The sequence below is a fragment of the Puccinia triticina genome, chromosome 12A, assembly GCF_026914185.1.
Source record: "Puccinia triticina chromosome 12A, complete sequence".
Taxonomy (NCBI): domain Eukaryota; kingdom Fungi; phylum Basidiomycota; class Pucciniomycetes; order Pucciniales; family Pucciniaceae; genus Puccinia; species Puccinia triticina.
Genome location: NC_070569.1, coordinates 5,929,758 through 6,000,263, shown reverse-complemented (window position 1 = coordinate 6,000,263; position 70,506 = coordinate 5,929,758). Strand labels below are relative to the sequence as shown.

General features: G+C 46.9%; 10 protein-coding genes across 10 annotated transcripts in view; 5 read left to right on the top strand and 5 right to left on the bottom strand.

Annotated features, from left to right (window-relative positions):
* The window catches only part of PtA15_12A591 (uncharacterized protein), a gene marked incomplete at both ends in the record, with an annotated part of 1,872 nt that extends 438 nt beyond the window's left edge, over positions 1-1,434 (bottom strand). Inside the window, 4 exons of the mRNA XM_053162216.1 lie at positions 15-187; positions 253-958; positions 1,041-1,146; positions 1,421-1,434. Coding sequence (XP_053026156.1) covers positions 15-187; positions 253-958; positions 1,041-1,146; positions 1,421-1,434 — 999 coding nt within the window. The remainder of the gene's footprint in view (positions 1-14; positions 188-252; positions 959-1,040; positions 1,147-1,420) is intronic.
* A 12,954-nt stretch (positions 1,435-14,388) lies between these two features.
* Positions 14,389-15,167, bottom strand: PtA15_12A590 (uncharacterized protein; the record flags this gene model as incomplete). The annotated part of the gene is made up of 3 exons (XM_053162215.1): positions 14,389-14,731; positions 14,797-14,849; positions 14,928-15,167. 3 exons carry the CDS (start codon positions 15,165-15,167, stop codon positions 14,389-14,391), a joined length of 636 nt encoding a protein of 211 aa, XP_053026155.1.
* A 16,209-nt stretch (positions 15,168-31,376) lies between these two features.
* Positions 31,377-33,315, top strand: PtA15_12A589 (uncharacterized protein; the record flags this gene model as incomplete). The annotated part of the gene is made up of 9 exons (XM_053162213.1): positions 31,377-31,650; positions 31,728-32,074; positions 32,168-32,359; positions 32,429-32,474; positions 32,551-32,609; positions 32,687-32,763; positions 32,856-33,032; positions 33,118-33,133; positions 33,205-33,315. 9 exons carry the CDS (start codon positions 31,377-31,379, stop codon positions 33,313-33,315), a joined length of 1,299 nt encoding a protein of 432 aa, XP_053026154.1.
* A 271-nt stretch (positions 33,316-33,586) lies between these two features.
* On the top strand, positions 33,587-38,396 carry PtA15_12A588 (uncharacterized protein; the record flags this gene model as incomplete). The annotated part of the gene is made up of 8 exons (XM_053162212.1): positions 33,587-33,594; positions 33,869-34,088; positions 34,160-34,450; positions 35,126-36,143; positions 36,238-36,442; positions 36,550-36,781; positions 36,868-37,416; positions 37,494-38,396. The coding sequence occupies 8 exons, from the start codon at positions 33,587-33,589 to the stop codon at positions 38,394-38,396; spliced, it is 3,426 nt and encodes a 1,141-aa protein (XP_053026153.1).
* A 1,774-nt stretch (positions 38,397-40,170) lies between these two features.
* On the top strand, positions 40,171-40,977 carry PtA15_12A587 (uncharacterized protein; the record flags this gene model as incomplete). The annotated part of the gene is made up of 3 exons (XM_053162211.1): positions 40,171-40,197; positions 40,277-40,456; positions 40,528-40,977. The coding sequence occupies 3 exons, from the start codon at positions 40,171-40,173 to the stop codon at positions 40,975-40,977; spliced, it is 657 nt and encodes a 218-aa protein (XP_053026152.1).
* A 10,214-nt stretch (positions 40,978-51,191) lies between these two features.
* Positions 51,192-51,560, top strand: PtA15_12A586 (uncharacterized protein; the record flags this gene model as incomplete). Its single annotated transcript, XM_053162210.1, has 2 exons — positions 51,192-51,258; positions 51,355-51,560. The coding sequence occupies 2 exons, from the start codon at positions 51,192-51,194 to the stop codon at positions 51,558-51,560; spliced, it is 273 nt and encodes a 90-aa protein (XP_053026151.1).
* A 2,554-nt stretch (positions 51,561-54,114) lies between these two features.
* Positions 54,115-54,366, bottom strand: PtA15_12A585 (uncharacterized protein; the record flags this gene model as incomplete). Its single annotated transcript, XM_053162209.1, has 1 exon — positions 54,115-54,366. The coding sequence occupies one exon, from the start codon at positions 54,364-54,366 to the stop codon at positions 54,115-54,117; it is 252 nt and encodes an 83-aa protein (XP_053026150.1).
* A 7,419-nt stretch (positions 54,367-61,785) lies between these two features.
* On the bottom strand, positions 61,786-64,208 carry PtA15_12A584 (uncharacterized protein; the record flags this gene model as incomplete). The annotated part of the gene is made up of 4 exons (XM_053162208.1): positions 61,786-62,687; positions 62,782-63,330; positions 63,590-63,855; positions 63,973-64,208. The coding sequence occupies 4 exons, from the start codon at positions 64,206-64,208 to the stop codon at positions 61,786-61,788; spliced, it is 1,953 nt and encodes a 650-aa protein (XP_053026149.1).
* A 591-nt stretch (positions 64,209-64,799) lies between these two features.
* PtA15_12A583 (uncharacterized protein) lies at positions 64,800-66,943 on the bottom strand (the record flags this gene model as incomplete). The annotated part of the gene is made up of 7 exons (XM_053162207.1): positions 64,800-65,919; positions 65,973-66,080; positions 66,151-66,215; positions 66,272-66,353; positions 66,425-66,507; positions 66,597-66,783; positions 66,867-66,943. The coding sequence occupies 7 exons, from the start codon at positions 66,941-66,943 to the stop codon at positions 64,800-64,802; spliced, it is 1,722 nt and encodes a 573-aa protein (XP_053026148.1).
* Positions 66,944-67,126: 183 nt separating this feature from the next.
* Positions 67,127-69,622, top strand: PtA15_12A582 (uncharacterized protein; the record flags this gene model as incomplete). The annotated part of the gene is made up of 2 exons (XM_053162206.1): positions 67,127-67,242; positions 67,378-69,622. 2 exons carry the CDS (start codon positions 67,127-67,129, stop codon positions 69,620-69,622), a joined length of 2,361 nt encoding a protein of 786 aa, XP_053026147.1.
* Between the last annotated feature and the right edge of the window lie 884 nt (positions 69,623-70,506).

The window sequence follows — 70,506 nt, the reverse complement described above, 5'->3', positions numbered from 1 at the left end:
TTCCATGCTCTTACCCGGTCTTTCAGATCTTCGCCGATCTGATAATCGAGCTCCAAACGCTGTTCAATTTCCTCCTGTTCCTCCTCTGGGAGATCGTCGTCCTCTGAGGGTGAGTTGGGGGGGCTAAAGAATGTGAAAAATGAATCGGTGGGAACGACTTTCTTGACGACACGAGTCTGGTTTGTGTCTGCAGAGGAAATGGTTAGAGTTCTTCGTTAATCAACAAAGAATTGAAAGAGTTGAGCAGCTCACTTTTGTTACGTTGCTTTTTTGTTTCGACTTTGACGGTCAAATCTTTGCCCTCTTTCCACTCGATCTTGGTGCCTTCAGCCCTGTCGTAAACAAAGTCACCCGTGTAACCCACTTCGTCTTGATAATAATAAGTCTTTTCGAGTAAGGTATTCTCGAAAAACTCCTTGGCGCCTTGGCCAAAGTAGAACGTGAGCTTGAAGCCCGGTTTCCCGTCGAGGTAAGAGACTCGGATATCTTCTAAATATTTCAAAGCAGCTTGGTCTCTTTCGGTGACCAATTCGGATAGCCCAGGGTGATTACCGAGAACGGTGACCCAGAATTCGGGAATTCCCTTGGGAGCTTGAGCAAGCTCTTCGGCAGTCGGAGGAACGCGAGGGGGGCGTGGTTCACCATCGGCTTCTGAATCCGTGTCGTCTTCGTCTTCTTCAGCGGCTTTGATGCCAGCCGCAATCTCAGACTCGGAAGGCTCGATTTTCCCAGTAACGATTTGGAGCCGTTTCTCGTACAGTGGTTGATACTTGTGGGCATACTTCTTCTCCAGTTCGAGGACCTCTTTCTGGAATTCAGCCTCGATTTTGGAGTGTTCGACCTGGATACCATTTAAGCCATCGATGCGCTGTCTGATCGTAGAAGGGAGGGATGCGATATATCCCGAGGAGCGGCCGACCAAACCGTGGAGCCGAGACTGGACCAACGAAGCAAGAAGCTGAATAGGTAGTTCAGAAAAACAGTCAATCAGTTTCGAGTCATTGTACATTATTTTGAACAGATGAGAAAGTTAAACAGACGGGGTGATTGGCTAGTTGCGCGTTGGGTCCACCAGTTGCGGCGTCCGAGCCAATAGTCGGTATTTCCTCTTCGTCTTCCCCGATGGTATCAGGAACTTGAGGTCTCCTGAATGTCGAAGACGCCACAGAAGAAGTAAGAGGGATAAACAACAGAACAAACTAATAGAGCTGATGAAGTTGATATCATAGAAGGAGTGATCGGGATTGTGATCGAACTTTGATTAAGCGTGAACGGGATAGGAAGCTTGGGTTTGGGATAATTTTTACAGACCCTTTCCCACTTTAAAAGATGAGGAAATGGGGTGCCGGGAGCGATGGGCAAAAAAGAAGTCGGGGAGGAGATGGATGACCGCTAACACAAAACCAAGAAAGGAGCTTACGAGAGTTGAGACATGGTGGAATGCACAGCGGGGGTGTTCTGCAGAAGGAATTAACGGGGGGAGCAAAAAAAAATGCATACGAACATCAACGACGGGTTAAGAGGGGACGAGAGATCGGGGAGATAGAATGAAAAAGGGGTTCAGATAAACAACGAAACCTGTGGTGTTGGGGCAGTTAAGTCACCCTCAGCGTGCGGGATCTGACGAGCTTCCATGACGAAAAAGCTTGCTGATAGGGAGGATGCAGAATCGATGGAAAGACTGGCTTGAAGGCTGAAGAATCTTTGGAGAAAGTTGTGGTTGTTGGATTCCCAAGGAGAATAAAACTGATGATAGTGTTGTGGAGAAGTGCGAGATGATGGGGATATGTGAAGGCAGGCCGACAGAGGGTGGAGTGAAGCGGGCGGAGGGCGTCGACAACAAGGGGACGGCCGCTGGACTGGAGTCGAAAATGTTTAATTCAAAAAAGTGGTTGGCAGAGGCAGTAAAAAACTTCCAAGCTGCCTATATGTAAATACATATATGCAAAACACCGCGAAGCAAAAGTTATTCAACATCCATCAAAGCATAATTCCATACTGCATGCTACTGCATGCACAAAAGCAAGACAGTGTATATGCGCATCTTGACAACATCCATCACCGAGTTCATGACTGGCCATCATTGGCTTCTAGTCCACCTGGAGAGGTTTTCTTCACTACTCCTTCTGGCATTGAAGATCTATTTTGGAATTTTATCCAGCAACTGGATATCATGGAAGCTCATGAACATACTTTCATCAGATTGAGATTATGGAAACAGATGAGGAATATGTTGGGTTCTCAAAGTTGAAAACATACAAATGTGACATACTGTGATACACACCTTTTTTGCAGGGAAGCGTTTGACAGCCCCTGCAAATAAAGTTGTATGTTTGCATGACATATGCTGCTATGTTGCAACTTTGAGAACCCTCAAGTTCTCTATATTTGATCGGGCATTTTGACGACTGCTAACCACAACATTCAAATTTTTCAAAAATATCAATAAAACGAATTCATCTATGCCTCCTTCCCCCATTCCCCCTCCTCCCCTATCCTTAAAACTTGATTTGGAGAAGCCAAACAGCTTCGTGGACAACATGGCACAATTCCTGGTTGATTCAGTCTTGGAAATCAAAAACCCCACCCGCACCCTCAATCAACACCAGATTATCAATTTACTTCACTCCCTCACCAGGCTCAAGGATAGTATTGACAATACAAAAAACCCAACTTGCAGACTCCAGCACCTTGAAGATGATATTGGATTGACTAGAGCTGATCAAACAACAACCTCTCCCGGCACCTATCCCTGGTCAAATGTCCTGGGCCTTGGTTACGGCAAAAAAAAAAAAACAGAAAGGCAAAACAACTGCCATAATTACTCAGACAAAGGAACGCACAATTCCAGAGATACCTTCAACTTCCAAAATAAACAAATTTAAGACCTCTAGCTTGGTAATAAGAACTCGGCCAGGGTTCAACAAACTAGAACATGCTTCAGCTAGCAACATAACAACAAAAATTAACTCGGCTTTAGCATCCATAGACACCAACATAGACTCCTTTCCAATAGATGTGGCAGGTATCTTGGTCCTGCCATCAAAAAAATATACACATCCAAAAAATCCAAAGCCCGCTGGCTGCTTGAGAATAAACACCAGTGGACAACTCATGTCTGACCCAGCCTCACCACGTTTCCAAACAGATATCCCGTCCTCTTGCATGCCATCCCATCACAGTTTGACCCAAACAACCAAACACTATGAAAAAAACTCAAGAAACTGCTGCCAGTTGACATGCAGCATACTCAAGTCAAATGCCCATTTATACAAGGCTAATACAAATGAATCTCAGGGTGGTAAACCCTGGAATTCCTGCACATTGCTCAGCTGAACTCTGGTGCAGTGCACAATACTGAGGTACAACCAAGCTGAGTCTGAGATATATAACACAACCTACTCTGAGCTGAATGCTCAGCTATGTTAAATATATACCAAGAAGAAACCTTCCTGGTCAACAAGCCCACACAGATTTGTTTGTTGACTGGGAGGGATCCCTCTCAGTCAATAGGAGGAACATACTGGTGAAATCTGGTTGACATACATGGTTGTACACTCTCAATGACCTGAACAGACTGGTACCCGCTTGATGACCAGTGTTTGCCGGTCATTGAGTGGGCTGAAACCCTCTCAATGACTGGCATGTGCCGGTCATTGACTCGGAAGACACCTTTCATTGAGCGGGTCTTATCCCACTTGATGACCAGAACACACCGGTCATCAAATGGGTCTAATCCCACTCAATGACCGGCACACATTGGTCATCAAGGGGGTCTTATCCCACTCAATGACGAGCACAGGCCAGTCATCAAGAGGTTTTCAGCCCACTCAATGACTGGCAAACACCAGTCATCAAGCGGGTATGTGTACCGGCTCAATGACCAGCACACACCAGTAATCAGGAGGGTCTTATCCCTCTCGATGACTGGCACACACCATTCATTCAGCGGGTACACATACCCGCTCAATGGCTGGCACACGCCAGTCAGCAAGCGGGTACACATACCCGCTCAATGACCGGAACACACCGGTCATCAAGTGGGTCTATCCCACTTGATGACCAACACACGCCAGTCATTGAGCTGCTAAAAATACCCGCTCAATGGCCAGCACACGCCAGTCATTGAGCCGGTACACATACCCGCTCAATGGCCGGCACATGCCAGTCATTGAGAGGTTCTTATCCCTCTTGATCACCAGTGTGTTCCAGTCATTGAGCGGGTATGTGTACCTGCTTGATGACTGGCGTGTGCCGGCCATTGAGCAGGTATTTGTACCGGCTCAATGACTGGCGTGTGCCGGCCATCAAGCGGGTATGTGTACCCGCTTGATGACTGGTGTGTGCCGGTCATTGAGTGGGCTGAAACCCTCTCAATGAATGGTGTGTGCTGGTCATTGAGAGGTCCTCTCTTGATAGGGCTAAGTAGTAAGACCCCTCTTGGTGATGTGTACCCGTCCTACCTGCTTTGAAGGCGGTGGTTAATTTTGGTCCTGTACCCTCTTGATGCGGTGTGTGCCTGTCATTGAGCAGAGAGTGATAAGACCCACTCAATGACAGGTTTGTTCTTCCAGGAACACACTGGTCATCCAGTGGGAGGCATACATAGCTCCCGGTCAACGCGGTTTTACCCAGCCCAGTTGAGTGGATGGCCTCATCTTTGACGGGAGGGACACATCTATGAGGTGGCTTGCCAGTCCTTTTTCCAGGCTGAGTGCCTGAGGAAACCTGAGGCTGGAGGCACAGTGCTCAAAATTGAGCACTGAGCTGTGCCTTGTGGCTTAGCACCACAAACTTAGCTAAGTCCAAGGGTGGAGGCGCGAAGCGCCTCCACCGGAGGGACTTATGTGGTATTGGTGATTTAGGCCTGAGAGGAATGGCCAAAAACACCATTTTCAACAAATGTTGCATTAGCTCCCTTACCACCAAAGATTTCACCAATATTTTTGGATATTAAGAAAGCCCTGCATCTTGGCTAATTTTTGATGCTCTAAGATCATCAAATTTCATCATTCCTTGCTCATAATAACACATTGAAGTTGGTGGGTTGCAAAAGCCAAGCCTGAGGTCTGTAAAACATCATTTTAGTGTAAATCTATATGCTTTCCTCAAGAGAAAAAAATGACAGGTATCCAGGACTGATGTCCGGCCTTGCCAACCAACTGCGTGAGAAAATGCATTTGGGCCTGTTCACTCAAGGTTCCGAGGGAGCTCATTTTAAAAACAGTTATACCTTGACTGTTTTTGCCAGCATGAAGTTTTTTTACTACACGCCTCATATCTTGGGTTTGGGAAGAAAAAAAATGCACACAAAGGTGGCAGGAGATAGCCAGGCATCTCAAGGGTCTAAGTTTAAATGTAGAGGGTGATTACACCAAGGCAGCACCGTGCAGGGGCCTTAGCACGAAAAGGTAAGGTTATTGTCATTTCTCTCAGGCAAATTTCACCGATAAGGCATAAGTCCCTCCCAGAGGGAGGCCTTCGGCCTCCCTCGGGAGGGACTTAGTTAAGTTTGTTAGCACCAGGCCATGCTTGGCTAGGCTGGAAGCACACTATAGACAATAATATTGCATTGAAGATTGAAAAATCAGGATTATTCCTTGAAAACAAACTGTACAGAGGAGCCCACTATGTCCAATCAATATCCCAATGTTTCCAATGCTGGAAACTTGGCTACACAGCTAAATGGTGTAAAAACAATCCACTATGTAGCAAATGCCATGGAAGCTACAACTCTACAACTTGCAATACCCAACCTCCTGCTACTCAAACCTGTTGTGCATGCCTTTTTACACAAACAGATATCACCAAACAAGAACATGACAATTAACAAACTGACAAAAAGTTTGCCCATGCTCCTTAGTCCAAAACTTGTCCAACAATGGAAAATGAAATCCAAAATTGCAGGAGACACCGCTGGAATCCTTGAATATCTTTCTTTACTTCATAATCTTCCTTCTCCTTTTCTTCCTGTTAGTTTAAACTAATCAAGTAATGTTAAAGTCACTTCCTAAAGACACAGTTTCAATTTTTTGGCCTGTTTGTATTGAATCCTGAGGATATACGCCATATTGCGCAATGTAAAACCAAACTGCACTTAAAAAAATGATTGGAGGAATACATTACAGCTGACTTGACAGTCTCACAAAGAGTGGAAACAAATTTTCCCAGAAGAGTCACCGCTGGTTAATGTTATGGATTAAAAACCGTTTGGGGCAACATGATCCATATGAACTCATTAAAGGAATTTTTAATTAATAATTAGCCCTGTTACCGTTGAGAGATTTGAAACAAGTGTACTAGGATGTGTGTGATAAAAATTTTGAAGATTTAAGCTAAACTGAAGATTCTTGCATTTCTGACAATTCTGATCAAGCTGAAAAAATTATCACATTTTATCAAAAGAATTCTTCAAGGGCTGGTGTCAAATTTCTCATTGTGAAAAAGGCTCGCCAGGGGGGAAATTTTTGCACTTCCTACAGAGTGCTCCACTGTAATTCCATCAGACTCAGGTACTGATGTGATGCTAGAGTTGATCATAACTCTTGTGTAACTTTCCACAGTATTGCAAGGATAACTGTAGCCTAATCTATGATCAACTGCTCTGCTGATCAAATGTTGAATTGGTTATCAGTTGAAGGGGACCCAGCCTTTGAGTCATGAGAATGGCCATTTCTAAGCTAAAGCATTGATAAGATCAATTTTGGGCCAACTTGTGTAGGAGACAATTCTTCTTGATTTGTGATTGAACCAACAAATACACACAAACTCCTCTGCCAAAGTAATCCCAGAATACAGAATTAGGCAAAGTTGTGTCTGAATCCAGCTTGTGTTTATTAATCATGTGGCTCTTCTGTTGGTTGGTTTAAATCATCACCAATATTGAAGGGCTTATTCTCAAATCTCACTTAAGCTTCAAAATTTTTAGTTAGGAGTCCGCAGATGCAGGCAGCCATTCCTCCACAAAATGATTCTTCAAAGACTGTGTACACCTCCAATGTGTGGAAATCTGTGACTCTGTTGCAGGCAGGCGGCCCTGATAAACTTAATGGGAACATTATGTGCCCAAGTCATGTCATGTCACAGGTGACATTTAAGTAATTTGGTTAAAAGCCAGCGTGCGTCTTTGTGATGGATGTCCACTCTGAATTTTGCGCAAACGTCAGGGTGGACATCAGACAGCATTCATCAACCATTCAACACCCCTCCTCCCCGCACACTGTATCTGCTGTTTAAGACAAATCCCGTGCAATACCACTGGCTCTCCCTGAGCCTGGCAGCCCACCATAGTTTGGTCCCGCTGTCATCAGTTTGGTTTCAGCACACACCTATTACTACATTTTCACCAAAAAATGTAGTAATATGTTTGCACGGCAGATCAGCTGCATCATTTTGGTGATTTCCCAATCTTTCAGTAATTGAGCAAAACAGGACATCTCTAATTAGAGAGTTGCATTTGTCTTTGAATCTCCTGATCACGCCAGACACTGCTCAGATGCTCTGCTTATGCCACACATAACAGATGAGATTTACAGTAAATGAAGAAGTTGATTGGGTGTTCTGTAACTGTGTATGGCAAGGGGATGATCATATCAAAGGAACTGTTTGCTTGGATTACAAGCGGCTGGGATAATGCAACAAATAGATTCTGGTGTGGATTTACAATGAATTTCTTATACCTTTCCTCCCCCATCTTCTATTCCTTTGGTTGGGTCAATCAAAATCAAATCTAACCCATAATGGTTAGATAAGACATCACCATGAGTTCAAAAGTAGATTAAAACACTTCAGGTATCATTTACACATCACAAGCAGTTAACATCTGGAAAACTTGCCGTAAGCAATCACAGTATGGCACTCTGCGGGAGGTGCAACGGGTTCCCCCTGGTGGCTGGTCTGAGATAAAAACACAATGAGGAAAAGAAATTACAAGTGTGATAGAATGAACAACACACTGATAAAAATTCAAGCAACCACCACCAGTTGACATGTGGGAACTCAAAGGAAGCCTGTGGTCTCACTTCAACCTTTTTTGAACATTTATGCTATCAAGCTTCAATGCACAGTCACTGTGAACAATGCACAGTCACTGTGCAAAAAAGGTGGCCATTGTAATCAAGTGGAGTTACAATTTTTAGTAAAACCATAATATGCCACATGTCAGCTGGTGGCAGTTGAGCTACTTTTGTCTCATAGTGATGGGGAGTTATGTTAATATGGATAAAAGTAACATAATGGTAATGTAAAATTTTTCTGCTGTTGCAGTTATTTTCATTTGTAACAGTGGTATGTTATGTTATCAGGTCAATGTAGAACCTTTTTTTTTACCTATTTAAGTTATTGGAGCCCATGGAGTGCCAGAAAACTGGGAAACTTTAGGCCAAAAACACCTATATTTGCCCATTTATCCAGGGGATACCGCAGGTGCAATAATGAACCAGTAACGGCCTCAAAAAAGGGGCCTGTCACATTATGTGCAAGGGCAAAAAAAGACCCTGTTACTGCTAGAGTAAGTGGTAGCAGCAGGTAAGGAGAAAAGTTATGTTACTTCAAAAATGTGGATAATAGGGGGTTTCAAACCACCTCCAGCACTGCCAGCATAATTGGCTGGGTTGAGTTTATCCCTGTTAAACTGGGATGAACTCAACCAATTTAAACTTGGTTGATCTCAACTGATGAAATATAAATCCAAGGTACCCCCCTTGGGTTTATATTTCATTGGATGAGATCAACCCATTTTAAATCATCCCAGTTAAACTGGGATGACATCATCCCAGCCAAATTTGCTGGCAGTGCAGGAAGTGGCCCAGGTCGGAATTTCCAGGAAAAAAATCCCCTGCCAAAAAAACACTCCTGGGACCAGGAGTTTGAGTCCCCCCAAATGTTCAAGTACAGGAAATCAGACCCAGAAATCATTCCAAGGAAAGGGAGGAGGTTATTTCCAAGTATATTCCATTGCGCCGGGGTCCCAAAGTGCCATTGTGATGATGATTTTATACCTCCCAAACTCATCAACACCCACCACACCTGGTACAAACTGGCCATTAAGAAGGTTTGACGACCAGTTTGTACTGGTCATCAAGCAGCTTGAGTCCTCTTGATAACTAGTACAAGCCGGTCATTGATAGGGGTTGAGTCCTCCCAATGACCATCCAGACCGCTCATTGAGGAGCTTGAGTTCTCTCAATGACCGGTCAGACAGGTCATTGAGAAGTTGAGTCATCTCAGCAGCTTGAGCCCTCTCTGTGACCGGGCAGACCAACCATTGAGAGGGTTTGAGTTCTCTTGATGACTGGTCAAACCCGCCATCAACAAGCTCCAGTCATCACGATGACCAGTTTGTACTCGATGACCGGTTTGTTTTGGTCATTGAGCAGTGATGGGAAGATGGTAAAAAAAAAACCTCCCGGGGGTTCAGTTCAGTTTGGGGCTGGGGTTCAAAAGGGTTTGGTTGCTCTGTTTTGCACCAGTTTTTCCTGATTTCCTGGAGCTCCTGAAGGGTCTTCCCGGTCAGGAATCCAGGTCCGCAGGAGGTGTTCCAGGGCGTGTTTTTTTCCTGGGAAGTCCGACCTGGACAACTTCCTGGAGGTGGTTTGAAACCCCCTAATGTAAAGTAGCACAACTAGGTACCCTTTGTTGATATAATGGAATTGGGCAGAAGAAATATGTGCATATGTAGATCCTGGATGTAAAATGTTATTTGCTGCTGGTTTCACTTTGACTGTGAATGTCTTGATGAAATTGGCTTAGAGATAGCCATTTTGCACTTTTTGGAGGGTACCCCTACTACCTGCCCTTGCAGGTTCCCATGGCTGGTACAGAGCTAATTCCTTGATTTTTTACTAATTAAATGGAACACCCTTCACCGTTCATGGTTACCTGCAAGGGCACACAGGTACCTGCTGAAATGTGGCGCGTACCTGCCAACAGGTGAAAAATGGGCATCTCTCACTTGGCTGAGCATTGTCTCAAATTTGAATTTGTAAAAAAACATCATAATTTCAACAGGTATCTTGAAATGCCAAAATAGAATCTCTGAATTCAGAAAAGGTGCTCACTGAAGAGATGTGGCCTCCAATTCAAAGGGAGGAGGGAAAACAGGCCTGATGAAGAAAGCTCAAGGCCAGGAAAAAAAGCAAGGAGGCCAAGAAAGAGGGCCAAGCTGCTAGCTTGTGAAGGGGAAAAAAGGCCCCTCACTACAAGAGACTCACTAGGTCTCAGGGAGCAGGTAGAGGAGCTGATGATGTTCATTTCTGTATTATCCAGTATATTTAAACTATTACAACTAGGGGCCAGGCTGTGGGACAGAAGGTGAAGCACTATGCATATGCATGTAAAGGGGAGCAAAGGAGTGAGAGTGGGGGGAAAGGAGAGAGATGACCGGAAGAAGATGGTGAAATTCCAAAACTCACCCGGAACAACTCGCGGATTGCGGGGAGGACAGATCAGGCGATGCAACCAGATAGCAGAGCAGATGGCCAGTTCTGGACTGTGATGGATTGAGGGCGTGGACTAGTTACCAGCAGCGCAGTGGCAGATGAGCGGGGGAAGCTAAAGCAGGTTTTACCAGTGGGTGGAGCTGGGGAAGAGGCGCTGTAAGACTCAAAAGTGGTTGTGAAACCCTTTTGCTGAATGGAGAAGGGGATGATGGAGGTGCAAACTCTGCCCTTCTATACTATCAGATAACAAGACCCACCAAGCTAAGCTTGGCAAGTTTAATCAAGTGATAGGTCTCTGGTCTAGTTCCAGATGAATTTTTTCAATGACAGGTATGTGAGATTTGAGAGTGAGTTCAGTGTTTATTTGCAAATATGAGGGTTGTGGTGAGGTATAGATGTGATGGTAAGTGTGAAGGTGGTATGTAGATAACTGGGGAGTACTGAGCTGAGGGAAAAACAACTGGGGGAGAGAGCTCCTTATATAGAAAAATGTGAGGGATGTTAGCTACAAGGGGAACCCTGGATGAGGGATTTTAGCTGGTGGGCTGCATACAAGTGGTTTCAGAAGATACTAGATACAGGTAGAAAGTGGGGTGAGAAATGAAGAATGAGGTCATACGCAAGGAGTGCATAAACAAGGTGGGGAAATGTCAAATAAAGGTGTCTTTCATGCAAGTGGTGCATGAGTGGTGTCAGAATAATTTAAAGAGTGCAGAAATGGGGTCAGAAGACTGCATGCAGCTGCAAGGGGTGCATAAATGATGCGGGGACATGTCAAATACAGAAGAAATGGGGTGGTCCCCTGCATATGCAGTGGAGATGAGTAGGATAGAGAAAAGTATGGGTTTGGCTGGAGCTAAGTATGTGTATACCTGGGAAAGGTAACTTGAGGGGTGTGACAGGTTGATGACTGGGGCTGGCCGTGTCCATGAGGATGTAACTTCCAATCCAGCGGGGTTCCAGTGATTCTTCCAGTGGTGACTAGGGGTAAAATTTGCCGTAGAATCCATTGCTGATGTCTGTTTGGTGGTATTGTGTGGCCTGGTATGAGTAAATCTGTAGACAAGAAAATACTTTCGATTTTTCACTTTTCCGTCTACCACAGCACTGGTGAGAGACTGACTGCGGGGGGATAAACATCTTGAGGTTCTCAACAAGACAGAGGATGTGGGAGGTCAAGGGTTGGATAGTAGGAAATCCTGGTAATGGAGCATGCAGATGCGGGTGGGGATGACAAACTTGTACAAGATAGTGCTTTTGAAGAAGATTTGAGTGGGAACATCGGCTGAAAAGTGTGGAGGGGAGGATTGTTTCTCTAATCTGTCTTTTTCTATCATCTTACTAACTACTCATAATCTTTTACTTAACAAGTGGTACTTGGAGTATTAAGAAAGTCTTATATTTGTACCCTTATTTTCCTACCTGTTGAGGACTTTTTCCTTACAGAGTAAAGAGATTCTCACCTGTGTACTTTTATGCTGAAGATCACACTCATTGTGGAGTTCTGAATATTAGCGGATGGTAGAGGTACAGAGAAAACATCATTGGTGACAACACTGAAACTGATCTGAGCCACATATTGGGATTTCAGGACCCTTGAAGGCTGTCTCCCAAGCATGCCGGAGACATCTTTTGAGGTAGGGCAATGGGATAGACTCAGGTGGGCCAAACTTAACAAAGTCCCTTGAGACTTTGGCCCCCCAGGGGGTAGGCTGAACTCGCAAAGCAAGCCACTGTCAGGAGGGACTTAGACTGTACCTCCCCATTCTGGTGCACGGAGAATGGATTTTTTATGCCTCTTTTCACTTTCTTCCTTGTACAATTTTAACAGAAAAACATTTCTTTTTTTTTTGGCTGCTTTTCAGCGCAAGATACTATTCAAGAGCCTTGTATTTTTTTATCTGTATGTACTGTCACACATATCCTCTGAGAAATTAACCAAGCAAAAATACTTGCAAAGAGATAACCGACTCAGTAAGGGAGATAGGTAGATTTTTCATTTTGCCAGAGCACAGCCCCTCATTCAAATACCCCACCTTACCTAAGGTGTAGCTAGTTTGAAGACCGTGCTCACCAATGTGCCAGTGAGTAGAGAGGAGATGGATGAAACCAAGGCAACACCTGAACAGGCATTAGGAATAACTGTCCCAACATGCCCAACAACAAGTCCACCTCAGATGTCTCCAAAGGGCACCCACCAGCCAGGTCAAGTCCCCTTGATGACTAGCACAGACGGGTCATCAAGAGGTTGTACAGATCCCTTTGATGACCGGTCTGTACGAGTCATCCGGGGCATGGTACATATCCCCTCAATGACCAGTCTGTACCGGTTATCCAGAGGGTTGTATGGTCTTGATGGCCAGTGTGGAACTTCTCATGGCGGGGAAAATGAGCTTGGAGGGGATGGAGTGCTTGAAAAGGCTTCCCTCCTATAAATCTGGGAGAAATAGCACAAAGAAAATAAAGATTTGTGGCTCTTTAATCTTTCTAGGCGCGGCTACTACAAAATACTTATGTCAATCACTTGTAAGGCACAGAGGTGAGGTTTTATGGAAAAGATGGGGCAAATTCAAATGTTATAATCTACTAGGGTTCAATTTCTTAACAATCAAATTTGTGATACAAGATGTGATGAAGTAACATGGCACTATTTCTCTAATGCCAACATTGGGAAGCAAAGGCCACCAAATGGGCTTCTTTTATAGAAAACAAGCCAGTATGAGACTAGATTTTAATTTGAAAAGGTTTACAGCTTTGTGATTCATTTTTTGTTACATACAAGTCTTGGCTTTTCCATCTGTGACCAAATTTTAGTCTAGAATACTTCTCAAGAATGCTAACTACTTTCTAGATGAGAATATTAGAATGAGATGTGCAGAAAATAACTGTTAATATCTTCTCATACAGTCAAACCTGTCTAAGGGCATACCCATTGGGAAAAGACTTTTGGAATGACTTTAAGCAGGTTATGCCCTTAGAGATGGTGATTTTGCTGGGCAATCAAGAATACAGGGAAGTCTTTTTCTATGCTGTTAGGCAGATTATGCAGTTAAAAGGGTATGCCCTTAGACAGGTTTGACTGTACTATTTTTGTCTCTATAAGTGACCATTATAAATGTAAAACATATTTTACTAAGTGTTTCTAATCTTTTAGAGGTGGGTTTGTACCTTTTACGCTCTTAAATTCATACAGACTCTTTGTAACATCTTCATCACAGGGATATGAAGTGAATTTACACCTATTTTTGTGTAAATTGATGGTTTTTGGCTTTGTCTGCGCCCTGCGCACGTTGATTGCGCTCACCACACCAGTTTGTGCCGGCAATTGAGGGCTCAGAGGGCTGCCTGTAAGTCAAAAAAAACAGCGTGTAAGAATTCATTGAGCACAGGTTTTCTCTGTTACTTGACTTTGGTAAACATCAAGGTTTGAGTTACTTCGATGTTTTTGTTGTACTTCAAGAAGTAGTGCAACAGAACTCAAATTGGATTGGATGACAGGCAAGAAACAAGGTTGTGTCAAGCAAATTGTTAGGCCTTCGGGCTCTCAGGGCAAGGCACATGCTGTGATGGTTTGAAGAAACCACCCAGCCAAACTCATAATCTTGGCAAGCCAAAAAGGGGCAATAGCACGCAAGTCCCTCCTGCCGAAGGATATCGGAGGCTTGCTTCGCAAGTCCAGACACCCGTAGCAGCGAGGGAGGGACTTGGGGATGAGTTCGCAGGTGGGCAGGAGAGAAGGAGTAGCACAAGACAGTGCAACAGATGTGCAAGGTCGTATCAAGTTGATTGCAAGAGGCTAAACGTCGTACTGGGAACAATCATCTGCACGCTTGAGGAGTAATAAAAATAAACTGAAAACTATCGCTAGCGAAGGTCCACGTGGAAGCCATTCAGATGTCATCAAATAGTAAGGAAAGATGTGGGGAAAGAGGCGGAGCAAAGCGGCACCCTAGAGGCACATGGCCATGATACCGGAGGCCAAAACGCCGAAGAGACCAACGGTGGAGACCTTGGCGCCAGGCGCAGCTGCTCCCGGCTTGGCCGCCGAAAATGTGCCAGCGTTGTTCGACGAAGGGTTGGCAGTCGTGTTAGTGCGAACAGGGGTGGTGTTGGGGGTGGTCGTAGTGGTGGAAGTGTTGGGAGTTGGGGTGGTGGGTGTAGTAGCAGTGGCAGTCGTGTTGGGCTTGACGCCAGCTACCGTGCAGTATTGGGTCGATTGGGCCTGGTATTGTTTACCCTGGTCAACAAGCTCGGCGCAGCCATTGTAGCAAGCGGCGATGTTTGCGTAGGTCCTGGAGAGGCGGGAGTTAGCCAGTGGTGCTGATTGATTAAACGAGAGAGAAAGTCGGGGACTTACTGGCACAAGCACGTGTTGTCGGTACAGCTGGAAATATCTTTGCCGACTTTAGTCTGTCAACGAGCAAATGAAGCAAATCGGTTTAGTTTGGGAGGAAGTCGGTCGGGATATGTGAAGAAAAAGGGACGTACAATGCACTGGTTGAGGTTCTGCTGGGCCGAGCCACAAGTGGTTCCGCTAACAGTAGCCGGGGTAAAGTTGGTGGGGGTGAAAGTTGAGCTGGAGGCCGCGGTGGAGTCGCTGGGCTGGGCATTAGTGTTGGTAGAGGACGCGGCAGTGCTGTTGGTTCCGGTGGCAGCGGTGGTGTTGGTGCTCTGTGCGAAGATAGCAGGCAGAGCGACCAGGGTGGCGATCAAGGTGGGGTTGAACATGTTGACGGCTTGGTTCGAAACTCGGAAGAGGGGCAGTGAGAGTGGGAGAGGTGCAGGCTGATGTGGAACAAATTAAGGTGGATATTAGGGGGGGTATTGTGGTGTGGAGGTGCGTAGAGAGGAGGGCAGAAGAACAAGGCAAAGCTGATCTGGCTTTATATCCGTTCCCCGGCTGGAAATAGGAGGGCTCGTTTCCCAGTCAGGCCTGCGCGTGTGGAGATAGAGGTTGTACACTTTGTCAAGCTGTGTCAGCAACTGTCAGAGTGAGATGCATGTGTCCCAATGCTCGATCAGCACTGCGCTGCTCTGGCCTGCTGGGCTGGGACCGCTCTCGAGCCAGGCTGCCAACCGCCAAACAGGAAGGACCTGGCGCAGTGTCGAGCGACTGTATTGTTCATCTGGTGGGTGTGAAGTTTGAATCTGTACTAGTCTGCAGTGCAATTCGAGATCGAGCGAGAACTGGAATGGAATCATGGGGATATGTGTGTATCTGTATGTCCATACAGCTGCTTCCCACAGGCTCACCCGCGCACAGACCAGAGATCCCAGCCTGCATTCGGTACAGACTCCAGAAGCGAGCTTAACTAAGCCTCTCCGAGGAGGCGCGAAGCGTCTCCGAAGGAGAGGCTTAGGACTAATGTCCCATATTTGGCCTGAGGCTGACGGGTTTTTTCAATGAAAATGTGTGATTTTGTGTTTACAACTCTTCTACAACTTGGTATCACCTCATAATCCAAATCCCAGTTGGCCATGTCTAGCCCTTGATCTCAGCTGTCTTGTACATGTTTTTTCAAGTAAATTCATCAAGAACTGGCCGCTCAGCAGCCATTCTTGTAAGGGCATTTTCTGAGCAATGTGACAGACCCGCCGGGCCATTTGCAGGTCAAGTACAGACACTTTCTCACGGTTTCAGCCTTGCAAGGCCTCGCAAGCCATGCTTTTACAACAATTTTTTTTTCAAGGGATGGGGGTAGGTGTTGTGTTAAACACACCAGAATATGTAGAAAGAAAATCTGATTCTAATGATGCCAGAGGCTGTGAAGAAATCCAATGGGTATACGGTGATATGGGGGATATAAGGAATTTTTAGATGTTTGGCTGGGCAGCCTCAGGCCAAATATCGGACATTAGGCACAAGTCCCTCCCGCAAGCGGGAGGGTGCTCGCGCCCCGCGAGCACAGGGAGGGACTTGTGTTAAGTTCGCTCCAGAAGGACCGCTTTGTACAGCAGCTGCTTGTGAAAAAGTCTGAGAATCGAGAATAAGGTCAAGCTGCCAAAAGAGCTAAGGTCAAGGCATCCAATGAGACATGGACAGACACTCGGGACAGGAGGGGACAAAGCAGAAGCGGGGGTCAGCTCTAGAAGTGCGTGGTCGTACCGGAATCCGGTGTGTTCAATCGTCGAGTCGGACTCGTCCGATGGCTGGGCTTCCTCCGAGTCCCAACGAAGTCCACAGCCAGCCTAGGCCGAACTGATTGAAGTCCCTACTTCTGCAGGGGCGGGCAGCCCTGGTCGCGGAGCGACCCCTCCGAAGGAGGGACTAGGTCTAATGCCGACTTGCAACCGTGTCACGGTTGGCCAGTTTTGGTGTAGTCGACTTTTGGTTGGCTACACCTCCTTCACATCCACCTCCCCGCAGTTACAAACCTGGGCTACGTAAGAGGTAGACAAGGATTATGTGAATCTCCTCATCAAGTTTTCAAAGGAAAAGCTTGAAAATTGGACCCGCTGGAATTTTTGCAAGATCACAAAAATACAAAAATCTGAATGTAAACACATACAAACACACAACTGGCTAGAGCAGATAATAGATCACTGTTTTTCAAACTGGCTCCCTCAGGATTTGGAGTGAAAAGCTAAAAGTGGATGTTACCACATGCATCCTGGGGCTTTTTGACCTTCTCACATCTGTCAGAGCACTTGTGAGTCCTGGATGCCGGTCATTTTTTTTCCTCACAGCAAGTGTATGGATTTGCACTAAAAATGCCATTTTAACAATCTCCAGCTTGGCTTTTATCATCCACCATCATTGATGGGCCGTTATAAGCAAGGCAGGAGGACTGATGATAATATTAATACATCTAAAATTAGACAAGATATTGACATTTCATCTGATGCAAAAAAACTGTTGGAATCCTCGGAGGTGAAGGAGCTATGGGAACATTTGTCAAAATTGGTGTTTTTGGCCTTTTCTCTCAGCAACAGTGCAACAAATACTATACATGTATTTGTATATGGCATGTATTGTATTGTTTTGTATAGCATATACATGAGGGGGGTTCACGTTAGGCTGATTTTGAAATCAGTCAAAAAACCTTGCCAAAAATTGATGGCTGCTCATGCAGGTCTATGCAAGGATATTCTAGAAAATAGATAGAGTTCTCAGCAAGACCTCCCCTGTAAAGGCCTTGCTGAAGGGAATGCTTATGCAGTATTTTTTTTAAGTTTATGCAGGAAGCGTGCATGAGATTTGAAACCATCTGTGACAAGCAGCCAAAATCAGGCTAACGTGAACCCCCCTATTGTATTTGTATTGTATTTTTTATCCAATACAATACAATGTATTGCCTAGAGATGGGCACTTTGCACCCGCTCCATGCCAGCGGATGCGGATGTCTGAGGTCCTTGGAAAATCCAGTGGATATCCGGGTGTTTTTCAGCCGCATCCGCCCACCTCTTTGACCGGAATGGAACCACCGCCCCTTCCGGTTGTTGAGGTTGTCTTACCTCTGCAACCAGAGGGGGTTCCTTCCGGTTGCACAGGTTATGCCACCTTGGCAACTGGAAGGAATCCCTCCAGTAGCCAAGTTTGTATGACCTATGCAACCAGAAGTGACTCCTTCTGGTCGTCCAGGTTGTACTACCTCTGCATCTGGGCGCAGAGGTAATAAAACCTCAACAACCGGAAGGATTCACTTCTGGTTGCAGAGGTGATAAATACTCGGCGACTGGAGGGATTCATTCTGGTCACCAAGGTTGCATCACCTCTGCCACCTCCCCAATTGCCAAGGTTTAAGGGGCAGGTATCCGCTCCATGCCAGCGGGTATCCGCCAACAGATGCGGATGTCTAGAAATGCCAAAAAAATCCTCAGATACCCAAATACAAGAGGGTATCCGGATTCAAAACAACCATCTCTAGTATTGCCCACCCCAAATTTACTATTTTATGGATTGGCTTGGTCAATACTTTTTTTTTTGAAATGTACACTGCAAGAAAAACTCTAGAAACTGCTTGCAGTTGAGATGCAAGAGCTCAAGGCAAGCTGTGCCTTATGCAAGAATCAAGCACTGGTTGATTCCATGCACATTGTCTAATTTATGCAAGAGTGAGTCTAAGGTACAAAACACTAAGTACAGGAGTTGATACCTGTGCAAATCCCCCTTTCATGTGCACAAACCCCTTTCATGTGCATATATCCCTTTTGTATGCATTCACCCCTTTCATAATGTGTACATAGCCCTTTATGTGCACATACCCCTTTCATGTGTGGTGTCCATACCCCTTTCATCATGTGTTCATGACCCTTTCATGTTTACTTGTCCCCTTTGTGTTTTTTAGATCCCTTTCAATACCCCTTTTATCATTCAGGTGTAAATACCACTTTCATGTGTGCAAATACCCCTTACTGCACATACCCCTTTCATGTGTGCAAATACCCCTTACTGCACATACCCCTTTCATGCATAAATACCCCTTTCATGAATACATACCCCTTTCATCATGTGTACATATCCCTTTTATGTGTTAATACACCTCCTCACATTCCCCTTTCATGCGTACATATTTCTTTCATCTGTACATATCCCTTTCATGGGTACATACCCTGATTATGTTATTCCGGCTGGATTCAATGGTGCATGGATTGTTTAATAAAATAAAATAAAAGGGCGCTCAGGGGTGCTCATTTGCCTCAGCCTACTGCATGAGCACTACAGCATGTTCAACATTGAGGTGCTGAACAAGGTACACACTCAAGGTGCACCAGCACGGAATTTGTGTGCTTGACTCCAGCTTGAGCTGAAGCTTGGTTGAAGCTTGCTGCATCTCAACTGCAAGCAGTTTCTAGAGTTTTTCTTGCAGTGGTATTGTATTGTATTGGGTGACCAATGCAATACAAATACACCAAGACATTTTGTATTCAAAAATAAATACAATACAATGTATATGCCTATACAATACACATATTGCATTTGTTGCACCATTGCAGCAGTGGGTAGTTACAATACGCTACAATAACCGCCGTTATCTGCGTAGCGTAACACTTGCCGCTACTGCGCTCAGGTGTTAGCGCTACTAGTAACAGCCAGTTGTCACCCCGGGCCCGTATTGTAACAGGCCTTATTTTGTTGGTGCGTTACTCGGGTTAGATGTCTTAACCACCGGTTAACAAGATAAGGAGGGGCAAATGGCCCCCTCTGGATCATATGTAGTGCAATATCTGCCCCTCCATGCGGGCAGATATTGTAACGGATGTCAAATGTCAAAAATCCGGGGTGTGCAATATTGTAACGCACTTCCATTACGGTTAACGGTAACGGTAACAAGAGAGAAACTGTTACAATATCGGTACGTTACCAATAAACGTACCGTAGCTACCCAGGGTTGAGGTCCATTTCTCTCAGTCCTAAATCACCAATACCGCATAAGACCCTCATGTTTGCGCCTCCACCTCCGGGACTTAGATAAGTTAGGCCCCAGTCCCCCTTGGCCCAGCACCACCGGGGGCTTGGTGTATTGAGAGTAGATTGTCTGGATCAGTTGCAGTGTACCACAATGCCAATGTTAAATGCACTTAGTTTGCAACCTCTCACATATTATGTGTGTCATCACCTCAAATTCATTTCCATGCAATGTGTACTTAGCTCAATGGTTAGAGCATCACTCATTAATGCTGGGATCACCAGAACCTGGAAAGCTTCATGACCACCACGGAGATCACTCAGAGACAGGCGCGGTGGGCGGAGACCATGGGTTGCTTTGATTTTGAAATCATCTTCTTCCCGGGCTGCCAAGCCACAAAACCCAATGCTCTTTCTAGAAGACCGGATCTTGCCCCTGCCCCTGGCAAGAAACTGACCTTTGGGCAGCTGTTGAAGCCCAACAACATTACTCAGCGGGCCTTTGCGGAAATATCGGAGTTTGAATCCTGGTTTGAGGACGAATCAATTGAATTGGCGGACGCAGAGCATTGGTTTGAGGTTGACGTACTAGGAGCGGATGCAGAGCTCATCACCAGAATCAGGGAATTGACTCCGCTCGACGCACAACTGACCAGATGGATGGAATCCTTGAGAACCTTCACGGGAAATGGGAACAGTTACGTGGAGGCAGATGGCATTTTGTACGACAAAGGACGGATAGCTGTACCAGTGGACCCAGCACTGCGGACGGAGATATTGAAGAGCCAACATGACAGCAAAGCGGCGGGCCACCCAGGCCGATCCCACACCCTTGCCCTGGTCCGGCAGAGTTTTGTGTGGAACGGCCAGAAGAAGTTCGTCAATCAATACGTGGATGGATGTGATTCTTGCCAACGGGTTAAAGCCTTGACACAACAGTCATTTGGGACACTGGAGCCGCTGCCAATTCCGGCGGGGCTGTGGACGGACATCAGCTATGATCTCATCACAGACCTGAGAATTTTCAGGCTAAAAGAAACTGATTTCAGTAAAAATAACAAAGTAAAGAAATACAATGAGAATAATTTTTACCTAAAAGAAACAGGAACAATGTTAAAAATGAGAACAATGTTTGACAGAACTACCACCACACACTAGGACCTTTTATGGCTAATAAAATAAGAGTGATTAGAAAACATTCACGGTCAACAGGGTTAGAATAAAAAGGAAAGATAAGAACCTATGAAATAACCGCCTAGACCAATGACCTCAACAAGAGCCCGCAGATGAAGTTGAGAAACTGATGAGTCTTGCGGGTTTAAGAGATGGTGTCAAGATCAGGAAGGAAAAGAGAGAAGTGGTAAACTGGATTTGTGGTGATATGGTCAACACCACTCTCGATTTGAAGCATCGGCACTTGTGACGTCATTATTTGAGTCCAACTAGAAACGTGCTACGCAGCGCGCATACCGTATGTAACCGTAGGATTCCGCATAGATTCCAACACACCCCCATGCACCTAGCCGCTAGGAGAGGGGCATACCAGCTTGAAGAACCCTGAGCGCTTTGAAAATTGAAGCTCTTCCTATTGATTTTGTGAGAAAATCGGCTAACATTAGATGAGTGCGTTTGAAAACCAGTGTAATCGTTTCCGCAATAATTTCTCCTCGTACAAAGTGATACCGCAGGTTCATGTGTTTGGTTTTAAACACTGAATGATTAGATTTGTTATTTGCGAGCATTATGGCGCCTTGATTGTCTTCGTAGATTTTGAAAGGTAGAGTGATTTTAATTTTCAGAGCGGAATTGGAAACCATTTTTAACCACAAAAGTTCTTTTGTCACTTCAGTGATGGCGATATATTCGGCTTCGGTTGACGACAACGAGATTGTTGCTTGCTTCTTTGAACGCCAAGAAATCAAATTGTTGTTCCAAAGAATTAAGTATCCAGTTGTTGATTTGGCGGTAATCGGACAGCTAGCCCAGCTGGCATCAACATAGGAAACAAAATCAGATTGACCCAAAGCCGTTTTTCGAAGAGTAACGCCGAAATCTTTAGTTCCTTTGAGATAACGTAGGCAATGTACAGCAGCTTCCCAGTGAACAATTCCTGGAGTTTTGAGAAATTGCAAAAGACAGCCGACCGTAAAAGTGATATCTGGTCGAGTTGTAACACGGAGATAATTCAGTGCTCCGACTAATCCTCGATAGTGCACATTTAAATTCTCAAGTTGTTCAATCTCAGACTTTGAAGCTTTGACTAAGTGAGAGCCAGACTTCATAGGTGTAGCGAGAGGAATCAAGTTTTGACAATTATACTTCGATAGTGTTTCTTCAATTTAGTGCGTTTGAGTGAGGTGTACTGATTCTGAGGATTGAGTGACCTTCATGCCGAGTAAATGTTTAGCACTGCCAAGATCTTTTATCTTGAATCTTGTGTGAATAAGATTTTTGAAGATTTCTGGTTCTGGACTGAAGATTGCTATATCATCAACATGAACGTAAAGCCAAGTATTTGACGACCAAAAAACACACGGTTCGGCATAGCTACGGGTAAAACCAACAGATAACAACCACGAAGAGAGGGTTAGATGCCACTCTTTAGGAGCTTGTTTTAATCCATAAAGCGCTTTTTTAAGCAGAAGAATTTTGCCGGATGGTACATCGATACCCGGAGGTGGATTAAGGGTAATTCTTTCTTGGATAGGGGCATTCAAAAAGGCGCATTTAACATTAATTTGATGGAACTGGAAATTATTTTGAAGAGAGAACGTGATGAGTAATCGTAAGGAGACAAGTTTTCTGGTAGGAGCAAACGTGAAACAATAGTCCTTGCCAAAGACTTCCCGAAAACCTTGTACGCAGAGTCTAGATTTATATTCTTCTGCTTGATTTGAAGATTTGGGTTTGATCTTAAAAACCCAAGTACAATTCAACGGTTTGTTGGTATGAGTCTTGTCGATAACACCCCAAACATCATAGCTCTCCATGTTAGACTTCTCCTTATAGAGTGATAACATCCATTTTTCTTTGTCAGCACGACTCATGACTTGGTCATACGTTAACGTATCATTGTCGGAAGAAACAGCGTTGAAATTTTCCGGTGCCCCCCTCCAACGATGAGATAACACATTCTCAGAAGAAACATCCCCAATTATCTCGTTCGCTGGACGTAGAGGTTCATCAAGAATATGATCATTTACTTGCTCATGATTTGGATACGGTCGGAAAGACTCTTCATCTTCATTGTCGACGTCCGGAATTACTTCAAATGGGTTAAAGTAGAAGCTTGATTGATCTAAGCTCTCGTTCGCCAGAGAAGGGAAAACTTTTTCATCAAACGTCACATTTCTACTGGTACAGAAAGTCTTAGATTCAATTCTGATAAACCGGTAGGTTGTAAAGTCGTTTGCATAGCCAGGGAAGATTGCCTTTTCTGAGCGCGGAGACATTTTATTTGACCGTAAAGGCTCCGGAATGAGCAAGTAGGCTAGACAACCAAATGACCGAAGCTTTGAGATTTCAAAATCCTTTTTGAAGAAAGTCGCGTAAGGGATCGCAAACTCTCTTGTACTTGACGGCAGAAGATTACACAAGTCCGTAGCTGTTACGACTGCTTCGGCCCAGTAGCGAGGGGACAGATTTGCTTGCGCAAATAGACAACGAGCTTTGTCTAGGATAGCTCTGTTGGAACGTTTGGCCATGCTGTTGTTTTCTGGAGTATAAGCCGGAGCAAAGTGTTGACTGATACCCCGATTTCGGCAGAAATCTTCGAAGAAGACACTTTTAAACTCTCCCCCATTGTCAGAGATGACCCTCTTAATAGTCAGACCAGTATGGTTTTCAGCCCACAACACGAACTCCTCAAACTTGTTCAGAGTTTCTGATTTGTGTTTCAACAGCTTCACGGATTTAAAACCAGAATGCTGGTCGACGATACTCAGAAAGTACTGCGCACCACCAGCAGAACGAGTTTGAAAAGGTCCAACCAAGTCAAGGTGGACGGCTTCAAGAACAGCGCTGGTGGGCGAAAATTTTCCCGTGAAAGGCTTTTTGACCCCCTTGCACATTTTACACGTCTCGCAGTCGATTTCTTCACAACTGGAGACAACGCGCTTGATCAGATAAGAAAAGCTTGGATGTCCAAATCTGGCGTGCCAATCCACAGATTTGTGCGCTGAGTGGTACGAGGAAACGGAGGGCTTCATTTCAAAGGAATTGGAAAGTTCTAAGATGTTGTTGACAATTTTGCCGGATAGGTTATAACTATTGTCGAAACTAACTTTAAAAGAGTCCGAACTCTTCGAGAGAGAAGTAATTTTGGTAAACAGACGACTCATAGAGATTAAATGTCTGTGAAGATTAGGAGCGTATAATACGTTATTGAGCTTGATACGCGCTCCAGTATCGTCTAGCATAACTACATCACCAATCGCAGTTGCAGAAACTTGATGAGATTGGTTACCGGTGTAGATGTTAATATTAATGTCTTTAGTTTTAGTAAAGATAGATAGGTCGTTGACCATATGGTGGGAGGCGCCCGAGTCGAGAACAGGGGTTGATCCAATACCCGACGAGTTGACGATGAAGGCCAAAGCTTCAATGATGTCAGAGGCTTTGTTAGAGGCAGCTTCCGCTGAGACAAGGACCATATCGGAATCATCGCCTGAAACTTCGGCTGAAACGCAATGGGCCTCGGGACTTCCTGTCGGTCGTAAAGATTCTCGTTGTTCAGCCGATAATTTGAAACAACGCCACGCTGGATGAAACGCCAAAGGATTGTGTTTGCCGGGAGAACATGGATTCGCCGGTTTTGGTCTCTTTTCTTTCTCGGCTTCAGATTTATATGCAGTGGCCGTATCTTTCTCAACCGACTTGGACGTAGTAGCAACGACCCGGGTTTCTTTCATGTAGATTAGCTCCTGAAGCTTCATAAGGGTTCGACTAGGGAAGAAAATGATTGACTCGTTCATAATGAGGTTGTCGACGACGTTCCAGTATTCTTTCGTGAGTTTAGCCAACACTGAAATCGAAATAATATCATCAGGAATGCCAAGTTGAACGATGGCGAATTCCCTAATCATCTTTTGGCAATCCAAGAGATAGTCCTTGAGGTTGCCGCCGTATTCATATCGCATGAATTTGAGCCAGATTCGAGCTTTGTTATTGACCGAGGATGACGCATATTGTTCGACTATAGCATCCCAAATTTTGCTCGGATTATCTTCATTTTCAATTGTAACGACGGCTTGCAACGCTATTTCGCTGAGATGACTGATGATGATATTCGCAGTCGTCTTGATTTTCTTTTTACTCGGAGCGGTAGAGCCTTCCCCAGTAATAACCTCCCAAAGGTCTTTACTTTTCAGATACGTTCTCATTTGTACTGACCACGACGGAAAGTTGATATCATCGAGTTTGCCGATCGACAATCGGCTTGATTTGTCCTCGACGTCAACGTCCGACATTTGTGGTTGGTTCCTGTTTCGTTGCTACCGTACTGATAACGTGAGAATTTTCAGGCTAAAAGAAACTGATTTCAGTAAAAATAACAAAGTAAAGAAATACAATGAGAATAATTTTTACCTAAAAGAAACAGGAACAATGTTTGACAGAACTACCACCACACACTAGGACCTTTTATGGCTAATAAAATAAGAGTGATTAGAAAACATTCACGGTCAACAGGGTTAGAATAAAAAGGAAAGATAAGAACCTATGAAATAACCGCCTAGACCGATGACCTCAACAAGAGCCCGCAGATGAAGTTGAGAAACTGATGAGTCTTGCGGGTTTAAGAGATGGTGTCAAGATCAGGAAGGAAAAGAGAGAAGTGGTAAACTGGATTTGTGGTGATATGGTCAACACCACTCTTGATTTGAAGCATTGGCACTCGTGACGTCATTATTCGAGTCCGACTAGAAATGTGCTACGCAGCGCGCATACCGTATGTGACCGTAGGATTCCGCATAGATTCCAACAAGACCTTCCTGAATCCCACTCCTACAACAGCATACTGACTGTTGTTGACCGCCTGATAAAGATGGCGCACTTTATCCCCTGCAGGAAGTCCATGAATGCGGAGCAGTTAGCGGACCTGATGGCTGAGCACGTTTGGAAACTCCACAGCACTCCAAAGACTATTGTCTCCGACCCAGGGAGCATTTTTGTGCCCCAAATCACCCGCAAACTGGACAACCGACTCAGCATCCGCTTCCAACCATCTACTGTGTACCACCCAAGGACAGACAAACAGTTGGAAATCACAAACAAAGCGGTGGAGCAATATCTCCACCACTTTCTGAGCTATAAACAGGACAATTGGGCTCTGCTCCTGGCAACGGCGGAGTTTGCTTACAACAGCAAAGACCACACGTCAACAGGGGTGTCCCCATTCAAGGCAAACAATTACGGTTTCAACCCATTGTACAGCGGAGTTCCATTGGCAGAGCAGTGCGTACCGTCAGTGGCGGAGCGACTCCGCCAGCTTGCAGAGGTACAGGACAAGATTAAGCACTGTCTGGAGGCAATGCAAGAGGCCATGAAAAGCCAGTTTGACAGCAGAGTGCGGAAAACACCAGAATGGAACAGCGGAGACAAGGTTTGGCTAGATGGACACAATATCTCAACAACCCGCCCCAGCCCCAAATTGGAACACCGCTGGCTTGGATCATTTCTAATAGCTAGCAGATTTTCAAACTCCGCTTACAAACTGACCCTTCTGCTCTCCATGCAGTGATTCCACCCAGTTTTCCACGTGTCAGTACTCCGCAAACACAAGCCCAACGAAATTGCTCACCGACAGGGGCGGACCCCGGAGCCGGTAACAGTCAACGGCGGAGATGAGTGGGAGGTCAACGGCATACTGGACAGCTGGCGGAGAGGGCGGACAACTCAATACCTTGTCAGCTGGCGCAGATTTGGACAGGCGGAAAATTTGTGGGAACCGGAGGCAAACCTGAAGAACAGCAGAGACCTATTGGCAGAGTTCAACTCAAAATCTCCAGAGGCAGTGGCCAGGCATTGGAGGACGCGGAGAAGAAAGTGAGAGGGCAAGCTTTTTCCCACTGGGTTTTTAATGCTGCCCAAGGACAGAATGCAGAGCCAACAGAGGAGGAATTATTTTTTATTTCTCCTTAATCAACCAGAAAAGGGGGCGGCTTGGGCATTAAAGGGGGTATAATGTTATGAGCTGTAGCGCGGGCTCCGCAGTGCAGACTCACATGTACATAGATCAAATGTACATGTCACAGACCATACTCAAGGTTTGAGAGGCTGGAGATCCAAGCCTCTTCCTCATCCTACAATCTACCATCTTGGATCCAGAACCCCTAGAACCCCAGACCCCAGAATCTATCTTCCTCTCCATAGAAGTTAGAACAGACCATAACAGGACACATAAAACTCTTCCAATACTCTAGTACTTCCATAAAATGTAATTACAGTGATGAGTAGTAAGTAAGATGTTGAAAAAGGAAAAAGAGCAGAGAAACTGTGAGACTCCACCCTTTTCCTTCCCTCAACAGACACCTCTGTTCCCACCCAATCCTGCAGTTCCACATTTTACTGCACTAGTCTGCACCAGAGGAGATTTTGACACACTCTCCAGAGAGTGCCATACTGTACCCTTTTTCCGCAACTGTGCTGGTAGCCTTTGATGAAAGTAGTGCAAGAATTAATGAAAAATTCTGGAACTAATCCACAAATTATTTGAAACTGATCCTGGATTCAGGCATAAACCATCCAGAAGTCATGCAGGAGTCAACTGGAAAACAACTGGAATGCGGTTGAAACCACTAAGGCCCTGTTTGACAGCGTCATTATTACGCAATGAATAATCAGGGCATGCCCCTTTGCATTATGTAAAACATAATTTTTGGGCCTGATCTTTTGGAAGTAAACTATTAAGCTTTATAACAGCTTACTTTCAAAAGCCTATCCTAAAAAAATGTTTTTTACAATATGTAATGATATTGCATTTTGAACATTACACTGCGTAATATGACGCTGCCAAACAGGGCCTAAGACACAATGGCCACGATCAAAGCATAATTCCATTTGAAGTGTTTGGTAATTAAGATGAATGATTGGGCTTCAAATCATATTATTTATATGCACATGAAGGTGGTAATTGTTTTCACTTTTCTAATGTAACTGTCATGTGCGTGTGTGTAAGTTTGTTACAAATTGCAGGTTGGGCCTCCCGTGGATCAACAACATGTACATCCCTGTTATAATGATGTGAAAGGCCCATCTGAATTGGCATATTTCCCTAAATAAGGCCAGTATCATCTAGAATTGAGCCAAAAAAAGAATGAAAGTATGGTGAAAATATGAGTCAAGTCAAGCTTGGAGGTGTGTGGTCACAGATTTCAGATAGACATCCTGGCTTCTTAACATATATAAGCTTGTGAGTTGTTTTTGTGTTTGTTTGTTTTCCAATGTCTCCATGCACATGCATGTGAGTTTTTTTCCACTTTGCCAATATCACCTTCGTGTACGCGCGTACATTAGGGTGACAGATCACTGGAGGCGCCTTTCACAGCTCCATTACAAGTAAAACTGGTCAGAAATCCATGAAAGCCCCCGCAGGTCACATTTACGTTGTTTGGACCCCCTTTGACATAGAGAAATTGATCAACAGAAATTCACCATAAATGAGTAATATTTGGGCATTGATTAACTATGATTTCACATGACAGATTGTAATTAAGTTATACTCAGAAAATTAAGTGTTTCTATACAACATTGCACAAGGTCCTGTGATAATTCCGCATCACTTCTGACACACTTCCCATTGACTTCTGAAGAATTTATCAATCATTTCCTAATTCAAATCAGACTCACATCAGACCCAGAACAACATAAAATTAGACTCTGGCACTCCCTGGAGAGTGTGTCAAAGTCTCCCCTGGTGCTGTCATCTCCTGCTTTCTGCATGTCACTGTCCCAGGCTCCTCTCCTCTCCAACACTTGACCTCCCACGTTCTCTGTCTAGCCCCCGCCAGTTGGTCCCTCACCTGTGCCTCCTCCCCAGCGCCACTGGTGGAACCCGCTTCAGCTGCCCTGGCTCACCCGCTGATGCAACACTGCTAGCAGTCCCCGTGTTTGGTCCGCCACAGTCCAGCCCTGCCCGTCTGCCACGGTCTACCACCCAATCCAAATCCCACAGTCCACAATCCATGCATTCTGTCCGTGTGTGACTTTCCATAAGCTTTCAAATTGTGCTTTTCTGAAATCATCCTCAGTGCTTATGTCACCGCAATTGACTCTGAGCTTAGCTGCTTGTTCATTCCTGCCTGCGCTATTGCTGAGTGGAAATTTCACCACGCTTGCCAATGTAAACCACCACACTGTTCTGCAGTGAGTGGAAATTGTACACTGCTCAACTTTATAAACCACCACACCGTTGAGGAGGGAAACTTCTCTCCTTGATGACCAGAACCCGCACAAGTTTTGGCGGGCATGGCAACCTTGCTTTGCCTTGGCACAGTGGGGCTTTGTGTCAAACCCTGCCAAATTGGCAATGTACTGAGCGGGGGTTGTGGGTGTGCCACCCACACTTTTGGCTTGGCCAAGCGGGGTTTGGGTGAGTGCCCAGCATGCTTAGCCTTTTTACCCCCAAACTTGGGCATGTGCCCAGACACCCTTGATGCACTATACATAAGAAACAGTTGGGTTTGAAAAAAAAAATGTTAGACTAAAAATTGCTTGTAAAAAATCCTACACATACATACAATTTTTGAAAAATTCAGAATTCTTCTTGATGCAGGGGATAAAGACCCCAATCGTGGGCACACCCTGCCCAGCATCATTCTACAATGGGTAGTGAAGTGTGTATTACTTGATTTTTACAAAAAAAATATTCTTCAGAACCCCAACTGTGACACACAAGCATGCTTGTTTTGGATACAAGCCTCTCCCGCGCTTTTTGCACTTGATGAAGAGGCTTTAAATGCCCAAGCCTAGGCCAGCTTGGCCTCCATCTTCATCTCCCCCTATCCAGCTATTTATTGTGTTTTGAATAATGCTTGCATTTTTTCTCACACTTTTCTGGTTTTGTTATGTACTTAACTTTACCTTAAACTTCACACCAAACTGTTGAAACCACACCCAACTTTAAACAAAACCTCCTGAAAAAATGGTAGTTTTGTAGGAGGTTCTATTTCCATCTGACATTGTGATTCTGAATATTTTGTTGAGGTCTTGAAACCCCAAAATAAAATTGTGGTTGACTTGTTGGCAGGCCACAATGTTTTACACCCACATATGTAGATGGCCCACATCCAACCACATCCAAATGGTGGAATTTGCAGGTGATGGGCTGGATTGAGATCTGATGGTGTATGTTGCCTGTGTATAAAGTCTCACATGATTTTAATTATTTATCCCACTCTTGTTCATGATTGAAATATACAAAAAAACTTCAGAGCACATTTAAGTGTGTTTTTATGAACCACCTTTTTCCAAAAATCAATCACTTGCACCAATTGATTGGCAATCCCCAATCATGTATGTATAGACTGCCATTTTTTCTTCTTTTTTTGATGAAGGCCTTCTTCCCAACAGTATTGTTAAATTTAAGGGCATGTACCCATCCAAGTGGGTACACATTTAAGGTGTTCAAAGTTGAAATCATAAAAATTTTGAATCATAAAATCATAAAACTTTTGGGTGATAATTTTTTATGTACCATTTTCAAACTATTGCTCTGTTTTGAGTGTTTGGGTGGTACACATTTTTTCTGCTTAAAATTTTATGATTTTATGGTGTTATGATTTTATGCAAGTCCACTTTGAACACCTTAATTAATTTGGGCAGATTTTTGAACTTCAGGAGAGCAATTAAGTTTATGATTTTTTGCAAAGTGATTCCAGACGGTGAACAATTATCACATCTGCAGTGATTTTCAATCCCAAATGCATGAAGTTGACAGATCAGGAAAAGTGCAAATAATGATCCAAAATTGTGGTATTTTTTTGGCCCTGGTGCAGATTGGCTTACATTTCGAGTGCATAGAGAGACAGATCTGCTCAGATTGTCAGTTGCAGATTGTATCATCTCTGGATCCAGAACCGGATGCCAATAGATACCAACATGGTATTGTGTAGTACACATCTCCTGATCATTTTGATGGCCAGTGTTCTCATGAAGTGCCCCTGTGTGAGAGCTCCCCATGGGGTGTTCCTTTTGATGATCGCCGGGGCTCAAGATATCTGGCATTCCGGCCGGCTGTTTAAACACTTGCTGCAGTTGGCTTTCTTGAAATTTTTCCCACTTTGTACATAGTGAAAGCTGCAACGTGTTCGAATCTTGATCAAGTGCTTGCTGAGATTACATATCTTTCGTTCCTGGTCGAGAGCTTGAGTTCGAGATGAGTGGTGGACTCCTTTGGTATGGTCACCCTCAGTGTTCTGAGTGATTCGCAGTCTGATGATGGGTTGACTCCTGTTTGGTGAGTATTTCTATGTATGCGGTCGACATCCAAATCATATTCGCCTCGAGGGTGTACATAAATATTTATCTCGATTTATGTCCCAACCAGCAGCGCTCAAGACATTCTTCCGACAACCAGCCACTCAATCCTGATGGAGAAGACCAACCAAGCCACCAAGACGCTCCGCACCCGAACCTCATCCGTCCAGCTCGTCCTCAACCATGTCACCCACACCCCAGCCGACCACCGCTTCGCCGCCAACAACTTCGATCACACCACCAACCTCTCACCAATCACCGGCTCGCCCACCCTGTCGGAACAGCCCAAATCGCAGCCGAAAACCACCAAACCAATACCCCACTGGGAGCAAGTCAGTCAAGGCTTCTGGCATGACTTGAAAACGATGAGATGGATGCGCCATCCAGGTCAGCCAGCTTGGACTGATCAGCTTTCTTGTACATATATATGTTGTATGAATCTGCTAACTGCCCCATCCACCCAGGCACCTCCTTCCGTATGATCCTCATCATCCTTCTTCCCTGGGCCATCCTCGAACAACTCAGCTTCCTCGGCTGGCTCGACTCAAACCCATTATCTCCCTTCGTCTTGATCTCCTACCCACTACCACTCCAGGCCGACGAAAGCTACCATCGGTACGGGAAAGGAGTCAAGGATTTCCTCTTCCTGGCCTTCTACATCATAGTCTTCTCATGCATCCGCCAAACCGTCACCGAATATCTCATCAGGCCCTACGCTAGGTACCTCGGCCTCAGAGGTACCAAACAGCACAGGTTTGTCGATCAAGGCTATGCGGTCTTTTACTGGGGCTCGGCAACGATCATCGGAATGGTCTGTCTCCCTTTGCGCACTCACTCTCTTTCTCTATCCGTAGATACTAATAATCCTCTCTCTCTCTCTCTCTCTCTCTCTCTCTCTCTGTAGCGTGTCATGGCCAGTCAGCCTACGTGGTGGTACAACACGGCCGAGTTTTGGAAAGGATATCCTCATTGGAGGATGGAGCCCACGACCAAAGTTTACTATCTGTTACAGTTCTCCTACTGGCTACAACAGATGCTCATCGCGTCCCTCAGGATAGAGAAACCCCGGAGTGATTTCGTCGAACTGATCATTCATGTGCGCTTGCTCATCATCAAAACAAAAGAAGAAGAAAAAAGGATTCTAATACGTCTTTTCCACTCATAGCATTTGGTAACCTTATGGCTTGTTGGATGGTCTTATGTCACAAATCGTAAGTTTCATTCTTTTTTTCTTTTCTTTTTCTTTTTCCTATTGCTTGGGCTAACATGGCATTTCCAATACCCCAGTCACGATGATTGGCACGACTATCTTCGTCTCTATGGACATCTCCGATACTTTTCTCGGAGTGAGTCTGCTCGATCTCTCTGAATCGCCATGGGTCGATTGACTAAGCCGTTGCTGTTGTTAAAATAAATTGTCTAGCTATCCAAGTGCATCAATTACACGAAATACCAGCGTACGTCGGAAGTGAGCTTTGCGATCTTCTTGTGTATTTGGACGTAAGCAAGGCTCCGCTGGATTATTATTATTATTATCTGCGATGAGTCCGGAGGGAGGCTGAGGAGCAGGCGAATTCGGATTGAGCTACCAGGTATTTTCGACATTGGCAGAATCTGCGGATCTTATACTCGGTGTATTCGGAGTACCAGACGATGGTGCCGGAGTTTGCCAAGCGATGGTCGCCTTCGAATGAGGTGTATCTGACTGGATGGATGAGATGGCAGATCTTTGCGCCGATCATGCTACTACAGATCCTGAATTTGTTTTGGTAAGCCGCTTGATTCGCCATCTATCGTTGGAGGATATTCTGACTGATGACTAGCTCACTCGACCTTGATCACCTCTTTCTCCAGGTATTTCTTGATCTGGGTAAGTTTTCGAAATCTAAATTGGATAGTGGGAGTGCAATCTGATCTCCAAGTCGTGTTTTTGCTCGCCAGCGAATTGTTTATAGGATGATTGTGGGGAATCCGCTGGCAGATGTTAGGGAGGAGGGCGAAACAGACGAAGAAGAAGAAGATGACTCGGCAGCCAAAAAGAAGAAGCAATAGAGCCAGTTGTTATGTCGAGCTCCCTGGGGGGCTTGAAGCAGTTTAGATGATCAGTGTTATTTAGTTTTTCTTCTGCTGTGGTGTTTGTACTTGGGTCTGCGGCTCGCTTGTTTGCTCCTCATCCAAGTTTCTACATAGTTTATTTATTGTGATTCAGTTTCTAGTTAGTTTTGTACCGCATATCTTCTTTCTTTCTAATTTTTGGTGATCACGGTGATGAGTTGATAGTTTTGCCCGAAGAACGCTGGTCAATGTAGACTTGCAGCAGTGGATGTCTATGTACTTGGCGGGGTGGTGTGCACTGTCCCTTGAGTATGGGTGTAGGGGGGTGCGATGTGCATGGGGTTGTGGTACTGGTGGGGGCGGAGTTGAGGCCTCGCCGGAAAAGTCTCCTTCATGACCTGAAACCAACCAAAAACATGAACCCAGCCCAGCAGCAACAGAACCAGCAACAGCAACAGCAACAGCAACAGCAACAGCAACAGAACCAGCAGAAACAGCAACAGCAGAAACAGCAGAAACAGCAGAACCAGAACCAGAACCAGCAGAAAAGGAACATCTTCGCCCGCAACCGCTCAGCAACCAACTCCTCGGCCAACTTCTCACCCTTTGCGATCCCAGAAGACAAAGATCAGCCAACAGCAACACCGCGATCACCCCTTCACATCCAACTGGCCGAACGGCAGAACTCACTCCCCCCTCAGCCAGACTCCACCACCACTGCCAGGCCGAGCCAGCATCTACCGAAACTAGCCGGGAACTCGATCCCCAGGGTCAGCAGGACACACCACCACCACTCAGCTATATCCATACATACTAACTAACTACCCTCTTGCATACCCAGCTGAGACGTGCCTCATCAAAAGTCTTCAACCCATTCCCCCATCCATTCACATCCACCCCACCAACCGACCCCCCAGCCAACAACATCAAGAATCCCTCCCTAGAATCGCTCATCGAAACCATCCAAACCAGCCCAGTCACTCTCCCCGAACCGAACTGCAACAGGGATAACCTATCGGATTACGATCCAATCACCCCGGCCGATATCCGATCATTTGAAGACGATGGTCAGGAGGGAAGCCTCCAGGACGCACTCGACGTGGGAGATCCAAACAGTCTCACCGACACCATCGTCACCCTAACCACCTCAGAAGATCCACACCGCGAAAGTCTCCTATCATCATCCAACCCCACCCATCTCCAACACCACCTAAGCCACCTAAACCACCACCACCTGCAACCCAATCAAACTCATCTAGAACTAAGCCCACCCTCATCTCAACCACCCAAACCCGGCAAACAACACGGCGCATTCCCCTACCCCGGTACACCCCCTTTGAAAACTCAACCGGCCCATCTCCCCTCAAGCTCACCATCAAAACAAGCCTCACTCCTCCTCCGCCAACTCACAAAAACTTCAAAGATGCTCAGCCACCATCATCAGAACCAGAACCAGAACCAGAACCAGAACCAGAACCAGAACCAGAATCAGAATCAGACTCAGAATCAATCCACCAACCACCAACCCTCCTCATCCTCATCCTCATCCTCATCCTCAGATCAGTTCCTATCAGCCACCCACCCCCTAGAAACCATCAGACGACCCACCAAACCGGCACCCTCTCAACCCTCCCGAGACTCGCCACTATCCATCGTAGCCTCCGGTCCTGCTGCCCTACCCAGTCGTCTCAGTGGCTGGTTCCAACACGCCTTCTCCTCATCAAGCTCCCATCTCCCTCTCCTCAACCCTACCCCTCTCCTCACCTCACCCCGCTCGCCCGAGAAACTCAAAACGAACCAACAACAGAATCAACACCAAAAGCCGGCTGCTCAGCTCAAGGGCCACTCCACTCCCCCAGATGATCACCACCGATCCACAGCAGTCGATCCCAGGCGCTCACCCAACAGCCATGCTCATCTCGCCCCCTCCAACATCCGTGGGCTCGGGAACTTCTTCGACAAGGCGGTCAACTACATGTTCGACACCGATGCCCACTCCTACGACTCTCGTCTGACCGCCGAACTATGGATCATCGGTGGCCAGCAGTTCTCTGGGGTTTGGAAGTGGGGAGAAGTCCAACAGCCGGATGACTCCCCCTATGAGGATCTCGGTATGCCCCTCGGAAACCCTGGAACGGGAAGCGGCTCAGATGCAAGTCATCAACCACCCCTCTCACTCAAGAAACGAACCGGTCTGCGTCGGGTCACCGTCGGCAAGACCAAGGCGATCTTCAAACATCACAGCAACAGCTCCTCCCTATCTCATCACTCGCCACCCCAACCAGCCCGAAAGAGCGTCGAACTCGCACTCTCCGCTCGCATCAATCCCAACCAACCACTCTCACCCTCCTCCTCCACACCCTCTCCCGAACCTTCACTTGCCCTCAATCATCCTAACAATCATAGGATCGATGACCCCACTCTCCTGTCCCCCCTCGTCACTCACTCTTACCCCCCTGTATTCTATCATGCCTTCGCTTCAATCATCGGCCTCACCTATCGCACCGATTTCCCACCTATCCCATGTACCAACGACCGCTCAAAATCATCCGCTATCGGTGCTGCCGGTGCTCGCGTGGGCGGCATGTTGGCCTCCTTAAGCCTGAGTATCGGTCGGACTGGTAAAAAACCACGAAGTGGACAAGGTGGCTCCAGGAGTCCGAGTCCCCATCGACATCTCGGTGATCGAACCGATGAGGACGACCATCGAACACCTGATTCAGCTCCGCCCAGAGGCTTGAATACTGACGTCGGATGGGGATGTATGCTACGAACGGGCCAGAGCATGCTGGCAAATGCCTTGTTGGTAACTCATCTCGGAAGAGGTCAGTGACCATACCAACTATCTCGCGTTGACCACGTTCCAATTCTGACCAGAGAAAAAAAAAACATCCATCCCGATAACCCAACTTATCTCAGATTGGCGACGGCCCATCCCTTCGATTACGTCTCCCTCGAGCTCCCTGGCCGTGGACCCGCTGTACGCTCGCCTGCTCTCATGGTTCATCGACTCCGCTTCCCCCCTGGCTCCATTTTCAGTCCACCACTTCACATCCAAAGGAAAAGAACTAGGGAAAGAAGTCGGTGAATGGTTTGGACCTAGTACAGCTGCTGGAGCGATCAAGTACGTAAACTTCTTATCGCCCCCAAAACCACCGTTAAATATCCACCTTTTCCTGGATCCGGATTTCACGAGTTCTTACCCATCTGCACGTCTATCTTTGCCAACAGAGCTTTGACCAATCAGTTCATGCCCGCCGGAATAGGAGTGGCTACTGACACCGATGGCACAGTATATCGCTCCGATGTCTTCAGTGCATCTTCTTTTAACACTTCTTCCGGCGCTAACGGGGACCATACCTCCAGCTCAATCAAAACTTCCTGGCAGAGGCCAGTTCTGGTCTTGATTAATGTTAGATTGGGACTAGACGGAGTCAATCCAGTATATAACGAGGCGATAAAGGTTGGTCCTAACTGTCTACTTGAACCATGTCCTTTGTTTTGTTATTTATATATTTTTCCTCTGACTCTATTTCGACTTCATCTTAGGCGACTTTCACTTTCCCTCAATCAGTCGGAATCGCTGGCGGCCGACCATCCTCTTCCTATTACTTCTGCGGTCATCAGGGGGACTCGCTCTTTTACATTGACCCTCATCACTCTCGGCCGGCAATTCCATTCGAGGAACCACCCAAACCCCTCATGTTCCCTGCGCAGAGGATCAGTTTGAATCCCAGGACTTCATTTGGGAAGCAAGATGGAGACTGGGAACAGATCTCTTCAACGGATACTGATAGCCTTATGTCTGGATCTGCTGGCTCCGAAGGACTGGGCCATCGACCGAGAAAACAGCAGCAGGCCAAAAATTCTGACAAAGTCTCGTTTCAGACCGGCAATTCTTCCTCGATCTCAATCAATCTCCGTAGGGAACAGCTGGATGATTTCTATGCTGGGGCTTATCCCAGCTCAGCTTTACAGACTTTTCATCCAGAGAAGGTTCGAAGGATGAACTTGTCCGCACTGGATCCAAGTATGCTACTCGGTTTCCTAGTTAAAGATGAAGCCGACTGGGAGGATCTGACTGCTCGGATACGATCGGTATGTGCATTGTAACTCTCTAGACGGCTTCCGAAACAAACACCTTTTCTGACCTTCTATCTCTTCCCTTGTACCAGTTCAAACCGCCTCTCTTCCATATCGCTGAAGTAACACCCGCATGGATGCGAACTAACGTCGATCCTGCCGCCTCACGAGCCAGTGCTGATTTCAGACCATCAGATGATAGTGACCTAGGGATTGATAGTTGGTCTGAGCCCGAAGGCGATGACTGGGGAACCAACAGTCGAGCCGACGACCACTCCTCATCTGGGCCAACCTCCCACTCGACTGGTATGGATGACCACGATGAAGGCCTGATGGAGGGCGCACGGGATGATACGGAATCCTCAACGAATGTCGACTCGATGAGCATCGATGACGAGGGATGGGATAATGTCGAGAGTGGCCCGACAAAAGTTGACCATCGGCAGCATGCGATTCCGCCGACGCAGCAGCAGCTACCCGGACTAGCTCGACGTGATCAACCATTTAATAAAGCTATCCATAGACTAGTCGAACCGGATCCTTCGCGCCGAGGATCTTCTCGGGACGCCTACGCTCCATCGCACGGCCGAGCGCAATCTGTCAATGTACAACAATCATTTCCCCAGGGAGCCTCGACAATTCGCTCGGTCCATCATCCCTATCGCCACTCGAGCTCCTTGAGCGAGGGCGACGGCGACCAGGCCGAAGTGATCAACTGCCTGAGCCGGGCCATCGAGCCAAATGTCCATCATCGGACGAAGCCTGCAGCAGCAGTCTGCATGCCCCCGAGTGCCTTCCCCACCTCCCAGCTCGCCGCCTCCGCCGTCTCGCCCACGCACTCGATCCGTGACGAACCACGCGCTCGCAATATCTCTGCTGCTACCGTCCGCGCTAGACACAGCGACGAACAACTCGCTGATAGTGAAGAGACTTTGAATCACCAAGAGCGCCGGAGATTGGACTCCCAGGGTAGTCTCCGAGCTTTACGTGCCTGACTCAACACTCAACCCTAAGAAAGTTTGAACATATGTATATCTTTCTTTTCAAACGAACCTCGTGTCTTAGAAGCAGACAGCTTTCTCTTCTCCTCTTTTTCCCTTCAGCCTCTTCGTTACGGTTTATCATTGTGTTTGGGTTATTAGAAGATATCTTGGTTTTGTTATCTGTTCATATTAACACACAACCAACAAAAAATAAACCTGAAAAAATTCTCTCTACCTGACTCACTCCTCCGTTGTCTCTCTACACCCCTCCTTTTTTGTTGCCTTGGTTTTACTTTTATACATATGTAACACATCTCTTTCTCTCTACCTCTCAGCTGTCCTCTCTCCTCTTTTTTGCAAGTGTCCTATTCTTTTTTTATCTCCCTTTTAATGTGGCCATCGGTAAAACAAACCTTGAAGAAAAAAAAAGTTTATAGGTACAAAGATAGATAGATTATAATAGAGAACCTCAATATATAAAAAAGCATCCCTAAACATAACATATGTAGGTATACACATACAGACACAGCCATAATTACTGATACATGACAGGGTTACCAACTCCACAAGTTTTGTTGTCAATAGATACATGGATGAAAAAGAAAGGCTGGACTTACAATTCTTCCTTCACTAAGTATAGGAAAAAGAACAAGCCAGTACAGTAGCCAAAACAAACACCATTTAATCTCAAGTGTTCATTACAGTAGTTACTCGATTGCTGGAAGTGAATCTCTTGGGGGGCCATTATGCTTGTGAGGATTTTGAAACTTGGTTGAAATTTTTTCCAATTGGATGTGAATTCCTCCAGAAAGTTGGGGAAAATGTGACAGCAACATTTTTCTACCAGAATTCACCCAGCTTCTGAATCCAGTCCAAATTATACCCATTGGTCACAAATTCACAAGTTCCTCACTTGGAGGCCCCCGCTTTGCGTCAGACTGGACCAGCTAGGCCCTCCAAAGCAAGGGACTTGCATTAAATTAGTTCTGGCAATGGTGAGGAGGGAGAGTTGGAGTAGGACCCTGGAAACCCCCAAAGTAGGTGGGTAATGTAAATGTATGAATTTTTCTGTTTGTTTGCAAAATGATAGGCATGAAGTTGGTATGAATGGGCTTTGAAACTAAAGATGTTAGGCATAAAACATGTTAGAAATGTGCTGATGAAATTTCCACCCAAATTGGGTAAAACCTGCTACTGCCCGCAGAACCTGGCTTTTCATTGGGGTTTTTGGGGTTCCCCGGGGGAATTTTGCCTCAAGCATACACAGGAAAATGTTCAAATTGTCCCCAAGAATTCCCCGGTGCCCCCAACGCATGAATTTAGCCAAAATTCCCAATTTTACATTACCCACAGTTATAGGGGGTTTCCAGGGTCCTGTTGGAGTGTGAAGTTGAAGTTGAAGGCAATGTGGAGTTCTTCAGTTTCACTGTAGTTCAATTGTTACACACCCATTGACCCCTTCTTGTGACCCAATGAATTTCCAATGAAACTGTAAATTTTAGGAAGGGAATGTGTTAGAGAAATTCTTGCCGCCTTGGGGTTTATCCTGAGACACCATGAAAGATTGTATACATTTGTGGGGGAGGGCGGAAGTTCTAGTCTGACATGATCCCTTGTCTTTTAAGCAAAACACACATGATCAACAATTCTTCATTTATTGTAATCTTGAAATCAAAGACCACATATACACAAACGTGCCTTGGACTTTTTTCATAGGTTTCCTGGTTCGCATCCCAATCCTTCAACCCAGGCCATTTGTCGTTCAAGTCGTGGTTCGACATTTCCCATGGCCGTCCGTTTAATTCTTCACCTGGTATGCAGGGCCTTTCGCTAAATACTGTCCCTTTCTCAGTAGAATCTGAGACGATGTGCGATATTTTATTTTTCGATAGATTTTGATCAGAGGATGCTGGGCGATGAATTCCATTAATCGATGGGGTCGGATTGATGCTTTGAAAGAAAGCCGAGATGTTTCTAGCTCACAAGGCTGTGCAACAGCTATATTAGCTTCAGGCCATGAGTCACACACACCAGTTCCGGGTTTAGCTCACCGGCGCAAATTCAATCATCGGGTAGGTCGGAGTTTTTGATTGCTCATATTATAACGGAATCCTTGCGATTGACATTTGTGGTCATTTTATAGAATTCACAAGAAAGTCGAGAAACTTTGAAAACCTACTCATCTCATCCGGAACTCAATGAGGCAATTGTTATTGATGTACCCGACGATTTCGAATCGGGAGAAGCAGTGACGTGGAGGGAATTCCAGGAACACTGTCCAATCTGCTTGACAGAATGGGCACTAGGTGAGGAAACCACACAATGGAATGGATGTGGCCATGAATTCCACAGAACTTGCATCGATGAAGCCAGTAAAAAGATGGAAGAAGAGATGCGTTGTCCACTTTGCCGACGATTGCCCTCAGGAGAAGAAGCCCCGGGTTTGGACGATGAAGAAGTAGCTGTTGATTTGGCCAATGAAAGCATGTTCACCCTATTATATTATGATCTGGCGGACGGTGATATAGTAACTTGGATCAACTTTTTGGCAATCATCAAGGTTTTTATAATACTTGTCTTGCAAATCTGGTAGTGGTGGCAAAGGTATTGATAAACACCAAACCAAAACAGATAGTTCACCCCAAATTTACAAAGCTTCATTGTTAGCCTGTACATCTACCAAGAACAAATAGACTCTTTGACCAATCTGCATACTAACCATGCATACATTTAAAAAAAGAAAAGAGGCACTCTAGTCAGTTTGGCCAAACAAAAAAAGACTGGAAAATAATTAACTGAACCTTAAAGAAAAGCAAATACTTCCAAATGACAAGATCAATGTTGTACAGAGAAAAGAGGTTGTGATCACTGCCAAGTTGTATTAAAGAAGTGTATAGTTTTTGAAGCTTAACTAATTGGCTCCCAAAAATTACATTCTGACTCCCAAAAGGTAATTTTTGGGAGTTAGATTGTAATTCCTGCACATAGAATGGGAGTCAAAAATGTAATTTCACCAAGAATCACACTGCCAGCATATTTGGCTGGGATGAAGTCATCCCAGTTTAACTGGGATGCACTCAACCAATTTAAAATGGGTTGATCTCATCTATAAACCCAAGGGGGGTTATGTCAGCCTTAGAGTCATCACAGCTGACCTAAAAGCTGCCTGTTCTACCTTTGTTACATATAAATTACTTTATATCTTTTTCATCTTAAGAGATAACCTTGTTTTGACTTCATATTCTGTTTCCTCATGCAATTTTAACCCTAGTTACAACTTATCAATTCATTGTAACTATACTCCTTCCCTGAGTTATTGAGTTGTGGCGCGCTTGCGCAGTTGTGACGTGTCAGCGCTACCAGGCGCGCCAAACCACATGTACATATGTAAATTACATAAGCAAACTGTGAAAATTTTCGTAGTCAGGATCCCCCTTGCCTGAGGCGGATCTACAGACTTCAGCACACCAGAACCACCACCCAGATAACTCCAGGATCACCACCAAAGAGCCTACTATACTCCCAGTATACCTACCGTCACAGGCGCCTAGGATATTGACAGTAAGTAACCTCTTTCACTGAACCTTGTTTATCTCAGAGGCACAACTCTGTGTCTTGCTTGATCTGCTCTTTCTTCTGGTTTTGCCTCCTTCTTGATCACAGGGCTGTCCCTCCAAATCCACAGGCCTTTGCCTCTATCTTGATCACAGGGCTGTCCCTTATTATCACTTGGCCTTTGCCTCAAATCTAGGTTACAGGGCTGTCCCTCAGGTTTCCCTTTGAGAACCTTGACTATCCAGAAGGAAGCTAAAAAATTGTGGCTGGATTAAACTTATCTAATCCAGATACCCTCCTGAGAGGAAGCTGTAGCACTTCTAGCACAGATTAGCAGCACTCTTCTGAAGAGTAGCATTGCCAGTGGACGTGCATTCCCACTAGAATAACCTAGTACTTCTCTTTTTCCTTATCCTGCTTGGTTTCTCTCTCTCTTTCTCTTTTTCTCTTATAGTTGTAGTTTCTTTATCCCAAGAAATCCAACTATTGCCCCCCCATTTCTTGTGTCCTGTTGTCACTGTAGAGACTCAGGCTCACAGGTTACCTTGGATTTATATTTCATCAGTTGAGATCAACCAAGTTTAAATTGGTTGAGATCATCCCAGTTTAACTGGGATAACCTCAACCCAGCCAATTATGCTGGCAGTGGATCACAAAAATAAGACAATAAATATACCTTCTAACTGGGGTGCCCAAAGCCCACCAAAATTTTACAGCAGGAAGAAACTCCCTTCAAGAGCACATGGTGAACTGCCTGGTATTAGCACTGAATTAAGAGTTCACAGAACTAAGAGTTTTTATTTCACAATAAGTTTTGGTCTATCTGTCAGACACAGAGACTTGAGAGGAAAAATAAGAAATAAAGTTTACCTAAGAGAGGATCAGTGGCCGGCTCTGGTATAGAGATAAGAAAGAGATGTGATAATGAAATGGGCTGCAAAGCAGCTTGGGCCACATGATTGCGGCTTGAGACAAGTGTGTCTGTATAGCAATTCAATCACTGCGAGTAATGTCAGTGCTAGGGCTTCCTAAGGGTAAGCTGAGATTGAGGATGATCTCTTACAAGGACTTGGTAGGTGTTGCACTTAACGCTAGCCAATCCGAGCTGCAAGATTGCTGGAGCTGCCAATTGATGTATGCGCAAGATGTTGGTCAGCTTCTGTCAATCCTAAGTAGGCACTACAGCGCAGGTCTTACCTCCTCTCAAGGGGTCGGAAATCCTGTTGCTGAGGCTTTAACCAAGACGGTATGGAGCTCCGCTCGGTGCTAGGCCGGCGGCAGCGCTGGGAGGGGAAAAGGTGTCGAGTGACTGCCCTCACGGATGGTCCGGATGAGTCGTAAGGATTCGAAGTGATAGCTGGGGGGGGGAAGTGGTTTTGGGGGTACAACAAAGGTTGGATCTTCGTTGGCGGTTCTATCGCGCTCAGAATTGGAAAAAATGGATCGGAAAAGAATTGAGGATTGGATAGATTTCTTGATAGCCGCCTTGGATCAGAGCAGATGCTATGGCCTCCTATCCTCCAAGTTCGCCCGGAACTTGGATTCCTGGAGGCCTGTCACAGACATGTCATCATCTCCTCGCGCGCCATGCGCGCACACACAACACAGACAAAGGAGAAAAGAAAAGAAACAGACAACACAAAGAGGAAAAGAAGCAGAGAAATAGAACAAAGAGATAAAACATGAAACCAACAAGAAACATAAGAAATAAGAGAGGAACCAGGAGAAATGGAGATAAACATGACAAAAGACAAGGAAGAAACAAAAACCAGAACAAGACAACAACTAGGAATAAACCCACAGACAGATCTGTGTTAGGACCAAGAAAGAGCAAAAGTGAGAAAGAGGAGAGTGGGGAAAAGGGAGAAGGAGGATCTGAGAGAATCTTGAGCCTTGAGGGTGGTTTTCTTGAGGGCTGATCTTGAAGTTTGGATCTGAAGCTGACTACCATTTAGACCACCACATCCACCCACCACTTACAGTCTGTCCCTAGACTGCTCTTCATCTGTCTTGGGTCTTGAGGATGTAGGGGAAAACCTGGAGCAATAAAGAAAACAAAACAAGGGTCCTGCCAGGTTCTCACGAGTGTGGCAGGTCGTAGGGTTTTTGACAGAGTGGCATCTAGCCCGGAGGTGCACACATGGAGAGAACTTACTTCTAGTTCCTCCTTCCTCCGCGGCATACCAAACTCCTCCTCCTGCGCTCGAGTTCCTATTTTTGGGAGAGGTAGTTTCACCTCATTGCGGAGGATCATTAGTTTATCCTCGTCGCGGAGGCTCGGAAGTTTAGCCTCATTGCGGAGGGTCTCTGCAGACAAGCCTAGTTTAACCTCATTGCGGAGGGTCTTCAAAGACGAGACTAGTTTATTCTCGTCGCGGAGACGAGAGTCGGAAGGTAGTTTATTCTCATTGCGGAGACGAGATTGAGCCAAAACATGATTGTGAAACAAAAAGCCAGCGCTGGAATCCTGAAACGTCTTGATTCCATTCATACGAGGATCCTGAGACGAAACCGGAGTCAAATCCTGCTTGAGATGATACAACAGTAGTTTAACCTCATTTCGGAGGTAATCTTCAGGTGTGTGGAGCGGCTTTGAATTGTTAGAAAATTGCAGTTCTTGAAGCCAAACCAAGGGCTCTGCAAGCTGGCGGGGCTGGCTGATCGGACAAGGAGCAATGGGTCGGATTGTCGCGCAAAAGGAAACATTCTTGTTTTTGCTTCTAGTGATGTTCGCAATCTTTCGATGATCAGTCCTTTGAGAAGATGATAAGGTGTGATCCGAATAGGCTCGAACGCTTTGGAGAGAGGCTTCAAGCTTGGAGATCATTTGAGAGCTGCTACCCAGATCGTTTGGATGGTCTGTCCGCTCTGCAATTGATCAATCAAAAGGCTCGGATCGGACGTCCGCGCGTCCTTCATTTGACTCATGGACAGAGGGCAGAGATCGAGCGAAAAGATTTCCAGACTTGAAACCTCCACAGCCAGTCTTGAGCGTGACAGAAGGTAGTGAATGCTGGAGAGAAGCAACTTCATGGCACAGAGGTCGACTAGAATCAAAATTGGGTGCATGAGGAATCTTGAAAACTAAACACTCTCCTGAATTAGCTTGAGGAAGGGAACCGAGGAAAAGAAGAGGATCCAGTTGGGAATCAAAAACAAAGGCTAGAGCGTTGAATTCTCCCACTAGCGTAACAAATGAATCCTTCAACGCTTCCAGCCCGTTGCCAACTTGACATGGAAAAGCCCGCGCCGTCCTTTTCCGATGATCGAGAATAGTCGACCGTAATGAAATGAAACTGAAAACGCAAAAGGGCAACCGGGTACGGCTCACAAAAGTGGCAGATTGTAGAGTTTTGGCGACGTGATGGGTATCTACCCGGAGGCGCATACTAAGGAGAGAACTTACTTCTAGTCTCTCCCCCTCCGCTAAAATTAAACCTCCTCGACCGCGCTCCAGCTGAAGTAAAGGTAGTTTACCCTCATTTCGGAGGCGATCTTCGGATTTCAGAAGGGAATTGGAACCTCCTCCGGTTCGGCTCCATGCAAGTCCAGGATCGGCCTCACCATGCGAAACGAGAGGAAGTAAAAAACCGCTTGAGTTGATTCGATGATCTGAAAAGTGAGGTGATTGACCAAAGCTGTCAATTATTAGACTCATTTTGATATGAAGCTCGGCACAATCCGGAGGAAGGATTCTCTTCCCAACACCAGCGGTCTTCAGTTCTTTGTCGGCTAGCGGGCGTGTCCTTGATGATATCGAGTGAAAACTGACAGAGTGCCTCAAAATTAGCTCAAACGTAGAGCGTGTAGCTGGACTTAGTTCTTCAACCAATTGATCGCAAAGCTCAGGGGAAAAGGCTATGCCCTCCGTAGGTGGAGTAACAGAAGAAGGTTCCGAAGACAGGGGATTCTCATCTTGCTTCTGCAAGGGATTGTGTTGATCGGATTGAGAAAAAAAATCTAGCGTGTTGACGGAGATTTCTTGAGTGAGGCCAGCTTCCGACTGGAAGACAGGAGGATTACACGACAGGATCAAGTTGAAAGACAGTCCTTTCGCCGAATGCAGCTCTCCAGTTGATCCCTGAACAAGATTGGTCTCGACGTCCATGTATTCTTCTTCTGAATCTGAGCCCGTACGCGCAAGCTCCTTATATGGCCTAAGGCCTGGAGGAAAGGAAACACAGGGAAGGTCGGAGGACTCTAGATTTTCATCTCGCGTGGGATCCTCAAAAGGTCCGAGACCCGGGGGACAAGGCACAGGGAGAACATCTGAAGTCTTGTGATTTTTTTCTCGCGTTTGAGACGGGTCCGATTGATTGGCTCGAGAAAAGGGATCGGCTGTGATGACTGAGGGAGGCTTATGATCTGAAATAGGCTTCTTGATCTCTTGGGCGACGAGAACTTCTGACGGGGGAGCGGGTGAGTCCGACCACGAAAGGCGTTTGGCAAACGCGAATCCAGCTTCTCTAGAATCTTCAGTCGTTCGCTCTAAGACCGCATCTCCACACTGAGTTGAGGAAAGTCTTGCTGTATGTACCGGTTCGGGTGAGCTCGGCAATGGAGGTTGGGCAATCAGAGAGAATGTTTCATAACATAAGCTCTTCACTTCTTCAAGGGTGTCAATATAAAGAAACTTTCCGACTAGCGCAGCAACAAGTGAATCCCAAGATCGACGAAAGGCTGGACAATCCTCAGCAAATGAGCGGCCTTCTTCTTCCAACCACGAACGGGCTAGAAACTGTAGATCCTGAAGCGTGAACTGTACGATGTTGACGCGGCGAACGGGGCAATTGGGATATGACATAGGATCTTGAGGAACTTGAAAATCCGAGGGCTCCATCTCACAGCGCCGCTTTGAGGATTGCAGCGTTCCCGAGCTGTTGTCCGCGACTGCCGAACGTTTGGATAGACCAGAGAACTCCTTGAGATAATGGTCGTCTTCCAGCTTCTGCATGACCTTGTCAACGGCTTCGCTGAGCTTCTCAAAAACGGGGAGCTGAAAACGACGATCGCGCGTTGTGATCCTGATCTTCTGCCTGATGAGCTCAGTGCGGATCTGCTCCTGAATGCCAACAGAGAAGGCGAGATAGAAGTCGGTTTTGATCTCTTCGACGGTACCGATCTGATTGTTCCTAAGCAGGGATGACTGAATCGGATCCCAGGACTGCCGAAAGATCTGGTAGTCGTGAACTGAAGAAATTCCTCCTTTAGCGGACCACGTCTGCACTAGAGCTTCAAGATCTTGACGCAAGAACCGAGATACGTCAGCTCGACCCCAGTGAGCAAGCATTGATGCTTTGAGCTTCGCCCAGTCGTGATCCTCGAATCCACCGAGGGTCTCGACCACATCTAGAACATCGTACGTCGAAATGAAGCACGCGAGCTGATAGGCCATGTCAAATTCTGATGCGCCGTCTTCTTTAGCCGCCGTTTGGTATGCATCGAGAAACACCTCAACATTTGTACCGTCGAATTCAAGGTCACGATCCTCATTGTCGATTTTGACCATCCGAGCTGGCCTCCGGCCAGACAACGTCCGGCTTGGATCTGGGAAAAGAATTTGACGGACAAAGGCGGCTCACAGCGTGGCGGTGATGTTTTGATGACGATGTAGAGACTTCGGAGGTGCAACTGATTTGGTGGGGACTTACTTTTACAACCTTAATGCCCCGCCGCTGAACACCTAAAAAAAGAAAAGAAAGAAGGATCGAGGACCAGAAACGTCTTGATCCTAAAACGCGGACTAGACTGAATCCTGAGACAAGATCGACGGCGATGGATGGATGGGATGTGCTCTGAGGCACCGTTGGCGCCTCAAAGGGATCCGCGCCTCCTGTCGCAAATGCTTGAGAATTGATTTGGAAGAGAATCAAAGCCCCGTTCAGCTAGGATTCTAAGATTCGAACGGATGGGAACCAAAAGAAGAAGGAAAAAAAAAAGAAATTTATAACCGCCAAACGGCCTCAAAACCACAGTGCGAGACTGTAAATCTTGAGGTCGCTGGTTCGATCCCGGCTCGGGGGACCAAATATGGAGCTCCGCTCGGTGCTAGGCCGGCGGCAGCGCTGGGAGGGGAAAAGGTGTCGAGTGACTGCCCTCACGGATGGTCCGGATGAGTCGTAAGGATTCGAAGTGATAGCTGGGGGGGGGGGAAGTGGTTTTGGGGGTACAACAAAGGTTGGATCTTCGTTGGCGGTTGTATTGCGCTCAGAATCGGAAAAGAATTGAGGATTGGATAGATTTCTTGATAGCCGCCTTGGATCAGAGCAGATGCTATGGCCTCCTATCCTCCAAGTTCGCCCGGAACTTGGATTCCTGGAGGCCTGTCACAGACATGTCATCATCTCCTCGCGCGCCATGCGCGCGCACACAACACAGACAAAGGAGAAAAGAAAAGAAACAGACAACACAAAGAGGAAAAGAAGCAGAGAAATAGAACAAAGAGATAAAACATGAAACCAACAAGAAACATAAGAAATAAGAGAGGAACCAGGAGAAATGGAGATAAACATGACAAAAGACAAGGAAGAAACAAAAACCAGAACAAGACAACAACTAGGAATAAACCCACAGACAGATCTGTGTTAGGACCAAGAAAGAGCAAAAGTGAGAAAGAGGAGAGTGGGGAAAAGGGAGAAGGAGGATCTGAGAGAATCTTGAGCCTTGAGGGTGGTTTTCTTGAGGGCTGATCTTGAAGTTTGGATCTGAAGCTGACTACCATTTAGACCACCACAACGGTCTTGGTTGGCATTGGAAGCTGGCATGCTGTATCACAGAGAAAAACTCCGGTCAGCATTGCTATCCTAGCTATGACAATCCTCTAAGAATTGAGACAACTAAGAATGTATTTCTTTGATCAGAAACCTGAGAACAAATATGTACAATAGAAAAAGAAGTTTTGTATTTGATTGAAGTGAATGAAACTATTTTGATGAGAATGATATTCACCTAAGAGCAGGCAATGTGGCTGTACTTCTGAGCTGAATGAAATAAATGAGGATGGAGCACAAAGCCTGAGATGAAAGGAGAAAGAAGGTTGGGAAATTGGGATTGGCTAGAAACAAGAGATGGGAGCACTTTGAGATCATAGCGCGTGCGCAAAGTCAGTGTGCTGTGGCAATAGTCTTTGCGCCTGATGAAGGATTTTATCTACCTCTGAGTTTCTGCACACTTGCTGATACAGATTTCTGTTATCACAACAAGGCTTAAGTCCTGTTAGGGCTATGGAGCAACATCTGTGTCAGTTTCCTTGATTCATGTCATGAGCGGAAACTGCGCGCTTGTTAATGGACTTACGCGTTGTTTGGTGAACTAATACAAGAGTCTAGGCTGGTTGGGTTGTTGGTTATTCTATGAGAGAGCGATCTGTTTGAGTGCACAATGGTTAGTCTGGTGCTTCAACTCTTTGCTCAAGTCAATCTCTTAAATACTCACAGGGTTGAATGTTTGAGACCTGCGGCTGCCCTGACGTTGCCTGGTTCTGCGTTTGAGTATTGCCCCCGAGGAGTCTTGTTGCTTGTTTCACCTGGAGTAGAGGGGATGATATGACTGGGTCAACAATCTGTGGCTTGTGTCTAGAGGGATGAAACTCTGTGGCTTACGTTGCAGTGCATCAAAGCTTGTTCCTCCCCTATGCCTCTTGGTGCTTTGCGCAGCGGAATCTGTATTCCGACAAATCCCAGCATGCCTACTAACCTTGATGAGGTTTGGGTTTGATTGGTTTGCTTGGGCACTCCGTCTGTTGCTGACGTGGCTGAAAAATAGAGGAGCAGAGTTTCCGCTTTACGCTTGAACCAACTGCCTGAGAGCTGATGCATATTTATGAGCCTGTGGGTTGCGCAGACTCACTGATATCCTTGTCAGCAATTTCATTGGTTGGCCTTTCTAGCTTCCCCATAAGTAGATTGTAAAGAAACAGCATTGATTGAAACACAGCATGGGAACGTTGAACACACAAATTCTCTGTAAAAAATGCCTTGTCGCAGTACTTCAAGCTATAATATGCCCCACACGGGAAAGCTCCAACCTTTGGTTTTTCCCTGTGCACAATTAAAAGAGCCTGTAAATAGAAACAAATTATATCAGTTCGTGGAAGGTTACCAGTGAGAGCAGGATGCAATCAAGCACACTACCTTGTCCCATATAAATTCTTCCCAAAGCAGTTTCCCGGGGTTATGCTTGCTAACAACCCTCTTGATTGATTCCAACAGCCGCCTTGTACTGGGCCAGCCTTCCAATGCCCATAATCGCCGTTTGAAAACTGAGGTGGCCGATTGGGTGTTCAAAAAATGTGACATGTAGCTCTTTGGTTCCCAGTGCAGCTTCTCAAGGAGATCGGAGATCTGCAAGAGTTTGTTTAACTCAGAGGTTGTCTTTGTTGAGGATGACAACATCTGGTTGTTTTCCAGAGAATAGACACAAGTATTTATGTTTGTATAGTGAGGTGTTCAGAGAGTTTTGTAAATGGTTTTTGAGTGTTGCAGGGTCAACAGGGTGATCCGTTCAGAATCGTAATAATAGGAAGTTGGAGAGAGAGAGGGGATAATGAAAACCGTTTAATTAATACACATCAGGTGATCAAAAAAAAAAAAAGGAGAGGAAAAAAGGCCAAACAAAAAAAAGAAGATTATACACATAGCTGAGTTGTCCCAGAGTTGTTTTGGGAGTCAAAGTTTCTTTGAAAAAAAACTAAAAAATAATGTTTCATTGGGTTGATGGAGGGGAGAGCTCTAAAAATTGGCGCCATGGAGGAGCTTCTAAGTTCCGGTAGCTGGAATGGCCAGTGTTGAAACTACAGGCTGCAAAACTCAAAGACTGCATTTCTGCCACTTTTTGGTGGGTGACCTACGCGCCATGACCCCCACATTAGGCCTAAGTCCCGGAGGGGTGGCTTCGCCACCAGCCAAACTTAAGCTCCACCCAAATGAGATATCTCCTGTACCACCACCCGAACTCCGAACTCCGACCTCCCGCATAGGGAGGGACTTTGATAAGTTAGAGGGAGGTGGGACTCTGAGATCAAGCGAGAGCTGGGCCAGGCGCCCGGGGCCGTGGGCCCCGCGGGCCCGGCAGGGCAGGGTCAGCAAGCGACCGCAGAGCGGGCCATGCCGCAGCATTAGGGCTACCTAAGCCCTAATGCTGCGGCATAGGGCAAGTGTCCCCCGCCGGGGTGCCAGAAACATCCGCCTGGGTCCTGCAAGAATCCCACGCCCCCCTGCTCTCCTGGCCGATCCAGCCATCCCATCCCTCGCCATGTCCTTCGACCCAAGCACTGCCACGCCCTCAAACCGCCGCCGGCTCGGTACCCCAGACAATGAATGTAAGCCAATTCCATGAACCTCTTCCCCCTGCCCCCCCCCCCCTCCCTCGGCCTGTTTCCCCCTGCCGTGTTAGCCTGAAGCCTTGTGCCATCCAGCCGATCAAGGCCGCCCAGCGCGAAGACAATGGCACGAGGGCACCCCTGCCTCCCCCCGCGTCGCATTCAACCCATTGCTGCACTTGAACCCCACCGACCCCAAGGGAGCCCGCGAGGACCCCAATGAGCTGTCACTAAGCCTGATTGGTCCGCTTCCGGCATCTGACCGATCAGCCCCTCGGGATGAGCAGCGTCAGCAAGGGTGATAACAGTGGAAGGGCGGAGGCCTTTGGCCGGCGGGGAGGGCATAGGTTGCGGGGGGTCGCTGCGGCCAACTCACCAATTCATACCGCGATAATAGATCCTCGGCGACCGGCCGGGCGCCAACATTGGAGTATAGCTGCTGAGTTGGTGTCAAGATCAGTGGGTCATCCATCTGGCAGCCCATTGGGGCCCTCGCGGGCTCCCTCGGGGTCGGTGGGGTTCAAATGCAGGAATGGGTTGAATGCGACGCAGGGGGAGGCGGTGGTGCCCTTGTGCGGTTGTCTTTGCGCTGGGCGGCCTTGGTTGGCTGGATGGCACAAGGCTTCCGAACTTAGTCAGTCCTTCCTTCTGAGTTGGCAGGCTGGCGCCCCTCGCGCGAAGCGCGAGCCTCTGAAGGAGGGTTAGGAGTAAGAGCATCCACATTGGTGCAGGAGTAACTAGGGTTGGAGTAGATTAGCTTAATACCAGATTAGCGCTAATCCTACCCGTCACGCGCATCGGTACGGTGTAAAATCTTTAATGACTGGCTACTCCTTGAGCAGCTCTGTTCCCCCGCATTGGATCAATTTGACTCCACAACAATGGTGCCAAGACTCCTGTTCAACGATGAAGACTTCAATACACAACGGCACATCCTTTATACCTGCCAAACAACCCAAGAGCTCCTGAACAAAGGCAATATGGATTATTTGAACTCTAGTGACTCCAAGGACAAAGCCCAAGCATCAACCAAGATGAAGATCACTTGTCAGCCCAACAAGGACTGGGGTCATCTTGAACATCACAAAAACCTCATGAACAACTATTTCAATGAGGACTTGCGCTACGGCCCTCAGGATTTTTCTCACCGTTACCGCATGGAGAAGGGACTATTTTTGCGTATTCTAACAGACCTTACTGCATGATACCATTACTTTGTTCAAAAGCCGGTGGACCCGTTTTTCACTTTTTAAACTGAAAAACAGTGGCAATACTGAAGGTTCTTGCCCTTCAATCTCTCTCTGCAGGATTGCACCGGGAAACTAGGCTTGATTCCTCATCAAAAACTAACAGCAGTCATTCAACAGTTGGCTTATGGAATTCTGCTCAATGAGACCAATGAGTACTGCAGACTTGGAGAGACAACAGCCCAACAAAATATGGTAGAGTTTTGCACTGCAATTCAAGAGACATATGGTCTGACCTACTTACGCACTCCAAACAAAGAAGATCTCAAGAGAATACTGGCCGAGAACGTGTTGAGGGTGACAGGAGATGAACACTGAAGTTCACAGACGTGAAGTCTAGTGACACTCAGGAGTGAGGAAAGAGATGATTCTGATTCACTGAGGAGAGAAACGCCTACAGCAATCTAGTATAGACTATATACAAGATTGCTAGTGTTATGTTTGAAGCATACTGTATAATGAATATAAGCATAATTCAACAGAACACTGCTAGAGGTTTCCCTGGATGTATCGGCAGCCTAGATTGCATGCATTGGGAATGGAAGAATTGTCCAACATCCCTTAGTGGTCAGTTCACAGGAAAAAGAGAAGGCCCCAACTATGGTTCTAGAAGCAGTTGCAACCGCTGATACCTGGATCTGGCACTCTTTTTTTGGTTTGTGCGGAGCTCTGAACAAAAAAAATGTGTTGGAAACTTGGACCAATCACCCCTCTTCAAATTGGCGCTAGCAGGCACATCTTGGGGTGTTAAATTTGAAGTCAATGGCAATATCTATAACATGCCTTACTACCTTGTCAATGGCATCTACTACCCATGGGCTACTTTAATTCAGTCTAAATCTCTAGTCGCGCAAGATCGAGCAACTAAACTTTTCACAAAACGGCAAGAATCAGTTCAAAAAGATATAATTGAGAGGACGTTTGGGGCGCTTCAAGGCCAGTTCCAAATTCTGAGTGCCCCAGCTATGAGCTGGGACCCAAACAATTTAAATTCAATCATGACAACATGTGTGATTATTCACAACATGATTGTTGGATCTTGTTCAGTGCCAAAATCATACCCTCCACTCCTGGTGTCAACAAAAATTCTTCCTCCATGACAACCTGAGCCTTACTCAATACGGGATCAACGTATGCGCAGCATTGAAATGCAATCGGAGTTGATACATCACAACCTGCCAAAAATCTCATTAGTAACTTGTGGGACTCATCTTGGAAGGAAGGCTTCATCAATTGGGATGAAATTCTTGCTTCCCGATTTTATTCTTCCTGTGTTTTTTTGTTTTATTTTGTGATGCCTGTGCTTTTGGGCAATGAAAAATACTTTTTGGGCAACAAAAGCTTTAACAGGCAATTTGGGTGGGTGATATTTGCAATTTGAAGTGCAAAAAGCTACATAAAACTTAGTCCATTTCCGGGCTTGCCCTCCTCCTGAGCCCGCAAGTGCAGAGCACTCTGATTCAACATGCAATATCAAAATATTCATTTAACAAACATGAGATAGAAAAGATCTATCCAAAAAAACATGAAATAGGAAAAAGAGAAAGCCAACAGATCACAACAGGGAAAAAAGTGGATAAAAAAACCCTGTCAAAGTGCGTGCATTGAGTTATATCAAAAGGGGATCAAGTGGTAGAAGTTGGGAGGGGCTACTGTCTTGATTTTGAGTTGGATTTGCAAGGTCTTCTCCATTGGAGGAGTCGTCATTGCTAGTTCGGTCCTCATTTTCTTCACAGTTTTGAAGATCTGCTGCGGGACGTCTTGATGGAGTTTTGTAAGATGCTGCAGACTGATGAGGAGCTGGGAGTTGGACTGATGGTTGCTTGTTGGCAGCCGCAATAGCCTTTTGTCTTTCTTCCATGATCATTTTCTTCTCAGACAACAGATACTCTCGGGAGACTTTGTCCAGGCAGTCATTGACATTCTGAATTATGCAAGTAAGATTGGTTTTGCGTTGGTCAATCTCAATTAGCTCAGCTTGTATGTCATTTCCACGTTTTGCTTCTTCCAACTGTTTCATCAAGTCATTGTGAGCTAATTCAAGCAATTTAATCTTTTTCCGTTTATACAGTTCTTCAGCCTCTAACTTTTTTGCGGTTTCAACACCCATGGGTCAATCCCAACCCTTTGATTTCATGGGGCTCTCATTGGTTGTATCTTTACAATTGGGTTGAGACAAATGGCCATTTTGGTCATTGTGTTGAGACCCCATTTGAGATTGGGTTATGTCTGGCTGGATCAATCGAGAAGATTGACTTTGGGGAGCTCGGCCAGTCCTTGGTTTCTTGGCAAGGGCCATGAACTTGCGCACATGCCTCAAGAGGTGCCACGGCCAATCAAAAACAAAATGCTTGTTTTCTTGATTGTAGTACTGCTGGCGTGCATGCATAATCCAATCCTCGGGGGAAGAGCCTGAGGCGGGGTTTTTCTCTATGCAATTGTGCAGGGTGCAGAACTTGAGGAAAGCTTTTTGCAACAATTTCCACCTGTTTAATAAATCAGAAACAAAAATTAGCTTATTTTATCAAGTGGCCAATATTTGCCAGACTGCTTGCCTGCTTGTTCGACCAGTAGTATCACGGCAAGGTCCCGGGCTGAACTGGGTGAATTCTTTAAGGAACCAAGCCCAAAAATTGCTTGCCTTCTGATTATTAGATCTGATAGGGTCTTCAGAAACCCAAACCCAGCTTTTCGCAAGCTGCTTGTCTTCCTCTGGGGTGAAATTGCAAGCTTGTTTATTTTTACTAGTAGTCGCGCCTGCGGGAGTGGTGGGAGAGGCAGGTACTGGGGGTGGGGCTGAACTGTTTGGAGCAGTTGCATTGGGCATTGCGTAGACGGTAGGCTGATGTGGCTGTGTCCGTGGTGAAGATGACCACTGTTGAGATGGCTGTAGAGTTACTCTTCAGCTTGATCCAGTGATTTTTGAATATTCAATTTGGTTTACTCCTAGTATTATTGAGGAGTAAAGTTACTCCCGCTTACCCCAAATCGTACTCCCAGGAGGAGTTTAGTCCAACTTAATCGGACCCTATGTGGTTGCCAAGTGGGATTAGTTATGCTAATCCTTCCTTAATCCGCGACCAATGCGGATGCTCTTAGCTCGGAGACCAAGCCTGAATCCTGAAAAGCACAACTCAGGAATGGGATGTGCACTGTGGGTATGATATGGCAGATTTACTACAAAGGAAAACCACCAAAACCTTAGCCACCTTGTTTCACAATATTTTAAATAGTTGTGGAACCTACAAATTTCTATGGTCATCTTTCTGACCTCAAGACATGAAAACTTGGGCTTACCTCCTTTGGTTGGATTTCACCTATGCCTGTAATTCCTAGAGCTGCCAATTATTGAGTTGAGTTTGTCTCCTGGTGTTTGCAAATGCAGATCAAGGCATGTTTGTTCAGATTGCTGCAAGAGGAGTCCCCGGTTTGTGCCACATCTGAATCTGAATTTCAGTTAAGATGGGAACCAACTGATACAAATCTAAACAGCTTACAATTTGCATGGATAAGCAATCATGCTCATTCCAAGCTGAATTGCTCCAGGTGGTGGCTTAGTGCTAGAGATGGCCCCATGGGACCCGGGTACCCTTGCAGGACCGGGGTACCGGGTCGTTTTTTCTGAAAAACAGAGACCTGGTACCGCACCTGGTACCGCCTGACAGGATACCAGCGGTACCTTATGGGGGTACCAGGGGTACCTCCGCGTTGTAGACTCTTTTCGGGCGAACACTAGGCTTGGTAAGAGACAGCTTTGAGGAGAGGCAAGAGTGCAAAGGAACACGCAGGTTTAAAATCAGCTTCTACAGAAGGTAAGGGTGGGGGAAGAGAAGGCAGCGGGGGGCGTACTCAACAAGTCCCACAGGTGCCCGAGAACGGCGTTGCGGGCGACTTTGTGTGTTCCGGCGAGGCCGGGGGTCTTGAATGCCAGGCGGCTTTCAGCAAGGGGTGGGGCAGGGGCGAGGGGGCGTTGGTGCAGGCGAGGAGGCCAGCAATCGGCGAGGGTGTGGCTGATTGGCTTGCGGTTGTTGGCGGGGACGGCGAGGGTGACGGAGGCGTAGTCGCCAAGGATGAGGCTCAGCGGGGCGGGGAAGACGAGCGAGCGAGTCCTCTGCAGGCAGGGGCCCTGGTCAGAGCTGGGAATCCACCGACAACGCCGCCAGGGGACACCCAGCTCCACAGCGCCCTGGCCAGAAGACAACGCCGCATTGACCGACCGGGGTGAGGTACCAGGTACCAAAGTGGAGATCAGGAAGGAGTTGGTTGGCTTGGGAGGGCAAGGTCCCAACTTCCCCGTCTGGCTGGCTGCGCGGGTGCAGGAGGCGGGTACCCGGGTACACACCCGTTTTTTCACCAAAAGCTGACACCCAACACCGCATCCGGCACCGCCTGGTGGGTGCGCGGCGGGTGCGGCGGGTACCCGAAGGCATTCCCTAGCCAACGGTACACCTGGGTGTCTTCAGTTTTTTACCCCCAAAGCAGGCACCTGGTACCGCACCTGGTACCTCTGGGCTGGTGCGCCGGCGCACCAGAGGGTACCCTCCAGGCGGTACCAGGTACCCCCAAACCGGTACCGCGAGGCCATCTCTACTTAGTGCTGGTTGGAGTGTTGATGTTGTCTTCTGTGCTAACAGGTTGGCTCAGATTTTTTTCTTCTTCCAGATTATCTTGGGTTGGAGATGTTCAAGATGATTGGGGTTTTCCTCTTTTGTGGGTGCAAGCCATCTTTATTGCTGGTTGGTTGAGGAGCAACAGGGGGTGTGCAAAGCCAGGGTATACATATGTAGCAATTGTGGACATCTGTTCCTGTTTTGATGAAATTTGTATGCCTTTCACGTGTCACACACTACCCGGCTGCGGGAACATAATAGGTAGTGGGTGGTACTTGTGGCAGTACCTGGGTACTGCACCGCTTCCTGGGACAAAACCATGTACCTAGGACCACACCCGGCACCTCTGCGTGGGTGTGCCGCAGGTGCAAGAGGTACCCCTCAAGCAGTGCTGTGTACCCATTGACATTCTCTAGAGCAATTTGCATTAAATTGGACAATTTTCACACTTTTCCTTTCCTTTCTTTCATATTCACCTGACCAGGGAGGAATCTGTGGCACTCTCCAAAGAGTTCCTGGCTGTAGTTTCATCTGAGGTATGTACTGGTGTATATTTCATATCACCCATAACCTCTGTTTTACTTTCAACCCCATGAGGAGTTTGAATGTAACCTAAAATATGTTGAACTGATCAAAAGCTCAGTCATTGTTTATTTTGAACTAGTGTTTATCTGTAAACCATGTTATGCAACTTCATACAACATGTCTGAATGCTCTGACCGTTTGACAAGAATTACCAAAGATTCACAGGTATAATTTTTCCGCACTTCTGGCTGGAAGAGATGGGCATTAAACGCTTGCTTGGATGCCCATACACTCAGATGGTCATGTCTCCCTACACCAATCATTCCTCAAGGGTACATAAAAACTGACCAGCCTGTCAGGTTGCTTGGTGCAAGGTTTCCAATTCAGTCTGGATGCTGTTTTTAGATATAGAGACTGATGTGCCTGAAGCATGGATTGTAAGGGGTTGTTGATTCTTTTTACCTACATGGCTTGGTTGCACTATAATGTCAGAGTGGGCGGGCCCATTGTGTAATGAGAATAACAAAAGGGGTCCAGGTGGTGCCTCAAAGTTCTTGATTGCTACAGCCCACAGTATTGGAAAACCATAAGTGTATTTGAGCAGCAAAGAATCTCTAAATTCACAGCATACAGTCTTGAAAAACTCTCAGAGAAACTTCAAGCACTCTGCAATTCTAATCAAGTTACAACCAACCCTGCCATCCATCATAACTCAGGAGATTCATCAGCTGGCAATGCCAGGCCAATTGGCACCTCAAGGAGTGCTTCTACCTCACCCTCTGGGCTCATAAGCATGTATATTAGGTTTTCTTCTCTAATTGTGCTGTGTTTTTCACCGCAATTCCTGTAGTGCAAAATATATCTGATCTGAATATCAAATTTCGGTGGCAGGAGGCTGGGCCTGTGCATGATGGTGATGGCATGATCATGGCTTGACATGTCATGAGCCTGTCTAATTTTATGGTTGATGTGCAAGGTCATTGATCAGCATGAGCAAAAGTGTTAGCGTGGGGGCTTGGTGAGTGATGTCTGATGTCCACCCTGATGTTTGCGCAACCATCAGGGTGGAAATTGTCACATAGCCTTTCACAAGTCCGCAGCAGAGGGCCTGCTGGGAATTCGGCAGCTATACCTTGACCAGCATGATTGTTTGGCCTTCCCCTGCATGGGGCATGGGGTGTGCATGATTGTTTTGGGAAGATTGCTTGACATGTTTTGAGCATGCACATTTTTGGTGCCAGTGGGGTTGTGCAAGATCATTGGATCAGCACAAGCAAAATTGTCAGTGTAGGGGCTTGGTGTCAGCCTTAGAGTCAACTCAGCTGACCTAAAGTCTGCCTTTTTCTACTTTTTACATATGAATTACTTCATATCTTTTTTCATCTTTAGAGATAACATTATTTTGACCTTACCAATTCTTTGTAACTCTACTCCTTCCCTGAGTTATTGAGTTGTAGTGCGCATGCGCAGTTGTGACGTGTCAGCGCTACCAGGCGCACCAAACCACATGTAAATATGGAAATTACATAAGCAAACTGTGAAAATTTTTGTAGTCAGGATCCCCCTTGCCTGAGGCAGATCTACAGACTTCAGCACACCAGAACCACACCCCAGATAACCCCAGGATCACCACCAAAGAGATTACCACGCTCCCAGTATACCTTCCGTCACAGGCGCCTAGGATATTGACAGTAAGTAACCTCTTTCACTGAACCTTGTTTATCTCAGAGGTGCAACTCTGTGTCTGCTTGATTTGCTCTTCTTTTGCTGGCCTTTGCCTTATCCTTGATCACAGGGCTGCCCCTGCTAAACATCATTCTTTTTCTGTGGTTTTTGTAAGAAACAAACCAAATAGGTTTACCTTTAAAGAACCTTGACTATCCAGAAGGAAGCTAAAAAATTGCGGCTGGATTAAACTTGTCTAATCCAGAAGCCCTCCACGTTTCTTTGGTGAGAGGAGGCTGTTGCACTCTCTAGCACAGCTTGGAAGCACTCTTCGAGGTAGCATTGCCAGTGGACGTGCATTCCCACCAGAATAACCTTGAATATCTGCTTAATCTTGAATCTGCTCAGTCTCTTTCTCTCTTTCTCTCTCTCTCTTATATTTGTAGTTTCTTTATCCCAAGAAATCCAAATATTGCCCCCAATTTTCTTGTGTCCTGCTGTCACTATAGAGACTCAGGCTCACAATTGGTCAGAGATTTCTTATGTCCACCCTGGTGTTTGCGCAAACATCAGGGTGGACATTGTCACAAAGCCTTTGACGTTCACAAGTCCGCAGCAGAGGGCCTGTGGGGAATTCTGCAGCTAAACCACGGGTGGACTTCTGGAGTTTTAATCCACTAAAAAAAACTAGACGGTGGCAAAGACAAAAAGCCAATTGGAATGTGTCCGGTATGGTCAAAAAAACAAAAGCCAATTGGAATGCTTCTGGTATGGTTCAAGGACCGGAATCATTCCAATCACAATTTGGGTTAAACCTAAGCACAAAAAAAAAGGTTTGCATCAGAACAAAGTCAAAAAGGTTTTGACTGCATTCCAGGAAATACAGACTGGAATTTCATTCCAGTATTTTTCCTGGATTTTCCCCGGATCATTTTTGTACATGACTGATCAAGCCTCACAGATGCAGGCTCATATACATAATTTACACCATACACCGTGCGGCTTGTCTGGCATATAAGTGGTGAAGGAGCTCCAGTATGGGTGGACCAGCAACATGGTGCTGGTTCAAGCCCCCCTTTTGGCTGGGTGATTTGCTTGGTCCTCATTTTGAGCCAATCACCACCCGCCACAGTCCGGAACCATTTTGAATAGCATTTAAAAGCAATTCAGAAGGGGGTTGGCAATCTGTGATATTTTTGGATATGCCTCCAGTAGATTTCCAGAAAAATTCCAGTGGAAATGCCGACCATCTGACAACGGTCCCCCTTGCAGGCAGACACCTCAAAATGACATTGGTTTCCAACCAAAATCATTTCGAAGAACTTCACCCGTGGTGTATACCTTGACCAGCATCATTTTTTAGCCTTCCCCTGCATGGGGCACGTTCTGTGTGTGATTCTTGTGGCAAGATTTTTTAGCATGTTCAAGTGTGCCTGATGAAATTGGAGGTGGGAAAGGTCATTGGATCAGCATGACAAGCAAAAGTGTTAGCTTGGGGCTTGGAATCCCATCATCACCCCAAACATCTGGCTAATCCAAAGATGTTGGCAGATGACCACTTCAACATTAAGTGGTCAATCTTCCTTTTGTAATTTCCTCATCTCTCTGGAATTGAAAAAAACCTTGTTCTTGCGCTCTACGTGTTTAGATCTCAGTATTGTGAACATCAAACACTCCCTGACTACCTCATCAAGAACAGAGACACTAGAATTGGATTTTCACATCAAATGAAAAATCAAATGACATGTGCTGTGAGTTGACTGGCTATTTTCAGGTGAGACGTGGTCCAGGTGAATTTATTGGGTGATTAAAAAACCAAAATTAAAAATTTTCTGAAGCAACAAAATAATTCATCCCTTTCTTCTCATGTTAAATGAAGTTCTCCCTCCCTTCTGGTCATTTCTATCTTCTGTCTCAGCAATCCAAATGGGTCTAAATGCAGCCATCATTTTTGTACGCCTTACTTTTAACTAAAACAAGCTTACTCAAAGTCACTTGAGAATGATTTGAAGACAGGATTCACAGAAATCAAGCTTGTATGATACATGCCTCCATAGTTGAGTTTGACAAGAGTTATGTAAAGAAATCACGGTATGGCACTCTCCAGAGAGTGCCACAGATCCCCTGTGGTGATTCATTCTTGAGAACTTATTTTCCACCCCTGTAGCCAATCCCATGACTTCAAGTCTGTGGCCTGAGCTTCTGCAACAATGAAAGCATCTTTCAATTTTCTTGGTCCACCCAAGTTATTATAATTTTGTGTTGATAAATTGAAAGTGACATCTGCCAGCCAAAATCGCAGCTTAAGATTTTAGGGAAAAATAAATCTCATGCAATATTTAGCACCATACTGCAAGTACCCAAAGTTTATCTGTATATATGAAAATTAAATTAGAGAATTTGAAGAGATAGATGTACTATAGGTCTGAGAAAATCATGAAAAAATGGGGCTTTTGTGGTTATATGAACAGTGATGAAAGTCATAGTGAAGTCAAAGTACTGATTGTTGAAGGTTGGTCAACTTCATCAATATTATTCCTTATGTTTTTCAGCGCCTTGTGCACTTCAATCTTCCTTCCCCATTTCTTCTCCATTTCAGAGACCACTGTAAACGGGTAGAGGGCCAAAATCCTAAGTGACTGACTGAAAGTTTGTTCAAATTCATTTGCTTCATCTTTTAACATACTCAAGCTAACCCATAATCTTTTGAGCTGGTATTTGGATTTCTGAACTGAATATTCTACTCTGGTTTTGTCTTCTGGGGCCAACAATTCTCCTGAAGAAACTGGCTTCATTTTGGCTTCTACAAATTCCAACAGCTGACTTGACTTTTCCAAGTTTGGAAACTTGTTTTCAATTGTTTTTCCAAAGTCCCTTGCTTGAAACCTTACAGATTTCCAATTTTCATTCATATCAGCCAAGACATCAATCTCAGGTTTGTGTCTTTGATTTTTTTGTAGGCCTTCCAATCTGATATGTAAGCAGTGCATCACACTTGATATCAGCCCGGCAGTTTCTTCAAATGCATGCATTCTTCTGAAATTCTTGCTATTCTTGATGAATTCAACGGAAATTTTATCTCGATTTGTATCCACAAGAAAGGTCATCATGTTGTATAGATCCTTGAATTGAGAATAGTAACCCTCATAAAATCTGTAATCTTGCCTGGATACCTTGATTTTTGATATGCATGTCATCAGTTTCTCCAATAATTCCTCTACTTCAGCCATGGATAGCTTCATGTGCGGGGATGCTTTTTCCAGGAAAATAGACTTGATTTGGACTAGATCTGGTGATATGGATGCAGCAATTTGCTCTTTTTTTGAGAGCTGGGCCTTGAGATAGTCAAACTCAATGTGTTTCCAAGTGTCCTTGTTCAAGACTGGGTGTATCCAAATTATGTCGAGGCATGATTAGTTTTAAAAGCAGAGCTGATGAAGAATTCAGATCTGAAATAAATAGGAGGTTCTACTTACGCTTCAAAAGGTCTGACATTTTTCTTGTGGAAGGACCTTTCTCCAGGCTTTGTTTCAGATTCAAGTTCAGATACGGAACTAGATTGTTTTGACCGGCAGGGAATCTACCCATGACATAAGTCAATACCAATTCCTTCCCTTTGCCGCCGTTCAAGAATATAGACAGCTGGTCGTTGGGTATGATTTGATACTTTTGCACGTCAACGAAGAAATCCATCAGCAGATCACATCCTTCTTTCATTCTTGAAGTTTGATTCGCGTCCTCGTGATAAAGGGCCCAGATTTTGAAGATATCTATCATATGCTCAAGGCGTCCCTCGTAACTTGACTGTGAAGTGGTAGCAGCTGGTAGACCCTTGCTGTCTGCCTCAAGCTCTTTGATTCTCTTTTGAAACAGGCTTGAAATCAATGGAATCATATAGTTTTTTACGACCGATTCAAGTTCTTTCTCCTTACTCGCACCGCGTTGAATTCTTGAGAGCATACTATCCCAACGCATCCAATTGCTTATAGTCTTGTAGTGAGAATCCCGGATCTCTTCCAGCGACTCTGGATCCACACAAAATTTATGCAATGGCTTCAGAATCAAAATATCAAGACTTGATACCTATAAGACGCTATACTGACCGCTTTCCATTGGCGGTTTTTCATTTAGATTTAGAAGGGGACCTTGTGTGTGTGTGTGTGTGTGGAAAAGACCAAGCAAAAGATGAGTGGGTGAAAAGAGTCAGCAAGCGGGGTCCATTGATAGAGCTTCAGGCGGGGAATTGATTGAGTGTGTACAACATTCATCGACAGTTATTCTTACGTTTGCAAGAAGGACGTAGGTCTGTAGTGCTTCCTGGCACGATTTCCCGAGTGCGTTTCAATGTGCCGCCTAGTTGCCCTCCACGCGGTAAGCTTCCGACAGGAGGGGCCGTGTTCGTTATTTCTTCCTTGTTGATAGTCTGCCTCAACTCTGTTGCAGAAACACCTGGGGTGTTGCCGACGCTCTCCACTGATTCCAAAGCTCCCAAGCCGCAAATTATGAGGAACACCACACGTGGCTGGAAGATATGCATCTTGTGATTTGAACTGGTAGCCTCTTGATAGAGTGTAGACGCTGACTTGAGATACGTAGTCTAAAGAGTTAGCTGGGCAATTTTTTGTGTTAGCAAGTGACTTATAATAATGATATGATGAATCAAAAACTCGAAGTTGTTGAGCTCGTGCAAACTGAATCCCAAGAAGTGGGCCAAGGGTGTGGTCCCTGAGACGGTGCTAACTTGCCGAAGGGTCTCTACGAGGAGCACAAGAGCCTCCAAGAAGCGCGGCGTGATCGGAGGAACAAGTTTGGTGATTGGTATAGGAACAGCAGGTTTAATCGGTCTTGCATGGTTGTTCGCTCCGACCCCAACTTTGGTCTGGGGGGGGGAGGAGTGAGCCATGCCACCCTGACGAGACGAGGTCCCGTCACAAGAAGTGTGTCATGAAGTAGGTCGTCTCCGCCAAAACAGTAGCAACGGCGCCGAAGGCAAGTGCCAAGGATCATGTTGATCAAGCCACACCAGGTCGAATCCGTCAAAACAGTATGTCATGTTGACACCAGGTCGAATCGGCCAAAACAGCAGCAACGGCGTCGAAGGCGAGGATGATGATGATCCAGCCAAGCCAGACAGAATACGACGAACAGCCACGATGAGTCGTTCAGGTTTACACAAAAAAAAAAAAGAGGATGTGTCATGTATATACATATGTGACGAAATGAGACAAGGGAAAGGTCGAACAAACCACACAGTGGAATACATCATACAAAGAAACAAAAATGTTTACCAAAAGAAGCGGGAAGAGGCTCTCTATGTATAAATGTCTAACCCGATTAATATCAACAACGAAACGCAAGCAAAAAAAGCATATCTTCTCACATGTGATCACAAGAGTGAACGGGGAAGAGAAAAAAAAAAAAAAAAAAAAACCAGACCAGCCAGCGAGACTGCGAATAGGAATACAAATGGCAAATGGGAGTTGGAAGGGTGAATTTAGGAAGCAGCGGCAGTGGTTGAGGTCTTGGTGGGAGTAGTCGAGCGAGGATGGTTGATGGGTGTTGGGAGTTTGGTGGTTGAGGCGGAGGTGTTGGAGGGGGTTGAGAGTTTAGAGGTAGGCGTAGAGAGTTGGGAGGAGGAGGAGCCGGAGAGGGCGGGGCTTCCGGGGACGGTGTCGAGGGCGAGATGGGCCGGCCTGGAGGCGAGGCCGGCGGTGGAGGGTGTGGTTCCGGGGGCGGAGGCGGAGGATGTGCTAGTGTAGTTGTTGGTATTGGGGGCGCTTATACTCGAAGCGTTCGAGCTCGGCCCGCTTTTGAGGTATCGGAGGCGCGAGAGGCCTTCGCGGATACCCGGACCGGCGATGATCACGCCGGTCTCCGAGTCCGTGCTCCCCGCGCGGGTGCGGCTGGTGCCGTCTGGATTGGCGTGGTTGCTCAGGTTGCCGGTGCTACTCCGGGGGCGCAAGGAGGGGCCGGAGGATTTGGAGCTGGCGGATGCAGCGGCGGAGACGAGCTGGAGAGGCAGCAGTCGTGAGTTACTGAAGCTAGAGGTGGTTGGCGATTCAGGTACCAGGGGCGCAGAAGACGGCCCCGAGTGTTGAGGGTTGACGGAATTGTTGTTGGTAGGAGTGGTGGTGGTGGTGGTGGTATTCGCAAGCGAGATGCTTCGGGTGCGGAAATCTTGGATGGCTTCCAAGTCTTTCGAGATCAGATAGGATACCGTGCGGGCCGTGGCGACGGAGTTGGTTGGACTGGTCAGCGGTTTGGAGCTGGTTGAGGGGGAGAGTGCGCTGGGTAGGATCGGTGGGGGTGGGGGATGATGGGTGATCGAGGTGGTTGGGGAGGTTGAGATCTTGGGGATCATGGGGGCGCTGAGGATTTGTGGGGTATTGTTGTTGTTGTTGGTGGTGGTGGTTGAGCGTGTGCTTGTGGAGCTGTGAGAGTCTTTTAGGCCGAGTCGGCTGGGACGGGGCTGTGTAGTATCCGGGGGGATGGCAGCTGGGGTGCGTTGGTTGCGCTCCTTGTCGCGGTCCCTGTGCTGGCGCTGATGGCGCTGCTGTTTTTTGGACTCGAAGTGTGCTCTGGCTGATTCCTGGAGGGCGGATTGGATTGAGAAACTGAGGAGAAAGACTTAGTGTGAGAGTGATGATGTGGGATGAGGAGCACGCACGAGAAGGCGTAATCGGAGGCCGTGAAGGTTTGGTTGTTTTTGGCCCAGAAGGGGCTTCCGCGGTCGATGAGCAGGAGTACGATTTTGAGATGGCCCCATGCAGCCGCACTGATGAGAGGAGAGGGAAGGTTAGTTGTTTTTTGTATTTTTATGGATGATGGACGTGATGGGACTGAACTAGTGGAGGCAGGTGTTGCCCTCGTTGTCGGTTAGTTCGACGTCTGCTTGGAAGTCCAAGAGTAGCTAATGGTTTATATGAGCGCGTGGGCTTGTCTGGAGTGGATGGTGGGATGGCCTACGGAGACGGTGGACTCGTGCCCCCTCTGGGAGGCGACATGGAGTGCGGTCATTCCTTCGGAGTTAGCCCAGTCCAGTACGAAGCTGGGGGGGGGGGGGGGGGGGATTTCAGTGTGTGGGCTGGTGGTGGTGGATGGGCAGGGAGGCGGACGTACGGATAGTGGGAGTGGTAGAGGGTGATGATGTCATCGAGTGCGTTGGCGGCGGCGAGATGGAGGACGGTGTTGTTTTCGAGGTCCTGTGTGAGTGAGTGAGTGAGTGAGTGAGTGTGTTTGGTGAGTTTTTGTTGTGTTTTGTTGTTGTTTTGATTTGATGAGTGTACGCAACTCGGCTGATGAGCTGTGCGTCGACGTGGATGAGTACCCTGCAGATCTCGAGGTTGGCGTGTTCGGTGGCGAGGATGAGGCTGGTCTTCCTGCTCACGGGGTCCTGGTTCCTGGGGTCGATGGCTGGCTCTGCGGCGAGGAGGCGTTTGACGAGGTTTGTGTTTGCGGACTGGATGGCTCTGTTGAGTCTTGAGTTGTTGTTGTTTTTTTTTTTTTTTTCAGTTTTCTAGTTTTTTTTTTTCTTTTTTCCAGTGTGTTTTGTTGTGCTTACCTGGCTGAGGGTGTTCTGTCGTCGGTGAATGTGACTGGGGGTGGTTCTGCTGAGGTGTTCTTTGGTGCTGCTGCCATCTCGTTCGCTGGCTGGCTGGAGTGGGGGGAGTGGGGCTGGGAGTGAATGAAGAGATATGTACATATTTATACATGTTCTGCTGTGACATACACATACACGCCACAGCTGTCACAGACATCGAACCCCATCCCAGCCCAGCCTCAGCACAGCACACAGCACCACACTGACCAGCCCAGCACTCGATGGACTCGAGCAAGCTGCTCGAGTACTCGCTCGGCCAGCTCGGCCAGCTGCCCAGCCAGCTCCAGGCCCACCACCTCGCCCTCCAGCACGAACTCGCCCTGCTCTGCACCACCCAGTTCAGGGCTGCCATCGCCGCCAACACCGCCGCATCCAACATCGCCCGCGCACACCACTCCCTCGAACACGCACTCGCCCAGCTCACCACAGCCACAGACGCACTCGCACGCCATGCACTCCCATTCGCTGCCAGCCCAGAACACCCCGCCACCACCATCCTCGCCCACAGGAACACCGCACGGGCCATCCTCGACCAGCTCAGCACATTCGAAAACCTCGTCGAGGCACCCCAGCTCATCGCAACAGCCATCAGCAACCAGCTCCCCAGCCAGGCCATCCTCCTCGCACGCAAACTCAGCCAGCTGCCAACCCACACCCCACTCATCCAGACCATCAACGCAGCCGTCAGCCGATCCCTCCAGGCACTCCGCGACCAGTCCCTCAGCAGCCTCAGCCAGCCCAGCCTCCTCAGCCTGCCCACCGCACTCCCCACCATCAACATCCTCCGCAGCCTGTCCACCCCATTCCAACACCCACCCAACCACCACCAGATCACCGTCCAGCCCATCTCCGAGCCAGAACTGCGTCTAGCCTTCCTCACAGCCAGGTGGCAAGCCCTCGCCGACAACCTGCGCCAGCTATCACCACCACCACCACCACCACCACCACCACCACCAACAACAGCAGCCACCTCCCAGCCCGACGAAGAGCACCTCAAGTTTCTACGCCGCTCACTCGAACTGTGGCGGGCCTTCGTCGGGGACTCCCTGTCAATCTACCACCACATCTTCCTCGATCCCCTCCGCTGCCCGACCCCCCCATCACACCACCCATCACCCCACTCCTTAGACGACCCCCAGTCCTCCTTAAACTGCTTCCTCACCCAAGCCCTCGATCTCCAAAGCTCCCTCCTCCAAACCCATCTAGGCTCCATCCTCTCCGTCTCCAGCCTCAACTCCCTCCTCACCCAACTGGCCTACTGCGCCGCCGCCTTCGCCAAATGGGGATTCGACTTCACCCTCGCCGTCTGCCCACTGATCGTCAGCCGCTTAGAGGAACTCATCAGCGCACGCATCCACCTCGGCCTGCGCCAGCTCTCCCTCGATCTCAAGCCCCTCATCTCCCCCACACCCACAGGAGCAGCAGCCCATCCACTGAACCGGAACGGGGGACTCCAGCTCCGAAGACGCTCCCTCAACCCCTTCCCATCCTCCACCCACCCCACCTTCGTCGGACTAGAGCACTCCCTGCTCTCCCCCGACGCGCTCAGCCGGCTCCTCAAACTCAAGCCAGCCCAACTCGACCTCCCACGAGCGGAGAGCTTCGCCACCGACTGGCTCAGCCTCTTCCCGCCCCTCGTCCGCTTCGTCAACAGCCAGCTGACGGCCCTCAACGAGCTGCGCCTCCTGCCCGTCGCAGGCTCCTACGCCCCGATCGCCCAGGCCCAGCTCGACGCCCTGTGCGCAGCCACCGACGAGCTCCGCAGCCTGGCCCACATCCTGCCCGCGTGCCCGCAGCCAGAGGAGCACGAGCCAGAGGAGGGCGAGGAGACGGGAGACGAGGAGAAACGGTCGGCCTGCAGGCTCAGGCGGGTCACCCATCGGCTCCTCCTCCTCTGGACCCGCAACATCCTCCCAGCACTCGAACGCGCACTCAGGGTCGGCATCTACCAGCAGCTCGAGATCCACTCCCCTCAGCCGCGCTTCCTCGACTTGCTCGACCAGGCCGAACGGCTGCTTGCCCAGATCTTGCCCACCCACCACCCACAGAAAAAATCGGATGCTGCCACGCCCACGGAAAAACCTGCTGCTGAGACTCATCCACCCCACCACCTGGAAGATCAGAGGCAACTCAAAGATATCGAACATGCGCCAGCTGCCCAACCACCACAGGACGATAAACCATCTACTCCTCAAGAAACCACACCCACGCCTCCCCAAGACCCTACGGATGCTGTCAAGCCCACCAATCCTCTGGAAAAGCCTGCTGCTGACCACCACCTGGAAGATCAGAAACAAATCGATCACAACGATATCGGACACGCGCCAGCTGCCCAACCACCACAGGACGATAAACCATCCACCCCTCAAGAAACCACACCCACGCCTCCCCACGACCCTAAGGATGCTGTCAAGCCCACCGATCCTCTGGAAAAGCCTGCTGCTGACCACCACCTGGAAGATCAGAAACAACTCGATCCCAAAGATCCCGAACACCCGCCAGCTGCCCAACCACCACAGGACGATAAACCATCCACCCCTCAAGAAATCACACCCACGCCCCAAGACCTCACTAACGTGAACAGCCTCGTCACGCCCGGTCCCAACAAACACACACCTCAACATCTCGATCTCCAAGCGACCTCCGATCAACCTAGTCCCGACCGCACATCTCCCACGGCCCAGCTTGTTGCAGACGACTCTATTTCATCCAGTTAGACCGGCGACCTTCTCTCGCTTCCCACAAAAAAAAACACTCCTTCTCCACTCTTTTCCTGCTTTTCTCTGATCTTTGATTGTAAGACTTGCTTGTAATCAAAATATTCTATTTAAATTGAACTCACTTCAGCCGCAAAACACCCACTGCCACACAACCCAGTTTTGGCGACTCGGTGGTCATTGTGGACTTGGAATTGTCCATTTGGTGGCCATTGACAGGAGCCTATCATCCACCAAATATCTTGAAATTCTTACACAAAACTTCTACGTTGAGCTTCACCCCACTTTAAACGAGACGCTCACAATGGAGTATGCTGGGCTGCGTTATATCTGACGGCAACTGATCTCTTCTGGAAGGATGCTCAACCAAATCAAGAAGCCATCGGCTCTTGATGCTTCAAGCATGGGTGAGCAACCACTGCTACGCACAAACTAAACCCATAAAAATCCCCGCGTATTTAATAATTGCCTTGGCTCACGTCACCTACAACCCCACCGGAGAGCATGGCTCACTGAAATTCTTATCACTTTCTGCCCCTGCGAGGTTTCTCTGGATGCGTTCCCCATGTGACCCGATTTCAAGAAGGTTATCAGGGGGTGACGAGCAAAAGTAGGAGACCGGAAGGCATCACAGGGGTGGCCCACGGGGAGAGCGCTGCATTTCGCCGCATTCTAAGATAAAAAGGAGGCGGTTCCGGAAATGAGACAGACGAGGAGCGGGTGGAGGGACGAGCTTGCAGGATGCCCACCAGCGCCAAATCGCGTGAGGCTTGATCTACTTCCTTCACATCCATTCGTGGTTGGCCCTGTGGGTGTGAAAGAGAAACCAACGTCATTCATAACAAGGATTCGTATTTCTGGCCATCCTTGTGATTATCGGAGAT